We start from the raw sequence: 72,089 nt of genomic DNA on the forward strand, positions 1-72,089 counted from the left end.
CCTTTTCTCTGTTTAGCCAACACACATCACAATGATATGGCACATATGGATATTCACATTTAATTTCTGAAAAGAATTCTTAAAATGGCGTTGTGTCTGAGCATGAGATTTAATATTATTCACTGTCTTAATGGCCTGCAACACTTCTAAAAGTTTATTTTCTATCGCACAGGGCTTGTTGGCCAATAATGCAGTGGAATTCCATTGGTCTCTAACCTCCAACATTTTGAACTGCGTTCCAAGATATCCTACTGAGCCTAACTTAGAGCTGCAAACCTCCAAATGTAACTATTCCTCTAAGTGTTTTAGTACAAGTTCGAGTTTATAAATATTTTATTTTACCTTTGCAAAAATATCTGCACCAGTAACATTGCTTTCAATAAACAAGATCCAAATTCAATGATTTTTAGATCACTATACAGGCTACAGGTCCTCAAAAGAACCAATTACGCCTAAATTAGATACATCCGAAGCAATCAAATACTTCAAATTTCCTACAGACATCATCAAACTGGTGTCAATAGTAAATTTCTTCTATTGGTTATACTATTCTATTCTTCCCAGCCTATATCTTCTATTAGGCGAGCAAATGTGCGTGGAGGCAGGTTAAATCAATTAAATACTTGCTGGTTTTGGAAACACAACTCTTCAATGATCCTTTCAATGCATGTTTTCACTAACCCACCTTCAGAGAAAGACTTACAGACCTTTTCTATTGTCTAATATATTTGGAAACTTTGAAACAACAGACTCGTTCTGATGTTTATAATGTCAGTAAACATTTCACCTTGATATTTGCATGGATTTTTTCAAAGATTTCACTTTTTCTGCTCAGGACTGAACCACAATTTGAGCATATTTCCTTTTGCAATGTTTTATTTCATAGTGACTACAAATATTATACTATTTCAACATATAGTTATAAAGTATATTTTTTCTTTAAAAAATAAAGACAAAGTGGTGTTGTTTTCAATGACTAAGTAGTCGACACTCCACTAATTATTAAACAGGTGGCACTCACAACTTTTCTCTTCTTGGACAGATATAACTGATTTAAGTGTTATAAATCTCAGGTTGAAAACTGCTGAAGTACAGTTTAATCACATTCAACAACAGCGCAGATATTAATAATGTATACTCAGAATGAGGATGTAAAACTAGGTGTGGGATCACCATTTTGTATTAGTTGTTAAGTTGAGAATTTAGCAGTGGCCAATATTGAAGTAAAATATACTTTAGTATTTTAATAATACAACATGCATAAGAAATATTCTTTTAAAGAAAAGCTCTAATTAACACAGTTAAGTTAGCCTAGCTGTTGTGAATATCCCACTCACAGCAACCTGCTAAAATACTTTGTCATTTCAGTATTACTGTAATAGTAAATGATTTTTGCTGATTGGTTGTGTGCCTGAAACCTTTTCATGGGTCCGTGGGCCATAGTTTGGAGATCCTGCCTTCCTTATACCAATAAAAATTAGGGAATAAATAAAACAAACATCTGTATAAAATATATTTATTTACAGTAACAAAAACAATACAAATTACCTTAACATTAGATTCTGTAAAAATATACACAAGTACTAAATAACAGAAATACGTCATTTTCCAAATATAATTTACAACAATAAGTATGAGGTGTGTTTTTGAAGTAAGTACCATTTTGAAATTCCGCTACCCATCACTATAGTTAGTGATCAGTGCTTGTGCACTGTCTACCGTTCATCTGTTGGCAAGCCACTAACATCATTATGGTAATAAACATTGATTGTGTTTATATCTGTTACTGAGAAATACACACTATTATTTGTTTTCTTAACGCTAAAAGTGTGAAAGTAGTTGAAATTCACTGTCAGAATTGTGAAATGAACATACAAAACAATTGAGTGATGTAATAGCACACAAACGGGTAATAATTTTAAAAGATGGCTCAAAGAATGTTCATGATGAGAAACGGAATAGACTACCCTTAGTGATCACTAACAACTCGGTGCAGGAATTGAATTACAAAATGAAAATGAACAAACGCTTCATGATTTCTTCATTATCAGAGGAGTTTCCTCAAGTTTCACGAAATGTTCTCTATGAAATGTTTATTGACCATCTGAATCATTATTTAAACTATCTAAAAACGGATTGTTTGCTGCATGACAATGCCTGTACGCATGCAGAAATACAAACCCAAGATCTCATCGCAACAACTGGTTGGTAATAATCTGATAATGCTCCATACAGCACCAACCTAGCACCCAGTGACTACCATGCTTCTTTTGCAACCGAAGAAGCATCTTGAAGTGTTACAATGACAACAATAAAATCAAAACAAATCCTGTTGCAGTCACTACTATAACAGGCTGCTAACTTCTGTGATGTAGGTATGAAAAGTTGTTTTTCTATATGATGTTTGGTAATATTGGTGGCAATTACGTAGAACATTAGATCAAAGTGTGGGCTTTAATATAAAAATAAAATTGTTACAAAATGTTTACTTGTTTCCTTATATATCAAAACGGTACTTAGTTTAAAAAACACACACAACTCTTAGCATCTATCTAAAATAAGATAATCTTACATAATTTTTCACAACTTAAAAAATTGTACTCTTAAGTATAGACATATTGAAATAGGACTTTTTATTTTTTAAATAAAAGTCTTATTTCTAAAATAACCATTAATATTATTTTAAATACAATGGAATTAATTAGTTAAGAAATGTTAAATTATCACATACAACATTTAATTTAAAATACTTAATAACACCTACAGTTATAATGACGTACAGAAATAAAAATATTATGCGTCAGTCAGAATAAATTACTAATATCACATTTTTTTTAACTGCAGAATCTCAACCTATAATGAAACTAAAGTTTGATGTTGATTTTAATTGAAAAGAAAAGAGAGATTCAAAAGTGTAGGCTAATTAAATATGTGTATGATTACACATAGAATATGAAATATGTAATACAAATTTCAGAATTTCTTATAACACAACATTAATAACACTTCAAAACTGTGTTTTAAAGTTAGTTTTGAATGTTTTAAATGTGTTTACACTGTTTAAAAATATTGCACCATAGTGGAAATTAAGAATTTTGTCCAATATTTTGTACATTAAAAAACTAGACACCACTAATTGAAACCATTAGTAAAACACTTAATGCTACTAATCGTACAATTATTTCAATAAACAATTAGAATTTTATGGGCAATGTATGGATAAGGTAGAGAACTTACACCTCTGTGACAAACCTACAATTTACAAGTCAACTCTATCACAGAGAAGGGTAACTTTAGCTCAGTTTGGTACCGATGGAGATCTCAGGAATGTGTGAAGCAACCTCGGAAACTTTTGTACTGTTCAGGTCAGAGTTAGCGTTGATATAATCAGGTCCTGAAAAAACAATAAACTAATTTGCACTGAAATGGCTAAAAGTAACAATAATATTTAACATGTTCACTGCTACAGACGTAACAGTGTGCTTGCATATTGTCGACACTTACACATCTGATGCAACATCAATGTTTCCTGCCACTTTACAGCCAACGGTTAGTGTTGTTGATGTTATGGTTATTAGAGTGGTGTAATTTAAATAAATATGTACTACCTTTTAGGCTAACATACTCAGTGGATATTTCAAATATTACGCAAATACTCTCGTTAAAAACAACAACAGCACATAGGGAATGTTTATACATGGCGTATTTATGTCTATTTATTAAGGTAACAGTTAAAGTGTTAAGAATGATGTCGTTGTCATAAGTAACAACAAATACTACTAGTAATACTTGAAAATATGAAATAACATCCGATTGGTAGAATTACAATAGTTGATTAAATCATCTGACTTGACACAGTGCGTACAGAAGAAATAGTTACAAAATGTATATACATGTAACAGAACATTAAACTAATCGAAAGTTTATTATTTACATAACAGAACATTTATCTTTTTATTATTATCAATACTGATAAATGCCTATTAAAGATGGAATAGCAAAAATTGTGAACTATGTTCGGAGACTAGATATTGAGCCTTGCTATTGACAATACAAATAAAACACCCAATATCAGGTATCTGCCAGTTACAGAGTTAAACAAAATGAGTTCCCATAAATACATAAGTTTGGATACTATTAAAATAAAATTTTTCAGTATACACATTATAGTTAAGGATCGTAAATTTCAAATTTCAGTAATATTAAAACTTACCTTTAATCAGATGCAGGAGTGTATCGTCAAACCTAAAATATGAAGCCAGAGCAGGATCATAGCCTACAACAGTCAGCATCGCCGCCTCCCCCCACCTCCAGAAGTACATGGTCTCCTTTTGTGCAGCTAAATCTTCTGTCAGCACCTTCATGCCCTGTTGGAAAAATCAAGATATGTTCAAAATGTCTCTTATTATGATTGAAGCACAATAGATACAAATACAATTAATTTATACCCGATCTTAATAAACAAGTTAACTTCTAAATTTTGTTAAGGGGTACAAGAATTTCTTTTTTGTAGTTGAAACATTGTACACAAACAAAATTTAAAAGCAATATTAACAAACAAGTCATGTAATTTTCCCTTCCCATTACACCATTTTTGGGGAAACCATGTAATAAGTGAAGCAAACTCTGAATAAAGACTTTAGGTATTCTGATCAAGTGAATGAAAGTCACTTATTTTTAATCTCTTTATCCCATTGACTGATGCTGATATAACTACTACTTAAAGCCTGATGGTTTGTCTTCAGTGAATTAAGTTAACCCTCTCTCCTGCACATAAGACTTAGACGACTCAGTCCCACTGTGGAATGGATGACTCAGATAGACTTGCACTGTTTTACCTTCTTTTTCCATTAAGTGCTGCGTTCTAGCGGCAATAAAATTGATTTTTAAATGTGTTGTGATGGTGACGATTCTAGTGGTGAGATATTGTTGAATGACATTGTTCTGAGCTAACACAATAATATTTGGAGTGATAGTATTGTTGACTAGTCTGGTGTAGATGACCATGAGACATGTTATCCCCAACCAGCTCAGGCTCAGCGCTGCCATACTCTGCCTGCGCCTGTCCATCAACCCCCTCTCTGGTATTTTGTATTTTACTTGTTTAAATATTTACATTATTAGGGTTGGATAATGAATAATTAAATAGTACCAACAGCTGCATGAATCACAGGTGCTATGAATCACGCATTTTGAGTGGGTATAACAGATTAATAGGATTCAGTTGCACTGTAAGCACCTGGAATAACTATGAGCAGGAGAGGGTTAAACAAATATGACCTATGGAAATATTTAACATTAATTATTTTAATCCTTTTGCTATCCTTTTGTCATCTCTTTCTAAACTCAGTGAGGCAGACACTAGATTATTTCTTAAAACAAAATCCTCTACCAACTTCAGGAAAAACTCGGATGAGTTCTTATTAAGTGTAAATTAGCTCTCATCTGTGACTAGATGTTTCCAAATCAGGAGTGGTACAAAAATGTTAGTGTATTCAATGACGTATATAACCTGTTTTTAAACCAATTCAGTTACGACAATTTCAGAATGTTGTTCAGTAATAAATAACAATTTTAGAAATAATAGTCAAGCTCATTGAGTATAGAGTCGTAGTGAAGGTATTAAGAATCTTAAACATTACATTAAATTAATAAAAGAAATTAATGACCTAATCTAACTCACCTTGGCCATGGTGGAGTCAATACGACTGACATGGAATCCGTCAATAACAACGGTACAATTTAGCTGCCTTGTGGTGATTGTCTCGACGATTACTTGTCTCAAATATTCGGTGGCTGGGAACACGAGACTCTCTCGCGGTGTAACCAGAAGAACTTCTTCTCCTCCGACCTTTATCATACAAATTTTATTTGTATAAAAATACTTTAGTACAATATTTGCCCCTTAAAATAAAGGATTAATTCTAGGAAGTGACTAATGTTTAATAATTTTTTTAAATTGAATCTTAAAGAAATTAAAACAATGTAATATAACTAAATTACATATTTAAGAGATTCAGTCTGTACCCAATTTTATGAAGCTTGCTCAAGAAGATGTTGTTTATTTAGGTGGTTTTGGAAAAACATTAACAAAACAAATATGTAAAAACAAGTCAAAACTGATAATTAAAAAAATTTCATTTCATGTTTAAAGACAAATAATTTTATCTTGGAAAATAAATAATTTAGATAGACAAAACTCAGCAATTACAAAAAATATCAAACAAACTAAAACATATCACAATTAACTCCAAAATGTGAATGTTTATTAATTTATTTATTTTTTGTATTAATACAAGTAAATTTGTATATACATTCTATATAGTCTTGTATATAACCTTGTATACTATACATGTACAAAGTATGTTCAACATATTCTTTCTCATATAGCTAAAGAAATTTTTACAAAAGTAAAAGAGACATTTAAAAACTATTTTGCAGAATTAGTAATTAATTATACTATCAAATGTGTTGCTAAATATGTAAAAATGTGTTACAATTTTCAAGAAAAAGTTTAAGCAGATTCAAATATTATTTAAACAGTTTTTCTATTCCATATCTGTTTACACTGTGTAATGTTAAAAATCTATTGACTGATATATTATGGAGGATTATAAAAAACCACCCAAATCTGACAAAACTAGTCAAACAACTTGAATATTGTTCGGTCATCAAATAGTTTATAAAACTATAAAAAGTATCTTTTCTATAATTACGCAATGTGATAACACAATGTCAGATAATTTTACAAAGAATCTTTTCACTTTAGATTAGAATTGTTTTTTTTTACTTAATAACTGACACAATAAAATGAAATTTCAGAATGGAATCACTTGAATATCTTAATTGAACATTTATTATTGAAAAGCATCTTAGCACATCCAAAGCTCTTAAAGAATAATACCTCCTCCAACAATCTAAAAGTTATAAAAATTAAAAAACAGACCGTACTTAAATAATTATACCCTTTTTACCACGTTACATTTTTTATATCAAAACTCTAAGTATTTAAATATATTTCTTCATTTACTATTTATGTATTTCATATACTGAATGGCATAAAATTATTTTATACAGTTAAAAACTTAATTATTCTTACTGTGAGCCACTGCATAGCAACAAAAGGTCTAGCTGAGTTATAGAGGATGAAGAGAAGGTTGGCCATTATTCCTACCACCATTCCCACTTCCAAGCCAAGCAGTAGACAAGCAGAAAATGTCACAAGGAATGGTAAGAGATCAGTTTCTGAAAAAATGAAAACAATCTTAAATTTGCATAAAAACGATGAAGACGTATTTTGTAAATTATATTTTGAACAATATTTTCTTTGCACTGTTTCTAGAAAATTGCATTATACTGTGGTTGAATTTCAGAGCATACAGAATTAAATCTACACCATGTCTAATCCATGTCATTGTTGTTTAGCAAAATATTGTCAAAGAGACAACTGAAGATACAAGGTTGACCAATATTTTTGTGACAACAACAATGTATTTATAATTTTCTGGAGATTGTCAAGTCAAAACATTTTAGTAGAGTTTTCAAATTACAGAAATGGTGCTTGAGAGCCATTACTAAAGTAAACAGCAGAACCTCTTGTAAAGCACTTAATTTAATGACATACAGGTATTCTGGACTGGTGGGTACAAGTATTGTATGTTGGTCAGATCGGATGCCAAACTATTTCTCAAAAATGAAGTTTTCCATTTTTTCCTACAGAGGGATTGTTCAGCTTGTAATGCCAATTTCACTTTACGCATAGTTATGGAAAAGGACAATTTCTATGCCTCACAATCCTAACAATATTATAAATTCAAAAGTAACTTTGTTTGTTTGATTTAGTTTCAAGCATAAACTATTTAACCAATTATATTGAAATTTTAAACAGAGATTCCTAGGATCCCTGGTAAAAATAAAAGCCTATTTAAACTTAAAAATCCCTCTGAGCTACGCCCCACTGATCTCTAAATTAGCAAAATATCCCATCTTGATCTCTAAAGTTGCTAAATATTAATTGAAAGAGCTTGTTAAATGTAATCAACTTTGCTGTGTAACATTGTTTCATTACAACACAACCATGTGTTTAATTAATTTAACCACTATTTCGAAGTTAATTACATTTATAGTGAAAGCATATAGTAAGCTTGATAGTAACAACAATTCTTATTTCAACCTTTTCTAAAACTGCTGTTGAGCACAGAGTACAAGATAAAAAATTAAAACTTTTTGTAAAATATACATTTAACTGACATTGTTAGCAAATATTAAGTATTAGATATAAAAGAAAAAGTTAATACATATGTTTTACATATCTCCTTGATTGTGGTAACAAGGTAAACTCAACATTGGTGTTGAAAATATAATTCACTCAAACCAGAAGTACTCATACATTTGCAAAGCCTACGAAATTGTGTACAAAGTCAGGGATAACTCCTAGTTTTTAATAAACTGCCAAATGAGCTAGGAACTAACTGTATACAACTATAGCTTTTAAAAACATTAATGGACTATTTTATTTAAAAAAATTGTGTATGACATAAATGTATTAAATTCAATATCACAAACATCTTCCTAGGCGCCTAAGTTTATTATTACTTAGTTTTACACATTATTGTTCCTGATTAATGACTTTACTTAAAGTTCATTTTATTGTAAACTATTTTTGCCTTGTTCGTACTGCACATACTTAATAACATAAAGATTATTGATTATTATTAAAAGTATAAGTACTGTAATGTACATTATGTAGTTTTGGTTTTTCAGTGTAGTGAAAATTCAATCAGTTTAGATCTAAGTTATTTTCATTGAAACATTCGTTTTCCTTCCAAAAACATTTCTAAGTGTTGTTTTAATTCTATTTATTTATTGGAATACCAGAAGATTGTTTACATTGTAATATACTGAGTAGATGTGTAAATTGTAACTTCCCATTTCTAATAGCCAGTAGGTTTGTGAAACATTTGGTGGGTGCATCATTTTGTTGAACATTCATATCAATTTACAAATTAATTTCTGTACATGCCACTATAGAACTTATGATATGCGTTCATATTTAATTGAACAAGTTCATGTTGAATTGAATTTGAAAAAAATGTGTATGTGCCATCTATGTAGGATATACATACTATGCCAGAAACCTTTGCACAGGTGCATTTAACTACTTCCCTTTGTTTCATGGCGATCGGTTTAAATGGTGTAATAATGCATAAAAGACAGACAGACACAGTCGTTTTTATTTATAAAGGTTGGCTATGTTAAACCTACTATCCACAAAATTGAATTATCTATGGAACCTAAATCAGTCAATCCTGTGAATAATCAAGAGTCTACTATAAAGAATATAAACTATACAAACCATGTACTTTTTTTAACATATAACGATGGAAAATGTCCAAAATCTTATTAGCCTTTCAAATTTTCTACTGCCAATAACCAACTTTAAGCAAAGAAGAGATATACAGAGTAAATATTATTTTTATAAAATCATTAATCTAGCCTTTGGCGGAAGCAATTTCAAAACACATTGTCAACAAAAAATAAAGATCTATGTTTAACACCTTAGTTTAAAAACTAAACAATTCTTTGAAGAAACTCTCTCCAAATATGTAAAATAGAATTATGCTTATGGAACATTTGAGTTTCCTTTAGTTCACTGTGTTACACTACTTTATTGTGTTTACCAAGATTTGACATTAAGCAATGTAGTCAAACTTTCTTATAACAAAACACACTTTAAGATACATCCTGTGAAATATAATTTGCATGCACTTGTTCTTATAAAGGCTTTCATTACCGAAAGCATATTTTTACATAATTTTAAAAAACAGTTGTTGTGTAAAGAACTTGATGTACAAAATATATAGTATAAAAATAAAAATTTTAAACAACATTGGGCGAAAAATAATAGAGAATACATCTTGTTCTTTTATTGGTAATGAGACATTTAAGTATGTGTACATAGTTTGATATATGTCTATTCAAACAGTAAAATGTATTTTCTGTTATTTATCATCTGATCCTATTACATTTTGTATCAACATGTTAATTTTTATTTTAATAGTTTATTTAAGTTTCACCAAAGTTTAATTTAGTTAAACATAGGTTTTGTGAAATTTTATAAAAGTTTTTATTGGCCACAGTTAAAAAAAGGAATTTGTAAAAACATTTTGCTGTAGCTAGACAACCTATATATGGCTGAAACAAAAACTTTTGTTTTAAAATGTAAAATGATGAACTTATAATATGCAACATTTGTTATCAATAATGCGTAAATATTTAATTCACCCTCACGACTTCACTTACTTTTTGTCCTCCACAGCATGATGACTGCTTCATATTCCACCATATAAATCATTGCACATATGATCAATCCTGACAGACTGGCTTTAGGAATGAAGTAAAAACTGGACGTAAGAAATCCAACGGACAACAGAACCATAATTCCTGCAACAATAAATTGTCAGTATTTAAATTCTGCACATTATTTAATTTAAAAAAATACAGTTAAAAAAAACTGCTGCACATAAAAAATTTGTGATAAGTTTAAAAAATAACTTTTGGTTACTGGGATATTTGAGAAGAAGAATAAGCTAATAAAAAAATTAAACACATAAACCAAGCCAAATACCTCTAAAATAGCCCTAACGTCACCTCAAAATAGTCATTATTTATTTCATTTCAAATAATAACTCAAATGTGGAACATGGAGATTTATTGGACTTAATCCCACCAATTTTTTCAAACCTGAAAGCGCTATCAACTCACTGTGCTTCAATCACTTTTTAATGCTAGTGTTGCACTTTGATATCTTTTTGTTTTGTTGCGTTAGAAACAAACATTTTATTCAATATTTACATTCTTTGTAAAGTAAAATATAGGAAAGACCTCTATGCACTAACAGGACTGAAAGTACTAATTCACAAGATTATGAGAAGTATGAGAAATACGAGAAGCAGCTGAATCAGTCAGAGTTGTGTTATCTGACCATCAGATTTGTTATTTTTTCAAAATCGATTCCAGTAAGCTTTAGTGTAATATTTATGATATTTAGAACAAAATTTGAAAAATTTTATATTTTGCCATTTCCATTACTACATTTCAAAAAACAATTAATCCTCTTCAATTAGAAATAAACTTTTTTGGTCTGCCAGTCAACAAGATCTGTCTTTCTTACTAAATAATGCATTGATAACTTTCTTGAATCTTCCCAATCATCTTTTCACAATGTTGTAGCTGATGACATATAGCTGCTCACTTTATTCTTTACCATGGACATTAAATGGCAACATTCTAATATTTTTTACTAACACATAGTTGTAGAATAGGTTTTTTTAAATACCGTTTGCACTCATAAAAAAATAAAGAATATTGATTTTAACTTAAAATTTAACTGAATTAGTCTTCCTATACAAATTTACAATAAAGTTCAAATAAAAAGATTGCTTATATATTTTTCTTAATTTTATATCCATAAAAACTGAAAAGAGAATAAAAAATCATTTACAGAATTTATGCAAAAATCTTTGTTTAGCCTAAATGTATATGACAAATAGAAATAACAAAAACTTTAATATCCTACAGATGCATTATTTTTCAGCTCAACCCTCCATGAAACTAGAAATAGATAAGTTTTTACAATATTCATACCTGTGAAGACACCACCGAATGGTGTTTTGACACCTGAAGCATTGTTGACAACAGTTCTGGTGAAGGATCCTGTCACTGGCATGGAACTGAAGAAGGACCCCAAGATATTGGCCACTCCCAGAGCTACCATCTCCTGAGTGGCGTCCACTGTCTTGCCTTTAGCTGGAAGAGGATCTCACATTACTTTCTGCAATGGAACCTAATTTGGAGCTAAAAGATATGATAGCAAGTTGTTGTTCTCACTGACTCCAAAGTTATGGACATTTTATTATGTTGATAACAAAATTTAAGAAACAACAGAACAACCAAACAAAACATAAATGTAAAAGGGAATCTAAGTAAAGAAATAATGGCTGGTACATCAGTTGAAAAACAACTGGGTAAATAGATGTTTACCGTTCCAACATAAAATCACTTTTACTTGAATTCACGCTTACAATATATTTTTTTTTTAATGAATTTTCTCAAATTTTAATGTTTCTAAACCAACAAATGCGTTATGATCCCATTTTTAAAAACTATTTTGTATGCCTACTAATCACGTAATGCCAGAAAACTTCACACACATAAGCTAAATGAAAAAAGGACATTTAAAAATAGTTTTGGAGTAGAACTAAGCTCTTGAGTAGCAGGCGAAACTACAATATTATAACTATTGCAATAATTTATGAGTTGCGCATTTTAATAAGAAAACCATCTGTCTATAATTAACCCAAGCGAGATACTTTATACACAATCAGTGGAAATGTTTATTTGTCTTCGTGTATTAGATAAGTTTTGTTTAAGTCTCTACATAATTTTAGAACGTTAATTGTTCTATATAATATTTTATTTGAACATTATTAAACCATTTCTATCACTTACCGAAAGCCTTAGCAATAGAAATGCTCTCCAGTATACCAATGAGGGGTATGACTACAATGCCAGACCCTAGTTTTGAAGCCATGTCAGGGAAGTTTACTGTCCTGTTGCCTTCAACAGTTGAGAATGGTGGAAGTGCGAAAGGTGGAAACCCAGATACAACTTCACCTGTTAGTAAAAGAGCATATTAAAAACTGTAATATTTTAAAATTTACTGATCATTATCTATTGACTAGACTTAAAATTCATTTGTCTAACCTGAAACTGAAGATGTATTTTAAAAGTTAACAACAAACCAATATGCTTGAAAGTACCATTTTGATGCAAGTTATAAGAAAAACAAATAAACTTTTTGTAACAATTATATTTTTATATAAGAGGCCACACTATTATCTGTTTTTTCTACATAATTGCCACCAATCAACAAAATTGTCATAAAGTATTACAAACTAACCAGGTGGATGAGCATTCTCAAGCAGTAAAAGGATCCTTTTTTTCTATCAATATAAGGCCTATGGGGAGGTATCCCATCATGGAGTTCATAGCTTTCTTAATCAGGGAACTTATAATCTAATATGATAGAATGATAATGTGAAAGATAATATAATATTTAAGATTATTATAAATTCAGTGTTCATACAAAATTTCAACACATACACACAGTAGCTCTTTCACAATTTTGTTTGTGACAGAAGCATAAACAGCCAAACAATCACATCTATAAATAGTATTTACGATAATGTTCATTCCTAAACACATTAATACTTGCTTCTGAGCTACCTGTCACACTTTCAATATTTTGGTGCTCTCAGTTTCCATTCTGAAACGTATGAATATCTGTAAATCTAATACAATAAGCGCACCCATCTACATAGTTTCTGTTTGGTATATTATCTTGTTCCTTTGTTTAGCATAGGAATCATATCAAATTTCATATACCTAATTGACATTGTATCTCTCACCAGTATAAAACAGGTTGTTGCTCCATCAATGGTTTTTACACCACTATAAATAGTACTTTGTATATTGTGCATTGCTTTACAATGTTATTTGCAATGATCACAAGCTCTTTGTGCTCGTTGGTATGATCAAAGTTTAGCATGGAGCGAATTACTTGTTGAATCATGTTAGTACCTGGCTCCTCTCTTTTATTCCTTCTGCTACTGTAAATATGAAATGCTACAAAGTCAAGTGAAATCAATTTCGAGTCATTTATGAGCACACATTCGCAATATTGTTCATTAAATTGTATTTGTAGCTTTGTTCAAATAACATCTAGAACACACTAAATGGCTTGATTGTCACTGGTATAATCTAAATTAAAATATTTAAATAACTACAAAGCACATAAAATTACCTGTTTCTGTAGAAAAACTGGAATTTATATACTATAGATATTAAACAGTATATAAAAGATTTTTTGATAGGTATGCAAAGATAAAATCTAGAGTAAAACAGTTATATTTCAAAAAATTAACCATTTATAAAATGTATTAGAATCAAAATCAAGTGGCAGTTTTAATATAAACTAACTCTATTTTTAATTTTCTCATAACATTGTTATGGATGTCTTAAAACCGGATTCTAGCTATTATTGGATATTTTATTGATCTCTCTAAAACTTTTGGTGGTGAACAGATTAACAATATATTATTGTTTCTATAAACCATTATGCATGCTTTCAGGATTACTTTTGACCTCTAATGATTGTATGTTATCAAATATTTCAATTTTATCGATCAATATAAAATATATTATGAGTAAAGTATTCTGCTAATAGTAATTAATAGTTTTTATTTTCATCAATGAAATATACTTTAAAAATGTAGTTTCCAAGTGAAATTACTTATATTACTTGCTAAACCTTCTATGAAAAGCCACATGAAGTGATTACAAACAGAACATGCACTTGAAACGTCATTTCTAATGACACATACAAGATATTGGAAGTATTAATGCTAACCTTGAAACATATGATAAGACTGAACGATTACAATGCATGTAAAGTCCTGAAGCCTAGAGCCAATTTGCATTGTATAAGTAAGCAAACAACAAGGTTTTTCTTAGAATCGGTCGAACCTTCCTCTAAGAAAAAAATTTATTGTCAGCTGCTCTAGTTTTGGTGCATGTCATAATAAGAGACTTTCGAAGGGATAAAAAATTGTTTTCTCAGATAATATTTTTCTTTCTTGACACACTTAGAACCAAACATAATACATAAATATATTTCAACGTCAAGCTAACCACATTACATAATGACTATTTACCACTTTCAGTCTCTTTGACCTTGTTCTTTGAACATAAAAGGTTGTATGCAATCGTTATTATAGTTCCATTAATATTATTTCATAAATTGCTGTATTTTTGTGGAGTTATAAATTCTATATTTTGGTTCAAAATACCAAACATGTTATAATTAATATTTACATAATTTATTAAATATCTTTTTGTATCTTAACATCACCAATTGAAACGTTACCATAATGGTCTTATGGTACTTGCTTTGATTTCTCATTTTGATATATTTTTATTTAGACTAAATTTTATGGTACAGGATGGACAGTGAAGTATTAACTTACAAGTCAGTTAGATGGTAGTTTGTCTGTAACAGAAGTAAATATATGTTATGTTGAATAGAGAAATACTAACTTACCAGTCAGTCGAAAGGGAGTTTGTCCATAACAGAAGTAAATATAAGCAATGACGGATCCAGCAATAACGACCACAGCGTTCCTTGCAACTCCAAGAAGCCAAAATGACTTTTTCAATACCAGGGGTAAGTCACACCTGGATGCTTTGCCTGTTAGAGCCTGGAAAAAGAAAACAAAGATACATTCGTGGATTAGTGACTTTCAAATATTTAATACTAGAAAATCCCAAGTACTTCATGCAGCCTAGAATGTAATCAAATTTTTATGTAATGCTAGTCTAGTGCTAGTAATAGTATAATATAATTCAGCTAATGGGAGGTGTGTTTGTGATTTTCGAGGTGATGGGGTTTGACTATTGTTTATCATATCATTCTATCTTTCTCAATTTATTACGACAACATAAAATTTAGTTTCACATTCTTTCAAGAAAATGTTGAAGTACTCCAGATGCATAAATTGTTGATAGAATTAACAATAAACAATAGTAGCAACAAGATATTCCTAAAATTTTATATGGAGACCAAATCTTGAAAATTTCTTATATTGTTGAGTGACCTGGACTTTGCTCCAAAGGGTTAGTGATGACATGAGACATGAGATAACACAGCAATACTGATTGTTACAAAAAATCCTCAAAAGTACATCTTACAATGTGTTTACAACTAAACACACACCTACCTTGATCAAGACAAGAGTGGCTATTGTGGAGAGTCCCAGTATTGTATCTCCGAGTCTAAGATCACCGATATGTTTAGTCAAATACAGCAGACACTCGACGAACCCGTCCGGCTTCCCCGTCAGTCCAAGCAGATTATTGATCTGTGACACAGCAATAGTCACAGCCGCCGCAGATGTAAATCCACATGTTACTGGCATGGAGATAAATTCAACCAGAAACCCTGGAGATGACAAAACACTCCATTATTCTTACTTCTGATATAATACAAGACTTTAAAAATCAATTATTTAGATCTACACTTTTATGTGCTATCTAGTACATCATAAAATACAAACCTAGTGATTTTGAACTTTCATCTCAACGTGTTGCTGATTTCATAAGAATACAGATTCAGAATATGATTTAATTATTTAAAGCCTTGTGATTTCTTAGCCCAATTGAGTCACTTCAATGCAGGTAGTATACAAAACTTACAACAATACAATAAATTTATTTGTAAAAAGCAGAAAAGATATATTGTATTTATTTTGTAACAAAACCTACGTTTATCACGGATTTGAATTCAAGTAGCTTGGTATCTAATTTAACTATTAATAATACCTGAATACCATGGACATGGACATTACTGTAATGGGCATTACCGTACTATGTCCATTAAAATAGAATTCATACTAACCTAGTTGAAGGAATCCAAATAGTAATATGATGAGGCCTGTGAGGAACGCTAGCAGGATTGCATAATCTGCAGAGGCTGAGGAGACATACTTGTGCGTCAGAAGTGCCATGATAGCCGTAGGGCCAATTGTTATGTCTTTTGTTGAACCAAGAAACGCGTAAACGAAACATCCCATAAATCCCGAGTAAAGACCAAACTGTAAAAAAGTAAATTTGATGTTTTTGAAAAATATTACATTTTTAAAGTTTAAACTAATATATAAATACTTTTTAATATTAAAGCTAGAAAAAAATTAGATCATGGTTGATCATTTAATTGCATGATAAAATTCTATCTAGGCCTACTATCGTATCATTTTGAGATTCCAATCATCCCATAACTAGTGACTGCTCAAGTCATAAAGTCTTTACACAGATAATTTTATCTTTCACACATTTTCATAAAAAAGTCTCTTTCACTATATATAATATAATCTTATCATTTATTTCTAAGTACAGCAGGAAAAAATAGTTTTGGCTTGTTTAATACCTAAAAAACCTGATAAATAAGTTATTTTAAGATGTTGAGGGATTACATCAAGTCCATGCAGATTTTATCCCTAAGTTTATATTTATTTTCTTTTTCTTTACATAAGACTTTATATGCACTACTCATACTTTAGTAGGCTGCCTAATCATTTTAGTTTCATTAAATTCAAACAAAACTGGTATAAGAAGTACAGCTTATTGTAATATATGTGCAACTTTTTGAGGGAAAATGAATATATTTTTGATTTGACTTGACTATGTTTTTCAATCATAACAAATTATGGTCATTACGAGGCCACCTACTTAACTTATGCATTATTGTGCACAATAATTATTAGGGCCTACAGCTTCTTTGCAAAATTAATAAAAGTAAAAATGTTTAGTTTAAAGTTCTTTAGGGTTGAAAGGTATATCATTTATTTTACTGAAAAAAATATCAGTTTCAAAGCTTCATATAAAAAATATTAAAATTTGTCAACTTACCCTAGGGTCCAGTCCAGCAACAACGGCATAGGCAATACCCTGCGGTATTGCTGTTAGGGCCACAGTGACTCCGGCGATGAAATCTCTGACGAACCACGACAACGTGTATTGAGGCAACCACCTCGTGATGGGCAGGAGGCGATGGATTGTCTGTCTGTTGCAGCGGACGCCACAGGCAGGGCCGGAATCAGTGGTAACATCCAGTACCCGTACATCTACCACAGATTTAGTTATGTAAGTCCAAAGTAATCTACGTTCCTAGCAGGACGTTCAGATTTGAAAATGAAAACAAGTTCTAAATAGTTAGGAATTATGGTATAAATATTGGTTATAAAGGCTCCACCGATAACAATCGAAACTATCTTTACAATATCAGTAACAATGTAGATAACACAAATATTAGTACTGAAACTAATTAGAATTTTCATATAACAAATCAAAAATCCAGAACCTCGAATGGTCACAAAGTTCTCTGGCCATCAGTGTATGCTGTGGTAGCACCTTCCAGCAATGAACAAAAATCATCCCTCGAGAACAAATTTAATACTTATTACAGTGCTAGGCCTATAGGTAAAATATAAATATTCAGATGGTCTGATCAAGAACAAACGATAGTTACAATTAAATGATAAAAAGTATCAACCATTGAAATATTAAATGTTAACAAAAATAAAGTTGATTAAGAAAACAATATAAGGTTTTTGAGGTTAGGCAACATAACCTATAAATACCATACTTACCGCATCCAATGAATTCTCTGGACAACAATCTACAATGTTCACTACTTTCTTGTTCAAATAATGAGTCTGTAAGATCAGAACTACAAGACACACGGGAAGTTGAAGGTTCACCCACCTGCACCTCTCTCCTTATCATCGTTCAGTGAAAGGTATGTTTAGCGTTTTTGTTTTTAAATCAGCTGTTTCAACAATCAATCAACAACGGAAAAATTCCGTTACTCTCAGACACTCCAAACAGCTGACGACATCATCATTGTTGAGATCATTTTACACAGATAGGTTTAACACTTGATTATAACGTTCCATAATCAAGGGTTTATCCCACCTAGCCTACTTAAGAGTAGCTATTGACACTCTCAAGAACGACATTACGCCAACAGGAGTGGTAAAATAATTTCTTAAAATAGTATACATTATGAATAGTTGCCGATAGAAAAATGATCAAGAAGTGATTTTTGTAAGTCAATACTGCCTGCTTTTAGGTATACAAAAGCGCTGGCTTTTGAATGCTGGGTTCCTTAAAACACAAATGTTTGTATGATACATTTTTAGAAAGGAAGTATAAAACATTGTTTTTACAAAAATCTTATGTCTGTAGTTTTTAGAAATTCCAGATAATTAGACCCATTTACAAAAGTTAATCAGTTAGCGGTATATTTAAACAATTCTAAAAATAAAACATTGGTGTCCAACTCTTGTTTTGTAATCACTTTCACCGTATAAATATACAAGATAAACAACTTCTGAGATGGAGCGTTTTGTCAATACGCAGATGTAAAAAAAAATAGACCTAGTAAATCATCTATATATATAAAAGAAAGTCGTGTTAGTTACACTATTTATAAGTCAAGAACCGCTGATCCGATTTGGCTAAAAAATTGGTAGGGAGGTAGCTAAGAACCGGAGAAACACATAGGATACTTTTTATCCCCGTCCCGATTCAGGATTCCGCCCCACTGGTCTCTATAAGTTACGGAAACACCCGTAAGAAAATGCATTACAGCAAACATATGTTATTAAGTGAAAGGGCCTGTTCAAATTGAATCAGCTGTTCTTTGTAAATATATACAGAGGGGTGCAAAAGTAGGTATACAGTTTTAGTTGGTTGGTAAATACCCAAGTTAGCCACCTGATCAGCTGTGTAATACGTTTGCTTACTAACAGCTGGCAAATGTTTTCTCATTGTTACTGTTTTTTATTATTACACTTCCGCCATCATGGCTGGTTACATGACCAACGATCAACGAAAGTGGGTTTTTTTAAAGAATATTGGAAGACAGAAAACTGTGAAAGAGTTCGAGAGAGATGGAGAGAAGAGTTTTGATACACCACCCACCACCCCAGATTAAGTATTTATAGACTAAGAGATAAGTTTAACCTTACAGGATCTATCTGCAATGGTCCAAAGGCTGGACGACCAATCACTGTCACTACTCCTGAAAACGAAATGATTGTCGCGCAGACCTATGTTCAAATCCCAAAAAAAGTCAAGAAAAAGGGCATCAATTGAACTGGGCATTGAACGCAGATCTTTAGGACGCCTAATGAAACGGTTAGGTTTGAAAATGTACATTCCAAGACTTATTCATTGGGCTAATAGAGGACGACCCTGATCGTCGACTGCAGTTTTTGCGAGATAATGTTAAACGAGGAACTTCAAGGTGCGGGAATTATTTCAAAAAATTGTTTGGAGCGATGAGGCTAATTTTAAGCTTTCAGGTGCAGTCAATAGACACAACTGTGTCTATTACTGTTTTGATAATCCACACTTGACATTCGAAGAACAGCTGAATCAACCTAGAGTAACAGTTTGGGCTAGCATTTCATGTAAAGGTGTCATTGGACCTGTCATTTTTCATAACACTGTAGACCAACATGCATACAGGAACATGCTGACTGACGTTATAACCACAAATCAAAATCCAGCAGGGTAATGAGGAATTCTACTTCCAACAAGATGGAGCTCCTGCCCACTATGCGACAATCGTGCGTGACCTACTAAATCGGGAGTTTCCTAACTCGTGGATCGGTCGAAGAGGATCGGTTTGAATGGCCAGCAAGATCTCCCGATCTGACACCGATGGATTTTTTTCTTTTGGGGAGTTGTCAAAGACAAGGTTTTTTCGAAAAAACCTCGTGATCTTAATCAGATGGTTGAATTCATTCGCCAAGCTTTGCCAAGACATAGATGAAAATAAAGAACTTTGCCGAAAAGTGTGTATAAGCGTAACTTCAAGGTTACAGCAGTGTGTTGACTGTGAAGGCAAACAATTTGAACACAAAAGGAAGTAAGTGTATTGGTGAAGTACAACACTTTTAAGAGTTAATTCTCTGTTTCTTAACGCTCTTAAAATAGATTGTAAAAAGTTTAGTTTTTGTAGAAATAAAACCTACTTATTCTTTAACATATTTAATTACTGTAAACCTACTTTTGCACCCCCCTGTATAATGCAACAAAAGAAATATATGTTTATATAATTTTAATTACCATTTTAAATTTCTTTACATTTATAGTTTTAAAGCATAGAGTAAGCTTAAGAGAAACAGAAAATTTTGTTTCAACTGTTTCTGCAATCACTGTTAAGCATATACTTTACTATCCAGATAATACAAATCAAATTTTAATTTTTTTACAATTCAAAGCAGTTATCTCTGCATCTCCAAGTCAGATACGTACATTATTTGCTATTATCATTTCGACATGCTTTCCATCGAACCCATCTAACCTGTGACCACAAATACAAGGATAATATGGCAGATGATATTTTACATCAAATTCGTGTCAGTTCAATAAATTAATTACGATCTTGAAATGAATGAGGAGATACATAATCGGGCCTTACTCTTGATCGAAGACATGAGTTATCTCATGTGTGGTAGTTTATTAGTCAGGTTAGGAATGCCAGCGCCAAATCGTAAAATGAATGACGCATTTAATCGAGATTGGAATGGGAACGTGAATATGATCACCAGGAATTAGATTTTAGTAGTTCAAACAAATGTGCCCCTGATGAACCCCCAACAAAAGAAAGTTTATGATACATTAATGAAGGCAATTGATGATGGAAACGGTGGTTTATATTTACATGGTGGAACTGGTAAGACATTCCTCATGTCAGTAGTTTTAGCCACTGTTCGTGCAAGATCCAACATTGCAGTTTCAGTTGCTTCTTCTGGAATAGCATCCACATTGCTAGAAGGATGTCGTACGGTACATTCCTGCATTACAATTGCCGTTAAATCTTCAATATATTGAAGAACCAACGTGTAACATTACAAAGCGCTCCGCTATGGCGAAAGTTTATCAGAATCAAAGATCATCATCTGGGACGAATGCACAATAGCGCATAAACGTGCATTGGAAGCAGTTAACCTAACATTGCAAGATCTACGTAATGACTCAAAATGTTTTGGAGGCGCAACTATTTTACCGTCTGGCGATTTCCGCTAAACATTGCCAGTAATTCCCAGATCGACTGCTGCCCGACAAAATAAACGCTTGCCTCAAATCATCGAATCTATGGCGCTATGTTAGGAAACTTCAGCTGACAACAAACATGAGAGTTGCATTGCTGAACGATACATCTGCTGAAGATTTCTCTGAGTAATTGTTGACTATCGGTAATGGTCGAGTACCTGTCGACGAATCGAGCGGATTGATTTCATTTCCTCGGAATATCTGTAACTTTGTCTCATCGAAAGACGAACTCATCAACAAAGTATTCCCAAACATCATTACTAACCTCAAAAATAATGAATGGTTGAGTGAGCGAGCAATTTTGGCAGCTAAGAATAAAGATGTAGATGACTTAAACTACATAATTCAGAATGAGATCATTGGTACACTGCATTGTTTCAAATCTGTTGACTGTGTAACAAATGAAGATGATGCTACCAACTATCCAATTGAATGTTTAAACTCCTTGGATGTACACCTGGCACAATTTACAACTAAATATTGGTTCTGTAGTAATCATGCTTCGAAACTTATACCAACCAAAACTGTGCAACGGAACAAGTTTGGTGGTAAGTAAATTGATGAACAATTTGATTTACACCACAATACTCAAAGGTGAGGAAATTCTCATACCGAGGATCCCGATGATCCCACCCGACATTCCATTTGAGTTTAAACGGTTTCAATTTCCGATCCGTCATGACTGTAAATAAGTCACAAGGCCAATCGTTGAAAGTTTGTGGTCTTAATCTCAAACATCCATGTTTTTCCCCATGGCCAATTAAATGTGGCATGTCCACGGGTCGGAAGACCATCCGCGTTATTTGTTTTCGTGCCTAATAAAAAAACAAAAAAAGTAGTTTATCAACAAGGTGCTACAATAAATGGCAAATAAAGAATCATTGAATAATTATATTTTTTTTATTTACAATTATCCTAATTTAAAAAAGTAAAAAAAATGTGATCATGTGATATTGTCTTTAAGGCGGGACAAAGTTCGCCGGGTCAGCTAGTTTGTAATATATTAAAATTTAAAAATTACCAGCAAACTATTTCCATCGAATCATAAAATTGCTTCTTCAAAACTTCAAATCTAATTTCAAAAAGACGTAAAAATTCAAGAAAAAATTAACTAAGAGGAACATGTATGTATTTTGATGTTAGCAAGAAACTGATTGTGAAAATGTAGTATTTGAGAAAATCTGTGGTTAATGGTGTTCAAGCAATAGTAGGACGGGAAGAAGGGCGTTATACGAGTATTTGAATATCTTTCTTGAGTGATAACCTGCATGGGAATTGAAATAACCTAAAGTGTCCCTCCTACTTACAGCGTACGGTATTAAACTATTTCTATAAATATAGACTAAACCCTGAAGAGCTTCCTGAATGCTAATTATGTCAATAAAAATAAATTAGCGATGAAAGCTCTTTTACATATTTGTTTACCTGACTGCTGATTCCTAAAAAACTAGCATGAATATTTCCAAGTTCCGCACAGTATCTCTCCACATAAGATTAATCTGTACTAAAAGAAGGGGAATTTCTCTAACCACATCGTCAGCCCCTTAATTTATGAAGAACTGTTCAAATAAGCCATAATTCTCGAATTTATGCAAATTTTTAATCTGAAGAAGATCACTTAGACTTCATATTCCAGCAACAAGATACGCGCCTCCACATTTTGCTGCGTTAGAGCTTCCAATAGTAAGAAGACATGCATTTGATTGTGAGTTTCAAGACAGATCGTGTGTAATTGTGGCGTGGTAGTGATGCACTTGAATGTTTTATAGTAACCGCTTACACTGACCGAAAAAAGAACTTATTTTAATTTTTAGAAATAACCCTGTCTATGATACTATAATACTACTTAAATTTATTATCAAATATAACTTCATGCTTTGTGATAATGTTACTTTTTAGTTAGTTTACTTTAGAAATCTCTAATAGATAAGTTAATATCCTTTATCTCCATCCCGTCTAACTATGGCCTTGATAAATAAATTGGAGAGTCAGTTATTTACTACGGTTATAGTGCTAATACTAATTTCTAGCTCTTAGAACGACCCTAAACTTCCCTATTTCTGAGAGGCTGTCGTAAATTATGTATTATTACGGCACTAATGGTTCATTAAGACTGTGAAGGTGATAAAAGAGAATTCGAAACGTGACTAATTTGCAGACCAAAGACTTCAACACTGTACTAAAGTCTGGAATGGATGAAAATGATGATAACATAATGGGTAATTATGTTTTATACAGATTACATAATTAGGTTAGCATAAACTTAACCCTCAACTGTAAAATTAGTCCTTTTACGTAAGTACCTAAGAGCCATTGTCCCTGGTAGCTGAGTGTAGGTAAGCTGGCAGCTTATCGCCCAATATCCCGGGTTTACGTACCTCGTAGTCGGTTTCTCTGGTAGCTCAGTGGGTATAGGCTAGTCTCAGCTAATCGTCCGATGACCCGGGTTTTACGTTCCACGTGGTCACTTTTTCAGGTAGCTGAGTGGTAGGCTAACGTCTTAACTTATCGTCCGATGACCCATACTTTTACCTATCTCTTGTTCACTTTCTCATCTAGCTGAGTGGTAGGCTAACGTCTCAACTTATCGTCCGATGACCCATACTTTACCTATCTCTTGTTCACTTTCTCATCTAGCTGAGTGGTAGGCTAACGTCTCAACTTATCGTCCGATGACCCATACTTTACCTATCTCTTGTTCACTTTCTCATCTAGCTGAGTGGTAGGCTAGTCTCAGCTTATCGTCCGATGACCCATTTTACCTATCTCGTGTTCATTTTTTTCAAGTAGTTAGTGAGTAGGCTAACGACTCAGCTTAACAAAAGGCTAATTTTAGTAAGTGTATAAATAATAGGCACAGTTCAATTTCTACAACTGATAGTAATAAACCGGTCCTCTTACAAATGTATTGATAAACAATTAAATTCCCAATTGTTTAAAAGAAATTCAGCAAAAAATATAAATAAATGTTATTAACCTATTGAGAAACACTACAACATTCAAAGGAGCTGTACAGACAGATGTAAATTAAGATTTAAAGTATTTGAACACATTAAGTGCCAAGAGCCGATGAAATGCTATTTCAAAGTATTTTAAATGTAAGTCACACACTGATTGCAAAATGTAGAGCAACTTAAAAATATCAATTTATAATGTATTTGTATTTGTTGCACCGTATCTGCTATATTTTCATCTTACTAATCCTCTTTATACACAAAAGAACTTAAAGTAAATATCTGTAATTTTCAGCCCTTACATTTCCTGAAGATTTAGTAACGATGTTCACCTGAAAATTATGTTTTTTATTACATCTATTACTATGTCCTAAAGTTTAAATATAAACCCACTATGTAGCGATATAAATATTAGTCAATGATAACGGACGGTAAGAGTAGTAAAGGAGAAGGTATAATATTGAAATTCTTCTGTGACCGCCAACGAATATTCACATCCGAAATAATTTATGTACTGTATAAATTTTGACATTTTGAGAAATGTGTTATGAATATATTTAGTACGCTATTATAAATTTCCAAAGAGCTCATTGTGTATAGAAATATACACATAGCAGAGGAAATGTCCTCGGTTGAATTGAGATAAAACATTTTACCATGGATAAATCAAATATTGTTCGTTGTCAAATGTTGCAATAGGACGTTTCTAGGTTATGTTTACATTATCACGTTGTTCAGTGATTCAGTCACTCAATACCGGTAAATTCCGTACAGAACAAAACGCTTTCTAACAAATATGTGTTGGGACATATTTATTTTATTGGACTAATCGCGACTCTGCACCAATTAATCATCGAAAAGCAGACAAATTGTGTCATAAGTCAAAGATTATCGTGGTAACATAGAAATTGTCTTAGTTATCTACCCCCACGCAACTCATGGTCTGCATAACATCATTAGATTTCGGTTAATACTGCACGGATAACATAATAATCTAAATCTGTTTGAGTCATTGCAATATTATTGTGTCTGATAAATGTACTAAACTATTTCATTGTGATATAGCATTATACTCGTATAAAGAGTTCCAATTAGCTATAAAGCGTTTAGATTATCACGAATAAAGCAACTTGATTTTTCTTTAAAATGTATATTTATGGCAAAAGTCTATATTACAATTTTTGTTTACTGTATTAATGAGCAGGCCTACTTAATTGTAAATACTCACTAATATTGCTAATTAATGCAATATACAAACTACACTGTTGCCTTGTTGAACAATTAGCTGACTTGACCGTTGTGGGTTTGACGTCGCTCAACCCTAGATACCCTGCATTATCTGTTCGTAGAGCTGTTTTCTTACCTCTTAACCAGATTATTCTGTTACACCGATTCGGGAATAATTGTAATTGTTCCACTAATTTTAAACCACGTGGCTACTTTTAGTAGTACTATAAAAATATTATGTAAACACACGTATCATATCTTATTACCAATATATTAACGGCATACATATTTAGTACATATACATATTTAGTTTACCTAAGTAGTTTAAGACAAATTTAATACGAAAGAAGTGCCAGTAAGGTGGAGCTTTGTTATGATTCAATATATATATACAGTTTCATTACAGTGACAAGTGCAACTAACTGATATCTCACTAAGTCTTAGAGTTATTATTTGGGAATCAGATTGCAAAGTTTCTTGTCTATTTTGGTAAGCCGCTTAAATGCATTTTAATGCCAAATTTTCAATCATTTCACCTTCGATAGGTAACCTAAATGATTGTACAAGATCACATGTCCTTAAAGGAAAGAATATAACGGATGTTAGATAACACACGAAGAGCAAGTCTTAGCCTAAAACCGTACTCGAAATACGACCTCGAAGCTCACAACTACATTTTTAAGCATTACGATCATTCGCCTACACAGAATAGACTATTTAGCCTTATCTCCTTGACAATAGTGGCATTTTACACATAAAATGCACTCTTTTTAATTCAATCACACAGTTTTTAAAAGTTAGTTACTCACGCTGTATTTTGTGCCCATTGAAGTAAAACATATATGTAGGTTAAATACCGCTTAGGCGTCACTAACAAGACTATACTCCACTTACTAGTTGAGTTTACACAGGTATTTTTAAAACGAGAAATAGTCTATTACGTTCACTGTAAATAATAATGCGCCAATGTTTGTAAATGTATCACAGGTTGTTTACTGGAAAAAACTCAAAATTTATAGCACACGTACGACCATCTGCTGTCTATACCAAACACTGACAATGTAACTGATACAGCCACTCTACTCTACACAATTATATGATGACATATCTGTAACAAATGTACAGCATAATCCGTTGTTTGTACCACCTACTGACGGTGTATTTGACACTGCCGCTTTCCTCCAGAGTTATACGTTGACACAAAATATTTCAGCCATGTTTTGAAACAAAAAACGGAAGTAACCGTTTTGATCTTGGAAACTTAGTCCAGTTAAAGGGTAAAGTTGTGGAAAGGAATGAACCACCTGGAAGCAAACACGCTATATCGAGGTATCTTTTGGTGTACACGTAATTACAGGAAGTTGTTAACATCTAATGTAGGACCATTAATATTGTGTTGTGCTCAATGGAGTGTGAGGTCAACCTTCACGCCACGGTATATTAAAGCGTGACATTGTGATTGCCACGTGCACCGATCATTTGAATTCCTCAAAAGCCCAGGCAGGGAAGGAACTACTTACAGGCGTGAAACAGCCATTTGTGGAAAAATTCCGTAAAATGTAGTTGAAAATGTGCTTGCGAACGAAGATGAGAAGTAATTAATAACGGTCCGTGGTATAAGTTGCATGACAATTGTGTAAATATGCTATGTATTCGCAATGTGTATTCAGCTCGCAATATATATATATATATATATATATATATAATATATATATATATATATATATATAAATATATATATACCGAGCACTCTGGCACACACACACACACAAACGCGCGCGAGAGAGAGAATTTACTTGTTCTTTTAAATTAAACGAGTTTAGTCCAATTTAATTATATTATTAAGTAGTAAAATGAAACAAACAAAACAATAATTTTCAACAGAATATGTAATTGCCAAACACATGGAAACGATATTCGAAATTGCCGTTCCATTGTAAAATCATTCACAAGAAGTCATGGTAAAATATTCAGTGAGAACCAAGCACACTGACGAAAGTATCATTAATTAGCATGCTGCTAAAAGCAAAAGTGACAAACTTGAGTGTGACACACTTCGCTATATCGGGAAGGTTTGAATCATACCTCTATTGGGAAAATTCAGCACTTCTTCAGTAGAAAATGAATTTTATTTTGGTTTGTATTCCCTTTAGTGTGGCTAAAACTACACAAATCATTCACACCCATTCCATAGACATGAAAGCCACCAGTCATTTGATAAATAGAAGAATGCCGACTTTTCAGTCCGCCTAGCATTACAATGCACAAGATCAAAAGATTAAGATTAGTTTATTCTAATTGAGTACTTCATACAAGGGGAAACATAAAGTATAGATGTAAATAACTTAAGTCCGTAAGAAATGGAAAAAAAAAAACACATTTCAGTTACTTTAGAAACGGTTTAAAACTGAGAGTTACGTTATGTATTCTAGTTCAATTTATGAGGCCTAATAGCTGACGAAACTAAGTGAAAACAAAACTAAGGAAATATATATACTTTAATATGTTATGACGATTTGCGATACACTTATAATCAATTTCCCTATAATTTGTATATAGGAATATGGAAATATAGGAAATTGGTATATAGGGTGTCGTATCTCCGGACGAACAAATTGCAATGGTACACGAAACTAACAGTTCCTGAGTTCTCTTGTTTAACGACATTTTTGTGCCGAGGAGTGTCACCCTGCTGCGCGCGCTGTGGGACCTGCTGAGTGACATAACCTAAAATGCCTTTCCCTCTCGCTGACAGCTGCAGTGAACTGGCTAGGTGACATCTAGAGTTCGAAATTCCATATAAGAAATGTTTCAAAACAATTTGTTTAAATATATCCTGGTGTAAATTGTACACCTAATCATAGTGGATCAACATTCGACATTGGAGGGCCATAATGGTCTCGTATTATATAAGGACAATTATTGGGTCGGTTTCCTATATTTATTCATCAAAGGCGATTGTCGCAAAACAAGGAAAAAACTTTGAGAATGGTAAAAATGATCAGGTTTAGGAAATGTTTCTTGAACAACAAGATCTAACACGTGGACCGATTGTTGAACTATCTGAAAGGTGTTCATCTCGATATTAAAGTTGGGTGCAAAAAAGACGTGCAATACCCTGAATCAACACGGTAATTGTTTTTGGGTTTAGCACGACATAAATACGTAAACTAGTTAAAAAAATGTCTAGCAATACTAATCCATACATTTGTATTGTTAGAAATGCAAAAATCCTTAGATTTTGATAAAATTTGACTTGTTATCAGTAAATCATTTGTCTAACAACTTAGAAGCTGTGTCGAAATAAATAAGAGAAAACTATAAAACGTGGGAGTTTCTGATTGTTTCCCTGAACGTAGTGTTACTGATTTCTTGTTTCACTGTTTCCCTGAACTGTTTCAACATTTTATTACATACTACAAATATGTAAATAGTATAGCGCTTGAGGTTTTGTAGTGTATGAGATTTCAGTAACTAGAAATACTAAATATACGTTCTTTAATTTGTCGCTTTCGAAATCTTTGGAAAAAGATTTTTTGTACAAGAATTTTTACTACAATACAAAAATGTACATGAAACTCCACACGGAATATTTTTTTCAAACACCTTAACCGAGTAATTTTTAGAAACACTTTACTTATATCGTTTAATTCATAGTATACTAGATACTAATTGTTAAATTTGTACAAATAAAATAAGTGTTCTTTCTTTAAAAGCTCCACCGATAAATTTTTCTGTCAATATTGAGGTTCTCAGTATCCCTATTCAATGTGCCTTTTATCTTTTAGGGCCAGTTGGGAAATGTTTTCGTGGAGCAAATAATTTACACAAAACTAGTTTTTATGTCGATGACAGCGAATTATGTAAGGTAGAAAAACAAGTATGAAGATTAAAGGATTCACAAAAATATGTATTAGACAAACTTTGATTAAAATTAGGCTTATTTGTAGGACTTTCTATAAACTTCGAAACTTTGAACCACATTTTCGAACAGACCGTTTTTATAGCAATTCCAGATGTAGGTTGTGTCTATCCAAGGGAAGCATGTAATATTTAGACCTAATTAAAAATTACTAAATATCTAGAACATTAAAAATAAGCTCAATGACATTTTTACACTTATTTACACTTACACTTAAACTAAAAATTAATGATTTGCAAACATTTGACGGCACAGATTCTATACAGGCCAACGACACTGGATCAGTAAAACTAAGTGTCCTAAACAGCCTTGAGTCCAAACGCGAAACACGTAACAGCAACAAGGTCTCAAGTAACACAAACTGAGAGCAAGAATAAGTTACACAATCATAGCTCAAATGTCGTAAACATTTTCGCTACCGAAAAACTCTATATTGCCTGCAATGCCAGTACCAGGTTACACGCCGCAATATAGAGACCATTTCATGTAAAACGTATATCCTAGAAAGAAATAATAAAACTGCCATTGTAAGAAGATCGAAGAGAAAGTTTAAGCTAAGGAGACTTTGAGACCACCCTTGAAAGGAATTTCCTCTCCACAGCCTCGATTGCCAGTTGAGAGTAACCTCGTACCCTATTCTAGACAACGCAACGGTGGGAATTTCAAGGTGGCTTCTCTCCAAGGATTGGTAGAGCATCACTCGAGAATTGTTGTAATTTACAAACACTTGTAATCCCAAGCCACTAGGTCTCAGGTTTACCTAACAAACATACATACGTGTACAAAGATGATCAGTTTGACATGAGATCGCTAACACTCTGCACGATCTCTGATCTCTTGATTAAAAACTAAAGGATTATTTTTACGATTAATAGTAGACGTTATCGTTCTACTGAGATTCATACTACGATCCAGCACGATTCACCTCGTAATAAATTATGTTGGTTTATTGTAACTGAAAGTCCGCAGGAATGTTCGCAGGAACAAAAATATCAGAAGAATGTTAATACTAAGTTATAAATATGTTACCCAAATACTATTAACTTAAGTATATTGACTCAATAATAAGAAATTATATGAGGAAACCAAAAGATTTACTTTCTACTCTACAACGATATTATAGTGTTTAAATGAACTTAAATGTAGGCTGTCAAATATTACTATTTGAAGTGCAACAATAAAAAAGCTTTTTAGAGAGTTTATAATTAAATGCAAAAGGAAAATCTGTGACTTGCGTACGTAATGTATGCAGACGCTACAGCTTCCCATGCGAGTTACACGTGCTAGATCTTCGCGAGGTGTTGCCAGAAAGAATGTAAGGATTTTCCTTGTCATATATTTTCCTGTGATTGCCGTCTAGAGGAGACCCTTGGCCAATATTGGAGAAGAAGTACTTTGTTGGTTATAACAATTTAAAAATCACTTTTGAGTGTTAAAACTATATAAATACCTTATTTGCATTTGTAATAGAGAAAAAGAAACATATGAACTCATTACATTACAACCAGCTAATAAGTGTAAAATTGAAGGTCTCGTTTAAGCGTTTGTCGAACCCTACAGGTGTAGCAAACCATAACAACAGTGCATCCACACTCTTTTATAGACTGTTCATTTCATACAAAATGGGTTGAATAAATCGTTAACAAAATGTATTGCCACTAGAACAAAAAGAACACTTTGGCTGATTGCACCTCAATATGCAACATATACAAAATAACAATACTGTTGTAGAACCTAACTTTACTGTATTGCATGTGCGTAAAAAGTATGTAAGTAAAATAATACCCGAATACAAATTACCAATATGTCTCAATAGATCATAAAAAAAGAAACCCTTTCTAAGAAAATAAAAGTAGACAAGGCAACATTGTTTATACTCAAGTTTCTTAACACCGAGAGCTAGAAGTAAATATGTTAATTGGCTGAATTATGTGTAAACACGCTATTAGATAATCGACGTTTCGTGCCACTGTAGAACCGCCATCAAGTTCTAACAGATGTCCTCAGTTTTGAGAAGAGCACAGAGAGAGAGTTTATAATATAAAGAAACTCAAGTTTCAAAGAGCATATGCCCTAATAATAATTTAAACAGTGTGATTGACATCGGTGGTTTTGATATTACAAATTCAAAAACTGGTAGTATTATTAAATTAAAACAAACAGTTACCGATCTATTCCTATAATTCTTTTGCGATTTGTAATTAATTTTCCTCGTGGAACTTAGTTCCTCGTGTATATCATCGTAGTCACTAATATATATATAACATAGTATATAAAGCGACTGGAGAAAAATTATACGGTACAAACGTCAAATCAATTTGCTATGATATTAATGTGATAACAAAACTAAGGTTAAGTAGTTGTTAATACTTTAAAGATACCGGTAGCTTACTGTATGCGTTATTTTCAAATTAGTTTAACAAAAATCTTTATCAGAACAAAAGACACTGTTAGAGCATTTATATAGAATAATCAAAATCTTGCTCCTTTAAGTATCCTATTTATATTTAATAATTATCAGTTTTAGTTTCCAAAACTAATACTTTTGCTCTAAAGGGCTCATTAATCGCACAGAATTTAATGTCAAGTCGCGGAGAGATGAAAGATGTCCCTGTTTTCAACACACAATGGGAAATGCGAACTTCCTACTTATACTATTAGTACAACTATACACCTTTGGGGTGGAGGAAGAAGGATTGTAGTGTCTAAATTGCCTTCAGAAATTCATTAGTGGCCTACATTTAAAATTAATATAATACAGACTTGCAATGTTTCATGAGATATGGCATCTGTGACATAAACTTAAAAACTGAAGATGTACATTTTAAGTAAATATTTTAGGAAAGCTTAAAAAAGAAAATTGGTTAATTTATTTTAGTAAGATTGTTTGTTATACGTGGATGTTGTGAAATTACACACCATTTTAAATCTTTTCGAAATAAAATGAAATTTCTGCCTATTTCCCAAAAGAATTCAGTTGAAATATTACTATTACTATTAAACCGTATAGTAATACATATGAGTAATTAATAAAAAAACTGATACACGATAGCAAAATCTATTAAAAATACATTCCTTTAAATTGCGTTTTAGCCTTTTTGCTTTACGTATTCTCTCTCTATATAGGTCTTTAATCGTTTATAATATATGTATGTTTATTTATTATTAGAAACACTTTATTACTTATAAACAGCTAAAGTTATAGAGCTGAAGATTTGCTTCTAGGTATTCGTCTCATAAGGGACTTAACGTTAAAACATACATACATACATATATATATATATATATATATATATATATATATATATATATATATCTGATAATGGTCGCTGGCACATATTATTACATTCTTAATTAACAATATATCACATTTACAAATGCAGTTTCTAAATAAACAAACACAAATTTTGGCATTTTTACAATAACAAATATGATATGTAACATCAGTAAACTGTTCATGATAACGCGTTTAATATATCATATATGTAAATAAACATTTCAGTAAAAACAGCCAGTTTAGAAGTTAAACGGAAGAAACTTTCCAGTCAGGTGAACCGAGGTTACACATGAAGCATTGAACGGGTGTTCTGCCAGCTCCACACATTAGAGGGGTTTACGAGTTAAATGTATTTATTTACTATAAAACAAGCACAGTTTTAGGAATTAAACAATACGAGGAGGAATTGTTTCTAGTATAGTGTTAGTGTAAAATAGTCTTTGGCGTACTTTCAACACATTTACTGCAAAATTATTGTAACAAAAATTATTATAAATCCTGCATTATAGTCTACGTATTTAATTAGTGAAGTATTATTTAAAATTTAGCTGAAAGAAAGTACATGATCAATAATAAATTCCAATTTGCCTGTGCACTTTTCAGTTACTTTTTACTATAATAGAAATTTATACGAAAAAATTATTTCAACTCTTTCCTTTAATTTTACTATTATATTTTTCTGCAAGTTAAAAACTAAACTTTCTACCTTTGCCAGGCTCCGAAACGACGACATCTGTGAGTCTCGTAACGTTGTAGGGTGGCGGGGAACTGCTCAATTCCATGGCAACCATCAGAACAGCTGTTGAGTTGTGTGGTCCGTCAGCTGAGATTCGCGCGGCAGTGATGCCACCCTCGCGGTCTCCGCGCTAAATAGTAGTAATTAGCAATAAATTACCGTATTGGTGTTATCTCCTTGATAACCCCTTGACATTCGCAATTGCGCGAAAATTCCGATTTTTACTGGGTGAAAGCTGACTATTTGTTGATGTTAAATCAAATAGTGACTTTTATTGATTTAAGTGATTCGGTTATTTGAATTATACTGTACTAAGTTCAGTGCAAATATGTAATTTAAATAAACCATCATGTTTGTCTTCTTTTATTTCATGCGGGATTTTAGCCAAACTTACAAACTGGGAGTACAGCACGTTTGTTAAAGGGTATAATATATTAATGCATATGAATCAAGTAAAACAAAACAATTTGGAATAATTTTGACATTGCATGTCAACAATCCTTCAGAATATCTCCATTGGTATAGGCTACATTTAATCTGGATTAATAAAAACAAAATATCTCTGAAAAATTCAAAATTGGTTTCAACAACTCATAGTAGTTCTGCTTCAAAGGTTTTTACTGAATAGAATTTGACAGATCGAAAAATTATTGTCAAACTTTATTTTGTTTACTACATATCCGATAGTTTATTCATATTCCTCGCCCTGCTTTGACAGACTTCTTCGGGAACGAAATCCATGCACCGAGTGGATATACTTTATATACAAATATAGAGTGTATGGAGAAAGCTAAAAATGTATTGTCTTGTGTTATGTATATGTACCCTACAATTTCAATTTTATTGATGCCATTGATGCCTACTCAAAACGGTATTTCAATCTTTAGAAAGGAAAATATTGTTGTTGGTAAAACTTCAAATATGATATGATATTATATGAAAATATCAGGAATACACAATTTTTCTAAAATTAAAATATTTTTTTTCCATTTGATTTTACTTTGAGTCACCCACCACTCAATAGAGCTCGTAACTTGGAGGGAGAGGGGAATTGTTACTATAAATTACCCCTTTCTTGAGGTATTAACTACAATATTCAAAATGATCCATTACATAATATGAACAATTATCTTTTAAATCTAATTTAACTTTGTTCGAAACCACGCGTAGTATACTCTGTCACCCAGTTTGAAAAAATAAAATCCGACTTTAATTGGTTTTGTGGCATTTTTAAACATATAATGTGTGTTAACAAAGTTGGAAATTTCGAGTTTAAGCTGTGGGGAGTAACAAGTAAAAAATATAATATCTAAATAACGATAGATGTTGGTGACGTAAACTAAACTAGTGGACTTCTTCACAAAATTGTAACATTTGATACATAGGTTTATGTTTCAAGGACATAGTCATTTTTAATCACACGATGTCAGCATATTTTCATAGTTCAGTGCTGAAAGCAACCTATGCATATGTGATAAAAAGAAAATACGAATTACTTGTAGCGCGGTTTGAACATTTTTACGAGTGGGTTTAGTTTAATCGGTTGGGAATCTTTCCTCAGGTAACATAAAATATATAATTCGTAATATAAAATAATATTAATTTAATATCGACAACATTTTCATCACCTCCTATTTATCGCACCTGTGACATTATTCTGAAGAGGAAAACTCTAACATTTCACCACTGTTCTGTACATAAACGTCTTGTTAAAGTTATTGCTGATTTATATTTCGTTGGTAAAAGTAAACAATAATTCATAGCAATTCATTTAAAATGTAGAGGCAACATTGCAATAAGAAGCAGTATTTACATACAACGTATACGAATATCTCACGGAGAAGTGCGCTTTAACAATAAAGATATGATAATAATCCTTTGTTCAATTGTATTTCAGTTTACGTAAGGACAAGCTAACCATCTGTTTTCGTCAGATGAACACATCCCATATTTTATACTAATAGCAACGGGCTCCATAACACTGATAACATACTTGTTAAAATTTATAATTATTATTACGAATGCAAAATATTATACGATAATTTTACTGGTAAATCTTATCAATTATTTGGGTGCAAATGTTTTGTTCTGTAAGAAGACATTAAAATCATATCTTTTCTTGTCTTCTTTTGACAACACAGAAGTTGATGCCTTTGGACCAGTTTTGTATGTATAATGTGAGCCATGACACTTGATCCAATAACCTGAGTGTAAAGGGTAATTGAGGTTAATCTTTGTTATTGGCTGAGATCTGCTTTTTTACCAGTTTCATTAATTAATATACCAATAATATTTATTGGAATCTTACTTATTGTGTGTAAAATCTCCCAACCACTGAGTAATCAAATTTTGTTTTGAACTTTGTATAAACGTGACTTCAGTAGTACATCGTTCCACCATGCTGACTAAAAGTTCAGTGTAAACGTCAAATTACTTATTCCTTAACATTTTCATATATTATCAATTTTCAAAGACACCTTCGAGCAGAAGGAATCGAACATTTATGAATTATTTACACTGGTATGTAAATATGTCCCATGCCACTGAAACGTAAAATATGGGCCATTAGCTTAAATTAAACAAGACTAAAAATTATGTGAAGATACAACACTTTTTTATAATTTTGGAGGCTTTTCTATACCGCCAGAAAAAACACTTAATATAGTACGTGACAGGAGAAGAAGGTAAATATAAAGAAACTTGCTGCGATATAGACCAAAAACTGAGTAAGTTAATCAGCTTATCCGTTGTATGAGTTGCCGCGAAATTTGCCGCGGTGGCGGGACCTTGGGTTATTGTTATGGGACAGACAACACCAGCACAAGGAAGGCCGAGGACGCACAGACAGACACACGCGTTGACAAACTCCGGAAGTGGTTGAGGTTATGTTTACTCCTTCTATATAATAGTATTGAGAACAGTATTGCTCATTAGTTTCCCGAAAAAAGGGTTTCCAAATTATTCACAAATTTCAAAAGGGGCCTTTTTAAAATGACAGTATTAGACCTAGGCAGATCTTTTGTCGTATAAATATTATTAATTTATTTTATATGGGATTTAAATGTAAATAATACCTTCATTGTAGGCAATTATATTAATGAAATTACAGCTTTATATGAAAATAAATTATTTTTTAAATTAGTTTAATATTAAAATTAAAATTGCTGTTAATGGGAACAAACAAATTATACCTCTCATCATAATTTAAATAGGCATTTGATCCTTTTTATACTTGTCTCAAAATACGTACATTGATTCTCATTATAACACCGGACGAGATGAAATAAAATTGTTTACTACAAAAAGTTTAGGAAATTGTTACAAGCTATACAGTACCTTATTTTTCTCTAGATCTATAAATAGCGGAGTTGTGATATTTGCAAGTTTAAATATTGGAAAAAAGTGCGCACCAAGTTGGCTAATGAAAGAGGCTGAGATATTGATAACATAGATTTTTACAAAGTTTAAACTTCATTTGGGTTTTTGGGAGCATTTATCGTTCCCAAAAGCCACATTATATAGCACAATATATAATATATTATACAGGAAGGAGTACGTAACAGTATTTGTCCGTAACAGGTTTCACTAAGGTTACATGTAAAATCTCAAGCCTGAAATCTCATAGTTCATATCATTCTCGAGATGTCCTGTGGTCAAATAGACAGACAGACATAAAACAGACGAGAAATATTTACGTCCTCCTGACAGAAAAAAATTGTCTCAACTTCCTGAGTGACAGGCTTCAATGATGCTCAGCCAAATTCCATGTTTTGATATGCACTGTCACAGAACTTAATCTTGTCCATGTAAAAAATAAAATGTAATACAACATTTTAATTCTGCAGTAGATCTGTATCGAGACATCTTGCCTCATGATACATTCACATTCTGTTCATTGAGTTGGCTTCATAGCATAGTTAAAAAGATAAAAGGTCCTGTGGGGGTCGCTACCATTTATATTTACCTTCCAAGGTTACTACAACGCAAGAGTGCGCTGAAATCAGATCTTGTCTGCAAATTTTAACATTCGCTTTCCAGTCAATTATATTTTTATTTTTATTATGAATAAGCTAATGTCACATGCTTGTACCTAGTGTGTTTATATTTTTTTATCCAGCTATTTTCTCATTCCCATCATGGTTATCCATAAGACCAATGTGAAAATATTAACTCAAGCTGAGCAAAATCCCGTGGGGTATAATGTACCATCGTCGAACTCAGTGTTGTCTATATAAAAATAAAGGTTCATAAAAATGGCAAGTGTGTAGGTCAGTTTGTTTTAGAGGTGTCGCGTGGACAGACAGACACAGGGATAGACAGTCAGACAGAAATGCACTTTTTCAGTCCACATTAATGTTAAACTAATAAACTTTGGAATAAAGGTTGTTTTGGGCTCTGGATGACATGGCTGATGAAGTTATGCAAACTTTATCCTTAACTGATATTATGAAAACATTTGCAACTGATTTTGTAAAACACCTACCTAAAATGATATAATATTGCATTTTGTTCGAAGGCGGTCAAAGCATGGAAAGCTATTTCTAATGTAGCGTATCTCTCACCTATAATGCTACTACTATATAATAACATAAATCTCGACCCTGTTTCAATTCCATTACTATGGCATTAGGCATTATTTTTGTACTGTAAGAAGAAATGCACATGTTAATTAATACCAACCATGATAACATACAATACATAAAACTTTTAAAAATGCCCTGGAAGCATCGCTGTACTTAGTCTACAATATGACCAGGAAGATGCTCTATATAACAGAAGAACTAATGTGGTTGTGATGTATTGCAGTGATATTTCTACAAGACTGCTACTTCATATATTAATCTAAATATCGAAGATTGCAATTTTATAATTTAACTTATAACGTAAATGTTCAAAAAAAGAATCCTTTTACTTTATATACTAGTATTAAAAATTTCAATTTGATATAACATGTTATAGTATCATTTAACGATTTTGTGGCGGAAAGATAAAGGTTAGCAGTGAATTGTCTTTCAGTGATGGCCTCCGAGATTCCCTTGTACTCTAGCCAAGGTATTACAGCGCATGTGTCAAGGCGTCGACTTTGGTGCCACAGTTGAAGTAACTCATGTATATAATTGTTAGTTCATAATCAGGAAAAAAGAGTACCGCTAATGAAAAACTCCCAACAATGATAGGTAAACAATAGGAACATTGCAATCAGGCATTTACGTGTCCAGTGCCGCTCCACTCTACTGTATCGGGGCCCCTTAAAAATGTAACACAGAATTCATAATGGTCACTCCAAAGACGTGATGTTGCGTACGACACGGGGTGTAGTGAGTACGGGGGTCTCGACAGAGCTAGGGACGCCCCTGATCTCGAACCCTTTCTATATCGTCAACTGACGACCAGGCACCGCGACAATGCCATCTTTATTTCTTCGCCACTTCACTTACTTTCTCTGCCATACCGCCGACGGACGTGCAAACATTACGAGGGAAAGCTCTCGCTACCGATGATAGCCGAAGTCCGGTGCACGGGCAGTATTCCTTGGTACATAGCGTCGCCTCGTAGCACTGTTCTATCGTACAATGATCAGCACTAAATGTTGGTTGTAAGGTTAATATTAATGAAAGACGCGTTTAGTGTGTCAGTGAAGTTTAGCTGAGATCCTTTGTTTTAACCAAGTGAGTTCTGTAATTTAAGTGGAGTACGAACCACGTAGACTCCGTTTATTGTTATACCAGTAGGTTGTTGAAAAGAATTTTCAAAGCCAAATCCCATGCCTTCACCACACCACCTGAACGTGGTCTGGATGGTTCACTAGACTGCACACCCTTGTGGTTCGGACGTGAAACTATAGTTGTCATTGGTTATTGTGTTACCAATTACTAACTCGCGCTATAAAAACAACATATCTCATGTAACAAGGCTAAACTTCACTCATTAATCCTTCACAGCCATCAATCATTCACGAGGAGGGGTGCGCCATACCTCGTGTTGTGTAACAGGCTTCGTGAGGCCTTATGAAACATTTTAAAACCTATAGTTCATTTCATTCTCGAGATGTCCTGCGGACTAATAGATAGACGTCGAAAAGAAAAGAAATGTTTAGGTCCTCCTGATAGAAACAAGTTGTGTCAGTCTGCTGATTTGTAGGCTTCAAGGATGCTCAGCAAAATTCCGTTGATGGATAAGCACCACCATAGAACCCAATTTTGTTTATGTAGATATAAAGTTTGATGCAACATTTAAAGTCTACTATTACATCTACATTTTTGGTCATTAAGTTGTTTCATAGTAGTGTTCAAATGATGAACATTTTGTTGAAATAAGGAAGGTATTGCAACGCCAGAGTGCGCGGAAATCAAATCTTGTCCCCAGCTTTTAACGTTGGCTTTCCACGCTGTTATTTTCTCCCTGTGCTCTAGGAATGAAAATATCACATGTTAAAATTTCATACGGTTTTGCTCAGTTTGTTTACACATTTATTTATTCTGGTATTTTCTCGTCGCCATCATGGTGTTCTGGTTACCCAATCTAATAAAAATATTCGCTAACGTTCAGGCAAATCCCGTGGATTGACATGCACCTTGTACGAACTCAGTGCTGCCTGTGTAAAAATGAAGCTTCATGTAACATTTCAGGTCTGTTAATTTTCGTTACATTTTTTCCAGCCCCAGGCAATAGTGCTAAAAAGTGACAACATTGGATTTATCAAAGTCTTCAATAGGAATTTGATACCTTTTTAAATTTCTGCTAAACTATTTATCCACCTTTAATAATTCTGGATACAGGTTTTATTTCCGGACAGGCATGACCTCCCTAGGAATCGAACCCGTGACATCTCGGTTAGAAAACAGAAACCTTTCGCCTAGGCTACTACGGATGAGAAGCTCTGATCTGTAATTGATTTAACGCAGACTGACCTACTTTATTTCAGATAGTTCCTTCCTCTATTGCCTTAGTGCGAAATGTCGGAGTACTTTCGTTACAACTTTACCAGTCAATAGTGCAGTTTCCTTGTGCTTTGTGCTATTACTTACATGATCTTACGCATTGCAAGACTACGTACACTAATTTCAAACATATTTTATCTCACACAGAATTTGGACTTTCCCCTAAACACTTGTAAAATCTATACATCGCGGCGTAACATTAAGAAAGTATAAGGAACAATCGGTTTTAATTTTGGACATTCTGTGTTTATTCTTGAAACAAAAGATCAAGAATAAATTGTTCTGGAGCACTGTTGGCAAAGAAATCAGCATGTTTGTATTAATGAGCATCGTTTTTGTTTTAACATAGAAAACCACTCTAATAAATCAGTAAAATACACTTTCTCTAATTCATCAACATAGTAGTGAAATTTAGTAAATTTAATTTTAAATTATTTTATTTTTACTTTATGTATTATTATCTTTTGATCTTTACGTTTTACAATGTTTAAATTGGAAAGCGTGTTAATTAGTGAAAAGTTAAACAATAATCTTTCTTCTCTACGTTTTGACGTGAGCTTAAAGATTAAATCCATAATACTCGAGATTCTGGAAAGCCTTCGAAAACTGACGATAATTGACCACTTCTACAAAAACAAAAGACTCGACATTTCTTCCTGCTTTTACTATGTTATGTACAGGAACTTTGATATATAATTTACACAAAGGAGGTAGTAATTTTGATCATTATCGTAACTGAAAATATTGTACTTGTGATTACTAACGTGACAAAGCGCGATAACAAAAAGGAAACAAGTGTGCGATACGTTTACAGGAATTGTATCCTTGTTTTTGCATATATTATAATGGTAGTTTAAAATAACCTAAATGTTAAATGATGTAACGTTACACGAAATAATACCTACAATTTACTAAAGTAGTCAATGTATGTGCATAGTTATGCCATTTGCCATTATCGGCGTACCATGGACATTGTTATTGCAGCAACCTCAGTTTTCTTGCAGTTCCTTAAATCAGCAGTAGTGTGAGGTTTCGTAACAAAACCTTTGCTCTTTAGGTAGCCCCACAACCAAAAATCGCAAGCAGTGAGATCCGGAGAACGAGCAGGACATGCGACATCGCGACAAATGAGATGTCCGAGGAACAGTCTTGAGAGTCATTGAGACATCTGCCGAGTGCGCAGTCGGCTCCATCTTGCTGGTACCATAATGAGTTCATTTCTATTCCCAACTGTTGCGATTGTAGAACTAAAAGATCCTGAATCTTGTCAATGCACCGTTCTTTATTCATAGTAACTCTTTCATAATTTTGATGAAAAAAAAAACAAAGTTACATTTTTTAACTTTAATTTTAATTTTAACTATAACAAATGATATATAGTAAAACATAAGACTCATGCTTCGGAAATTTTCGTAATGACGAGTCCGTCTGCGACCTGCGGGGGCAAACATAACACTTCTCTCGCTTCGAGTGAGACGGACAGCGAGCAATGGCCATGAACGCCTGGCTACCGAAATAACGGTCGGACGTTATCTCTGAACGACTAATTCTTAATAGCCCTAACATGATAGTTCTCATCGAATTCGGTGTTGGAGCTAGACGTGTGTTAGTGAATCCTGCAAACTGTTTCTAATGAATAGCGGTAGTGGTAGTCCTAACAAAAATAAAATAAAAGTACATAACGTCTAGATTAAGGATTGTACCGTTCAAAAATATTTTAATTCTTAAAAGCGATTAAATTTTACTCGCAGTTACCATTATACACCTTTTCGGAATCGTTTCAACCAAAATTGTGTAAGACATATACAAAATTACAAACAAAGAATTTCTGAAAATATTAACCAATCTTTTAAAAATATTCCTACAAGGAACAGCTCCGTGGCAAGGAACAATTGGTTACGAAATAACCGTTGCGTAGCAGTAACAGACTCATTATTTTTTAAAGAAAACTTCAATAACAAAAGCACGATGTTGAACTGTTCACTGCTCCATGATTACTGAAATGGCTTCAGCTGTGTTTTTAAATGTTACAACGATCTAGACTAACATAACAACAGCCGAAAAATAGCTGTTTAAAATTAAAAAGTGTCAGGTTTTACTGGACCACCCAGAACATTCTTGAGGTTTTCCAATGTATCGTAAAACATCTTGTATTGTACATCAACATTTTATAATACGGCTCAAAATTTCTCAACAAGTGTCTGGATTGCAGTAACAAAAACTGATTAGTAATTTATGAATGAACTATTATAGCGTAATCAGCCAATGCTGTTCTCAAGGTCATCAAGATAACAGCTTCCTTGAGATTCCATTTACTGCGGTTCATTTGTATTGAAGTTGAGACTCCCAGAAATAGAATTATTATGATTATGTTTATACTGGGTCATTAGCTAGGACGTTAGGCTGGGCTTAATGGCGTCTAAAGTAAAATTGATAAGATGGAAGTAAAGAAAATGTTTACTCAAATCTTATCTTTTCAGCTTGTAAAAAATGTTTGTAGGCAGTGGCGCCGGAAAATATAACCAACCAATTGACATAGTAGCTTAGTGATGGCGATGTATTTATATTTATTGAGCTACAATTATTACGGTTTGCGCACTCTATGAGTTTGCTAACTCAAGGCGATAATTTTCAAAATTGTTTTGATGTTAGGACCCTGAGCTATAAACGTAACTATATCGGTACAACCGTATTCGAATTATCTATGGTTCAATTCAGCCTGTAGCAATCTGGCAATAAATTCAGCCCAAAATACCTTGATTACGTTATAAATGACGTAACGTTTACAAACCGAATTATGTTTGCAAACAATCTCGCTATCATTTCCAATAACTTCTGTGTTTTTCTATGGCAATCTCTTTCTTATTTATCACTAATTTTTTACCGAGTTTTTTTCATTATAATAATAACGATTATCAGACAATAACTTATCAGAATTTATTATATTATGTTGTAGTAAACGTGTTTACATCAGTGGCAACACACACATTACGTGAATACAACCTATAACAGTGATTTGTTTAAAGTATTTTAAATCAAAATGTTACGTTTAGTTACTATTACGCGTTGACTACTCGCTGACTGCTTAACTTATTTTGAGACAATAAAGCTGTAAATTACAAAATACATTTTCAGATAGGAAACTATGATTGGTTTCACTCCGAGAGAAGGATTCTCAACCACACTCCTACTTAGTATCCTGCAATCGGTCCATCCACTTCCCTCTTAAGGTGGGGTGTAATAAGTGTTCAATTGAAATACTTTAACAAGCCTTTAAATTAATTTTATAATACAGCCCTGATACCTCTACTGAAGAACAGAAAAAAACTTGGGTCAAAGCAAAACTCAGAGTCATCTTATAATAAGCCTCAAAGAAGAACGATTGAAGATAAGAATGTGATTTTTACAGTATTAAAACAAAAGATGACTGGATGAAATCGCCTTTTTTACCTTTAAACAAATTTTTTATACAACTTTTGCTAAAAATATGTGTTATTTTCTTACATTAAATTTTTGAGATCATTCAATATGTAACGAGACACATTACTCACGGCACGTTATACTTCCAGGGTACAATTCTCAAGCGGACTCGCCATTTTTAACAATATGTAACGAGACACATTACTCACGGCACGTTATACTTCCAGGGTACAATTCTCAAGCGGACTCGCCATTTTTAACAATATGTAACGAGACACATTACTCACGGCACGTTATACTTCCAGGGTACAATTCTCAAGCGGACTCGCCATTTTTTAACAATATGTAACGAGACACATTACTCACGGCACGTTATACTTCCAGGGTACAATTCTCAAGCGGACTCGCCATTTTTAACAATATGTAACGAGACACATTACTCACGGCACGTTATACTTCCAGGGTACAATTCTCAAGCGGACTCGCCATTTTTAACAATATGTAACGAGACACATTACTCACGGCACGTTATACTTCCAGGGTACAATTCTCAAGCGGACTCGCCATTTTTAACAATATGTAACGAGACACATTACTCACGGCACGTTATACTTCCAGGGTACAATTCTCAAGCGGACTCGCCATTTTTAACTCAGTAAGTTTAAGGCCATGTTTACAAAGTATGATTGAACAGCTAATCAGATGTCATTGCAAGATTGTCTACTTTATCTCCTGTTTCATATGGATAAATTCAGCCGTTTTTAATCAATAGTAATTTGTTTCGTCACTTATTGAATGGCCTGATCTACAAATATAAATTACTAAAGCCATAAATGATTAAAAAACATGTCATTCTCTGAAGCTAAAACTCTTTACATTTTTATCTACAGCTGTTTTTATTTGGGCCTAGTACAAAACTGCCTATACTTCTCACATAAACGCTTGTAATTCTTCGTGGGTGGACTGATCAAAAGACATCTTTCAACTTTATCTGTCTTCAGGGAATACATCTTAAAGGTTTACGGCTTTAAAATAGTCCCAACAAAAATTCGATTTCACCAACTTAAAGGCCTAATACCACCTTCTTCGGACAAAAACAAATTAATACTTTTTTGTTCGTGAAATATTTGGAGGACAACATGGTTTTTTGGTTAGTTGTATTGTTCCAAAATGTGTAATACAACTCATAACTTCATAAGACTTGCCTACAGTTTAGTCGTTCAACTCCAATCGGTTAAAGTTTCAATCAATGTTTAATTGATTTAGAATACATATGATACCTTTGGCAACCGTTAAAAGTAATAAAATCCTGAATATTTCTCTAAAAAAGTATGCATTTATTAGTTTACTTTGTACTAGAATACCCTGTGACCAATTCCTTCCTGCTAGTAGTTATGGGCAGCACTGAATTTCTTTAAACAAATTAATCATTAAGTTTTTATTGTTCAATAAATTCTAAATAAAATTATACCCTTGCGCGCGCGTGTGTGTTTTTTGTTATGTTAATTTTATATATACTACTATATGTTACAAGTTCATGTTATAATATGTTCTAAACTTCGGTACACATTTCTCCAAAAACTGTAAGCTAATTCATTGGATATTCTGCATTCTCCTTGTATGCCAAAACAAATACTTTTAATTATTACTAACACACTGAATAGTAAAAATAATTTTTAATACTGTTGTATGATTCCAAAAAATGATGTAAACATTTCTTGGGTGAATTATTGAAGCGTTGATCACTAAATAAGACCACTAAATTCATGGACAAAAGAGGTACACAATAGAAAGATCCCTAAGTCGGTTGCGATGTATATCCAAAATGTCCTGAGTGCCTTGATCAATATAAGGAGGAATCCGTATCTTTGCAATCCAATTTATTTTACGCATTATCCTGGAAATTCATGAATACTAATTAGGCTTTCGTCCGACATGTAATAAGTCGCGGTCTGTAATAGTTACTGGAATAAATACTCACAATCACACCCCATACAATCGCTATGATCTAAACCCTAAAATCTGGCAACTCCGATACAGGCATTATAGGGTATTGTTGTTTTTATAGAGAGAAGTAACTTTATTGGGGTCAGGTATGTCGTTTGGGGAATTCACTCTGTCTTGTTACATCAGGTGTTGGAGTCTGGAATTAAGTGCTACCAAGGCCACACTGGCATTATTTGCACTATCGTCTTTTCTTATTAGATGCTCTAATGTCTGTTTGTGAATACTTTTAGAACTCATGAATACTCTATATTTCGTCCCATTTTGTATACATGGAATTAATAAAATCCCGTCATACTCGTAAAGAAAGCATCTACATACGATAAATACTATAAAATGTTGTTCATCATAGAATTGCATCACGAAATATAAATATTACTTTAATTAATGGAAAATTAATTTAAAAGATAATTTAAGTTTAAATATGCAGTAAAATTTCCTTTCACCTCACGCCTTCGTTTAAAAATATGCAATACTGTTACTGGGCTGTACTGCAGAATCGGACTCGTTATAGTTGGAGGAATTGGAGGACGTGAAGAAATGGATATTTTCTAAAAATAAATAAAAGTGTTAATTTGCTATAACAATCATACTATTTCCATATAAATAATCTTTTTGCATTTATTTTATTTTATATCACCTTAAAACGCATTATATCAATATAATAATATTCGAGCCTTAGATAGTTAACCCTAAAACAATAAAGAAATCCTTGGCAAAACAATAATAAAACAAGCCATTAAGTTTATTTATGAGTGTTCAGTCCATAAAAAATACATAAAAATGTTACTTAACTAAATAACACACCTGGGCAACTCACATAAATTTACGAAACAATGATTGCTCTAGGATTTAAAATCATGAATATTTATGGTTAAAATTTGAAATAATTATCTCAGATAAAATATAAAAATAACAATTATGTGGTATAGAATAAATCTCGATGAATGCTTTCTGTTAAATCCTTATGCAAGTAACACCTGGCCTGTATTTATACCACGTTACTGAGAATTTTTTACAAAATAGAAGGGCAATTCTAAAAATTTAGGATACAAAAGATTATACATGAATAATATCGTTCGTTAGGTTCACATAAACCTGCGGTTTTGGTGGTTTTAGTCCCCTTTTCTTGTATTAAGGTTTAAATTAATTAAACTTTTACTACAAACTGAATTGCGTAATTTAATTTTAAATCTAATTTAGATCAATTAAATTTCAATGAATTACTATTACTGATGTATAAAATAAGGTCTATTGAACATATCTTGACTGCAAGACTTAAAATAACTATTTATGTACCATGGCATTGTGTACCTAGTCTATCATTTCGTAAGACAATAAGTGTGGTAGAGATTTAAAGTGGTACAATCTATGTTGGGTTTAGAAAATATTTTTAACTTTTACATGTAAAACCGTCCTGGACGGTCTGGTGGTTTACACGTTCAAAAAAGCTGGTGCCGAGGTAAATTATCAAAATCTGCTCAATTAAATCTGGTTTTAAACATATTAAACTGTGGCTAACAAACTTACACACACAAAATAATTAATTACTTTAAGAGCTGCATAACGTGACCATTGTCGAATTTTTAACCGTCCGGTCGAGAATAAAGGTTAAAATGATAAATTAATAACATCGTTTTTATATAAATTGTTATAAAAATTTTCTCTAAATCCCTTAATAAGTTTCCGAGCTATGAATTTTAAAAGTTGCCAATTTTGTTTGAAAATAGCTAAAAACCTGAGTCTTTCTCGTTCTTACGGTCTTTAAAACTAGAAGTTATTGTTTTTAAATAATTTGCTTTATATTTTTAGAGACTGAAGAAATAAATAAACTAAATACTAATGTAGGTCCTGTTATAGTAGCTCTACTAGTTCGTTTTTGGTCAACGTGGGTATCTATACTTTTTGATCTGAGTGTATATGTATTAATTTATATGTCGGTTACTTCACGTGGAGTGATAAAAAATGTTCTGCATTTTCTGTATTCAGAGAGATTATCTTAAAGTGCTATGAATTTAACATTAACATTATTTGCCAATCCAAAACCCTGTTGCAACGCCTTGTTTATTTACTCTGAAATATCTTTACAAGTATACTATGAATATGACAAATACCATAAAATAATATAGTAAGTTAATTTATAAATGGCCTTATCCATTGCCTACAAGTAGATGTTCTAGAATACGTTTAAGTAGATAAACTCTGTTAGTGCTGGGATACGATTCCGAAATACAGGCAGAGAGGATGAAGACTCAACAGAATAGGGAAAGTCAAACTGTTTAGGAGATGGGAACATATCCTCTTACACGTTTATTGTTGCTCATTAATGATACCATTATGATAGAAGACACAATTAAATCTGCTTATCCATTTCTCGAAGTACTGGTCAAGATTTTCTAAACACTGTTTTGTACCAATAATAAATATTAATGAAAGGGAAAGATGTAAATGTCTTACAATGCAATAAGAGATGATGGATTGACTCCCACTTCCCCATCAAAACTAATTATGGATATGGCACTGATATCAAATACTGTAACACAACATTGCCAATATTGTCGTACATAATCAATCCAAATATAAGCAACAACTTATCTGGACAAGAATTTTTGTAGACCGAGACAAACAAACAACTTGAGGACACGGATGTTCAAGTGGTATTATTCAATGATTGTACCGAGTTACACAATGCAGTGTTTATCTGTTCTTACATCTTTGCGGAGCGGCGTGTGCTAGATAAGGCCGTGAGGAGGGGTGGGGTGGTGCTTGTCTCAGTAATGATACTCATTGAAATACGTTTCAGGCGGATTTCACAGAAATCTATGGGCTTATATAAAATGACACTATGTTCTAACTGATACAGATTGAACTTGGGGAGTGGTATACTTGACTTCGACAAGTTGTCACTCGTTGTCTACCTGAAAATGTTCAAGATCCTTCTATCCGCACAAGTACACGTGTATTGTACGAGTCAGGCATTGCACACTATAATAAACACTACTCAAGAAATATTGTGTATTGTACACTTCTATAAGTTTTGCAAACGTTTTGTCTTTAAAGGGGACGGGTAAATTGGACTAATATTAGCTATGTTTAAGTATGTGGGAAAACAATCACGGACGATATTGTGCGAGGATTGGTATGAAACAGGATTTTCCGGACATTTTCCATCGTTCAGTGTTACTGATTTTTTGTTGCACGGAAATATGGCAAATATCCGGAAAATCCTGTTTCCTTCAAAATCCTTCCATCGTCAAATACAAACTTCATATAAAGGATTGGTATAACAGAAATGTATTGACGAATATTGATTCCATTAATGCACTGTAATGTTGAGTTCGATTTATACAAATATCTTCGTAATGTGTTAGAAGAGCTATTAAATGGTTGACTCTCATTACCAGGTTAGATCTACAGATGAGGAATGTGCCCCAGACTTGCATGAAGATGTCAGACAAGACAATACGGCGTAGGCAGCGCTATGTACTCACGATGGACCCAAACAATTAGGTCCAACGTTTTGACTCAGTTGCGCAACCTGACTTGAAGGAAAGCACAGTATATTGTACAACCTCAGGTCACACAAGCATGCTGTGCAGTATACTTGAGCATACAAAAGGACCTTTAAAGTTACAGACGTATGCATTTGTACGTACTACATTTTTTTTCTAGGCTGTTTCTATATCGACCAAAGGTAAAATGTTTTTACATATGAAAACATTATTGCTTCATATGGCACGTTTGTAATATGTGTAAAGTATTAAGAAATCAACCGCCCTTAATTTCGAAATGATACAGTTAGACTTACGATAATAAGCATTGTAGAGCTAAACTGAAAAGGGTTTTATAAGTAATATTCGGGGACATTTCTAACACTTTTGTCTTGTAGTTTTTTCCTATTTCGTAAGGTTTAAAATGCCACATGGTAGCTTAAAATTATATAACTAACTCAGCCTATAAAGAGTTACCGTTGTTATAACTGTGTATTCCTTAACACGCAACATTAACAGTGCGTCTTTAATCTGACATTTCACACTGACAGCCACACATTAAATTCTTCCTTTCGATATGAAATGACAGTGGCGGTATATATATATCTAAGAACGGAAGACACCCTCTTCTAGAAGGACGCATAATATACAAGCGTCAGCAAAACATTAAATGAATATATGATGCATAGATTTGCATCGTTTTGCCAATTTAATTCAACAGTCATTATTTTTATATAATCCAGGTACAGTATTTCACAAAATAATGTAATGAGCCACCATTTTGAAACTTCATTGAATTGATTTGACTTAGAGCTCGTACACGGTACAACATAAGTAATATACTTGTATGTAGTATCGGTGTTTTTGCAGTCTGATATAAATTACAATCATGGTCATGTTCACTCGCATAGTTGCCATCATTTACACTGTGTAAAAAGTTTTCAAAAATGTATGTCATGAAAATTATTTCTTAGAATAAGTATTATTTTTTTAAGGATCCATTATATATTCGCCAAGACGCCCCATTGTTGTAACAACTGAGGGTACAAACTTCAAAATGTGCGAAACATCAAATCAAGTATGAGAAAGGGTATACTATGGTATGGATCTGGTAGGGTATGTACACTAGCGTTAACTGCAGCGTTTAAGAAGTCCGTAGTCACATTATTTAGCAGATGTTGCCATAGCCAAACTCGAACTGAAGGTTCGAAACCTGGGGCTTTCCGTTTAAGATGCCGCAACCTTAAACACTAGGCCATTGATTTAAGAAAATTCCATTAATTTGTCAAAAATTATTTTTACTGGCCAATGCTCCATTTTACTTATTTAATCAAAAAAGACTGAATGAATACAATCTCTCATGAAAAAGTATTAAATTAAGTACTAGTAATATCACTCTTTCGCCCATAACTATGCACAGGGCTCACAACTATCGGAGCACATTTAAATTATTATTCTGTTAGTTAAATGAAAAGACAGTTGTAGTAAAACCAATGATCCACCGATGTGCTACACAACCAGTTTACTTGTCCTGTATGTTTACTTCAAAATGTTCAGAGTGTGGCTCTCTAGACCAACATGACTTTTACTCTTATTAAGGCTTGGTGTACACACATTCCACCTGATTCAAGATGGTCCACCGATGTGCTACACAACCAGTTTACTTGTCCTGTATGTTTACTTCAAAATGTTCAGAGTGTGGCTCTCTAGACCAACATGACTTTTACTCTTATTAAGGCTTGGTGTACACACATTCCACCTGATTCAAGATGGTCCACCGATGTGCTACACAACCAGTTTACTTGTCCTGTATGTTTACTTCAAAATGTTCAGAGTGTGGCTCTCTAGACCAACATGACTTTTACTCTTATTAAGGCTTGGTGTACACACATTCCACCTGATTCAAGATGGTCCACCGATGTGCTACACAACCAGTTTACTTGTCCTGTATGTTTACTTCAAAATGTTCAGAGTGTGGCTCTCTAGACCAACATGACTTTTACTCTTATTAAGGCTTGGTGTACACACATTCCACCTGATTCAAGATGGTCCACCGATGTGCTACACAACCAGTTTACTTGTCCTGTATGTTTACTTCAAAATGTTCAGAGTGTGGCTCTCTAGACCAACATGACTTTTACTCTTATTAAGGCTTGGTGTACACACATTCCACCTGATTCAAGATGATCCACCGATGTGCTACACAACCAGTTTTACTTGTCCTGTATGTTTACTTCAAAATGTTCAGAGTGTGGCTCTCTAGACCAACATGACTTTTACTCTTATTAAGGCTTGGTGTACACACATTCCACCTGATTCAAGATGGTCCACCGATGTGCTACACAACCAGTTTACTTGTCCTGTATGTTTACTTCAAAATGTTCAGAGTGTGGCTCTCTAGACCAACATGACTTTTACTCTTATTAAGGCTTGGTGTACACACATTCCACCTGATTCAAGATGGTGGTAGTTTGATATATTCAATAATTCTACAAATACCCATAATAATTTCAAATACTACAATAAAGATAAGTAAAACAAAGAGATAATATTAATAAATTCTGCACACTACAGACGTAATCAATAGTAAAAACGTATACACTTGTATATCTCATGTTAAGGATCGAATATAAACAACTGGGAAAGTATATTTGAACATTATTTCACCCGTATAACCAAATAAAATCTTCAGGATGGTTCAATTCCAGCTGATTTATACCTGCCATTATAAACTATGTTAGATGCATAAAAAAGCCATTGTGTTATTTAAATCTAGGCAACCCAATGGACAGGCACATCACTAATCACAAATGACGAGATAATGGGATAAAATGAGCCGGTTGATAAGTCTGGTTTACTGAAGGGGTATTTATTAGAGTGGATGGACCTCCCTTGAAGTTAAATGGGTTTTAAGGCCTAAACGCGATGGGGTATACCAAGACCCCCTCCTCTGCTACTTTGTGTGGAAGAGACTGGAACAGATTTATCCACTCCTTCTTCCCAGATGGCATGACTGAGACAGTGCGCGTTTTCCCTCCTCAGGAGATGTCGGCAGGAAGCGGCCCCTACCTCCAACCTTACCTACTTGAACATCCTGTCAGTCCGGAAGCAGCGCAAAGGTCCTTTAGGACTAACTTTAAGGGGTCACTTCCTGTTATTGTCTTAAGTTAAAATACACAACTAATTACTTTTATAGACACGGAACTGTGTTAATAGGAGAAAAAATACTTTACCGTGACAAACGATGTCCTAGTTTGATTTCTTTATTCGTGATGTATATCTAAACACGTAGTAAATCAAAAACCACTTTGGAAGTGATTGACAAGGTGAGGATATTTTTATGCGATGTATGTTTACTATAATTTGAATAATTGATAACTTGATAATTTGATAATTTATATATATATATATATATATATATATATATATATATATATATATATATATATATATCTTTTCAATAAGGATTAATTTCAATAAGTACTTGCTCCGCCGAGTCTTGTCCAGGTCTCTCATTTATCGGACGAGCATTTTACTATCTCGAGAACGACTGGTCCAAATCGGCTAATTCTTTTTTGAAATTTTCGTAGATGTTCAAGGAAGGTGTATACGAAGAGACAGATTGGATAAGTTTTCCCGAAAAAACTGTAAGATTTGGAAGAAATTATAATATTTATGTTTGAATTGAATATTTTAATGTAACTTATTAATAAGTTTTTTATACATTTAAAGTGTTTTATATTCCACCCGAAGTTCGTCAAAGAGATTAAAACATAAATGCAAATCATTTTAATCTTTTTTTAAACTATTAAGTACCCAGTGCTTAATCGGTAGTTTAATGAAGATAACGAACCAAAATACTCAAAACTTGTATTCCACATTGCGGTAGTGACGAGTTAAAATACGAGCAATACTCGTATCTAATTCATTAGTAATACTTTGTCTAAAGTCTTTTCTTTGAAATACTATTAAAACACTGTTATAAAACCCACTTTTATGAACAAAGCTCTTAATGTTTGTAGACAAGTTACTCAAAACTGATGGGCTTCCTAACATTGGGATATGGCATTTTTACAGTGGTTTAAGAAAAATACAGACTTATGAGCACTAACTTGCTTCAACGTCCTACTTATTCCTAGACTACAGCCCGAAAAAACAAGACTTCTACAACGCAAAACCTCTTATAAACGATTTCCTCCTTATACATGGATGGCGTTTTACCGTAGTAGGCTTCTCAGAACTAAGTATATACGTATATGTTCTTCGTCGAAACAAGGCAAAGTCAACCTGAAGTCTCTTTTTTCACCTGTAATATCTGGGACCGAAAGAAGGTTGTAAATGCCAGAAGTAGACCTTTTTTGACCGCAGTAAGTTTCTGAGATCTACATACGTGTATATATATTCTTGGTCAGGACCATAAGGTAAACTCAAATGTGACACCGTTAGATTGAAAGTGATTTGGCCTGAAGTAGACGCCATTAGATCGAGTTATGGTTCTAGTTCTAATTATGTAATCATTTTCCTTATCTGGTCATTGAGGCAAATTCAACTATGGCACTGGACATATCTTAGACCGGAAATAGATTACAAGTGCTGGTGACCTAACCTCTGATCCTCTTGACCATAAGCACTAAAATAATATGACTTGACGTATGCTTACATTTGAAAAGTGTCACAGGACACCATCATATTATACCATAAGTGTTTTTACTAAGTAGGCTACGGACTTATATTTTACTAATTTATATTAACGGCGCTAGACTTAAACTATAGGTTATACATAAATTGTATATACTTATATCGTTTTTCTAATTATATTTTTGCATATATTATATAATCATAATTTATTATATACGTTACATACATCAAATTATCTATAATTTATAAACCAGTAAAAGTTACATTTATATTTGATTCATATTGTTTACACTAAGCTAGTACGTCTACTCTTGTGAAACAGACGTCAATACTAAATAAGAATGCTTTATTAGAATGCATATTTTAATAAATCACATGTGTAACAAGAAATTAAGATTGACTCTTTTTTTATTATTATATTTACTCATTTTTAATCCAAGTTCTATAAATAGTTACGATTGATAACTGATGCTTTAGTATCCAGTTCCTTTTTTTTGATAGAAACTACAAGTTCAACTTCGGTACTCACCCTTCAGTTCCTCGTGGGAAAGGCCATTGAGAGGGATGGCACGGACCATTCTCTACAGTGGAGGCAGTAATGACAATGTACCACAACTGATAGAGGGCTTGGTGAAGATCAGGTGTTGTAGCTGGTACTTTTATGTCGAGAGGTTAGCGCATGCGCTGAGAGCCTCTACAGGTATCTGGAGTGGAAGTCATTAAATCGGGATTAATTGTTGAATCATCCCATGTGACTATACACGTGGGAGGAAGTATACGATCAAGTGTTAATGATTTAATAGAGTCTAGACTGAGTAGTAGCCTTGATTAGGTGACAAATTTCAAATAGAACTACAGGGGCTGCGATTGAGAGTTGATTTGTATCCGAACCCTAACGTATATTGTGGTGTATAATTTATGTATGAACACATTTTATTGAGTTATATCGGTAATAAATTTAAAAAAATTATATTTGATATTAAAAAGTATTTTTGTAAGATGTAGAGGACAACGTCCTTGGTGTACTCTTCACTGATGAACTCCATTTATGTCATTGCTTTATCTTGCCCAATAAATTAATTAACTTAAGGGTAATAAACCTAAAGTCTCAATCAAGTTGGAACCTTGTATATAAAATTTAACTACTATTCGGAAGTTGTAATTTCGGTAAAATCTTCCAAATCAGGATATTATTAGCGGCTGTGAGACGGCGCAGCACATAGATTGGACACTAGATTTTGACGCGCCTGGAACTAGGGAATGTCGCCTGACGTCTTTTGGAGTACATGGAAAACAATACTAAAAATCTTTAGTAGGGTAAAAATATCCTATTCATCCTTAGTTAGTGAAACGACTAAATTAGCAGTCTAAAACGTTATTCATCGGTCAACAAATATAGCTTATAATAGTAAATATTCCTCCATTCAGAATACTCTATACCTCTTCATAGCTTTGTATGGTCACGGGAATAAACAGAGTGTGGCCTTGACCTCTCAACGATAAAGGCGTCAAAAACTAGCAGGGACTTTATACATTTTTAATCTGCTTATAAACCTTTATGGTCACGGGAGTATATAGAGTATGTGTCCTTGACCTCTCAGCGATAAAAGAATCCCAAATTAGTGGGTACATTATTCTTTATTAATTTGCTTATAAACTTTTATGGTCACGGGGAGTATAAAAAGTATGTGGCCTTGACCTCTCAGCGATAAAAGAATCCCAAATTAGTGGGTACATTATTCTTTATTAATTTGCTTATAAACTTTTATGGTCACGGGAGTATACAAAGTATATGTCCTTTACCTCTTAGCGATAAAAGAATCCCAAATTAGTGAGTACATTATTCTTGATTAATTTGCTTATAAACTTTTATGGTCACGGGAGTATATAGAATATATGTGTCCTTGACCTCTCAGCGATAAAGGAGTTACAAATTAGCGGTTGTATTATATATTTTTAATTTCCTTATAAACGGTTATAGTCACGAGAATATACAGAGTATGTGTCCTTGACCCAGCTGCGGTAAAGGAGTTCCAAATTGGCGGGTAGAGCATTGACTTTTAATTTGCTAACACTCTACAATGACTTCTGGTATATACATCGCACGCATCTATGACCTCGGAAATGTACTTGTGTCCATAATTAGTAAATAAACTATAGTTCTTTAATTTCATCATAGACTATGAAGGCTTAAGGAATATATAGAGTGTGCATCCTTGACCTTGGCGTGTTAAGACATCCCAAGAAAGGCGTGAATTTCTTTTTGTACTGTATCAAAGTGAAGGAATTACGCAAGTTCTATATATAATACAGTCGTTGTATGTCACGTGTGGATTAACCCGAATCTTTCTGTCTCGTGAGTCCTGTTATCAACTTGTTGTTGATTGATAATTCCACAATTAATTCACACCGACAACTTCTCGAGATTGTATAAACACGTTTCACCTTATATGGATGTTATTCTATAAGATATATTATTTTAAGTTGACAAAAAAGTATATAAATTAGTAAAATCCATTGGCATACCAATATTAAACTACTTAAATAGTTTATCGCCGAGTACTAAGATTCAATTAGTGCAGTGATCTACATACTATCTGAGTAAAATTATGTGCGTATATATTCTCTATAAAGTAATACAGTTTTCGTAGTATAATATTATAGTTTTAAATTACAAGATAGAATAAAATATGGTATCTATATGTTAAAGAAAACAAAATCTATGGATATGAGATTTATAATTTTATTGATTATGTTCAAACGTACTTTTTTATTAATTCAAGGACCAATGCCAAATGTTAAAATGTTCCTTAGGTTAACTACCAAGGCATGTCTTGGATTAGGACATAATATCTGGGGTGACTATTTATCTGAGGCAAGCAGTAGAAGAACCACCAAACCGGCAAGGAGTGTCATACGGATGTGCCTGATTTAGCACTCCCTGGAGAAGTACCCTCCAGAGGATGCTATATCATAGCAGTGGACGTGCCCATGCCCTGAATAAACAGACCCTCAGTGTAGGGGATGCTTATCCAGCGCCTAGACCATGTCCATGTTTGGATTTAACACCCCGTCGATTCTATTTGCAATTGTCACGGTCATTTTAGTGCCCAGTAAATCGCTGTTTTTATTCCTTCAGCAACTGTAAATATTCCGTGCCTCAACGTCCAAGAGTACGAATAACGGGTACCTTTCATGCATATATTCACAATTGTGTTAATTAAATTGAGTTTTATAGAATTGTTCAATAATATATAATAATACATTAAATGGCATAATACTAAAAGTCAGATAGTATTATACATTTCATTGCTGTTTACAGTACACTACTATAACTCGAAATACTTGGAATTTCCTGTTTAATTGGGAACACTGAGATATATACATATTCTCCATTTTTTTTATCTCCATAAAAATAATGATTTGGTCTACTGCGAGCGTTTAACAATGAAAATAGCCACATCGTTGCAGTCGTTCTTACTTAGTTAACTTCTTAATAGTTTATTTTTGTTCATGTAGATAAAATCTCAGATAAATTATTTATTAGCGTAGTCGAGTAAGCTGCACTGACTTAAGTTGTAAGTTTTTTCGTAAATGTGACTGTGTGTCACGGCATGTTAAAGCTAGCAATAATGGCATAAAGAAAAGAGGTAGGCTTGCGAATTAGTCGACGAAATAAATGGACTTATTCAAATACTATATATATTTTTCTGTTTACTCTCCCATTTTCTCTATATGATGTTGTTCTTTATTACTACTTTTGTGATTGCTACACACTATTAAACTATAAACACAAACTTATAATTGTTTCAAATAAAAATTAAGCTATTATAAAAAGCAACATAAGTAAGTCTTTAAATCTTTATTCCTGTATTTATGCTCATACTAAAATTTAACGCTGAACTGAAATAACCCGAATTTTACAAACAGTGTACGTGTAAAATAAACTTTACAAATATTTTATAACAAAACGTTAAGTCACATTAAAAGTATTTGATGATGACGCATGTGTGTTCTTATGGATCAGATCGGGACAATTAGATTGTACAATCTGTTGTAAACAGCCGCAATATACCTTGCATTAATCAATCGATTAATTAACACTCGAGATAATACATGTCACGTTTATACTATTATAGGTTATTGCTTAATGATTGCTGCGTTTTATCTTTACAGTCTTCGATAAGCTCTAACGTAATGATGGCAGGGACGCAAGTTTGACAGAGAATGTTCTAAATTTATTTACTTTGGAATTACAAATACTTCATCTCTGCAGCACTGCCTGATGGTCCGAACAAAAAAATGTTATTTTGGCTTGCAGACATAGTAGGGCACCAGTGCTGGTGGACCTAGGAACACGAGCAGTTGTTTTAGGTACTTTATGTACAAAGAGTCACGTTTAACAATACTCTGAATGTGTTCTAAATAAAACATATTTTGTATCCTTATTTTTCAGCTTTAGCAAAGCATATCACTTAGGGAGCTGGTAAAATTTGTTCTATGTTTTCTGTCCTCAGGATATGTCGAGAACAAGTTGAGATATAGACTTGAACTGTGCATGGACCTTCATTTTAACATATATCGAATAAGTACCCCCCCCCCCCCCCACCCCCCCCCCCCCCCACCCCCCCCCCCCCCCACCCCCCCCCCCCCCCACCCCCCCCCCCCCCCACCCCCCCCCCCCCCCACCACTGTTTTACATGGAACAAATACTCTAATATACAATGTCTTTCTTAAGTACAACATAGAGACTTAGTGCTAATGTTTGTTCCTAGTAACTAAAACAGTCCCAATTGCCTCCACAGGTCTCATGTCTTTGTTTTGTATGAAACAAGCCTCTCTTATACTAAAGTCGTTAATAAGTACAGCGTTTGTCTCCTAGTGAAAAATTATGTATTATTGCCAACCTTACAATAGCTTTCATTTATAAGTAAAAATCCTATACTTCGTCACAACAAATAAAAAATAACAAGAAAACCTTGTTGGTTTGAATAAATGAATTTTAAATTTAAAAAAGAAGCCTTCTGAAATGTATTAAAGTTATGAATTGCCGAGTTTTGATCCATGCCCACGTCTATACAGTTGTGTCGTAGGGTTATAAGATTTGACATCTTAAACCATGTGCAAATGTCAGTTGTGATTAACATTGTTTCTGCCATACTGTTGTGAATGTTGTGTTTATAAAAATGATTTTTATTCTGTTCTAAATTGTTATACTTATTTAATTCATATTTTAAATTTTTGACAACAGGACGAGAAACGAAAGTTTATAGGCACTTTTACATAGAAAGTCAGCCATCTTGACCTACAACAATTGGCAAGTGGTCCTAACGACCAATGTGTCTGCCAGCGGCCAATAAAGAAGCCATCTTGTATGCGAAATGGCACTGGGCTTTCCATTAGTCATAGGCAGCCGCTTTACATATTAATCAGGCAATAAAACCTGTCGTTAAATTAATAATTAAAGCATGTTTAAGTGGGCCAAAGCCCTCGCCTGCTACTGGCAGGGCACGGAGTCGGTGCCGTAGTAGACAGTAAACTGTATGCCGTTAGCATAACATCTTATCTCTAGTAGCTCTTTGTTGTCGACACTCATTTGCTTCCTATTGTGTCTGGCTTCGCTATCACCTGGGGACAGTTCACCCACTCCCGCAGGTCCCGTAGATATGCAACGTTCTTCAAATCAAAATCAAAATCAAAATGCTTTATTGCCACAACACATTATACAGAAATGTATGACATCGTCACAATACAATACATTGCAAAGCTTTTACTTAAGTAAGATATTCATGTAGGGTAAGGTAAGGCAATTTCGCAGTAAAACCTAAAAAGTTGGCTTTTATACAAGAAATATTTATTTAAAAACTACAAAACGTATGTAATACAAAAAAACACATATTAGTTTTAAAATTTCCTTTAGTTTTTAAATTTATTGCATTATATATGTATATATAAAAGCTGTTTTTTATTAAGGTCTTTCAAGGTAAGGTAACTTTGCATTAGTACAGTAATTCCGCAATGGTGGGTAGGTAATTTCGCAACATTGTACAAATAGGCATACCTGATGTTAATCCGAGTCCTCACTTCCATAAAACGGCTCACAAGCGTCACACATATAAATTAGCTCCTTTGTAGGATTTTTCTGGCACTTTTCGTGATAGGGGAACTTACAAAATGAACACTGTAACCACTGAGCACCATTCTTCTTCTTCACGTCCTCCGAGAACAGTTTCAAGCATACACCACACTTCCAATCATCATCAGGCTTGGCAGGCCTATCTTTAGGAGTGCCGGGTTTTGGTTGATCCATTTTAATCTCTTTCGGGTGGGTTTAGACACTTCGCAGAAGAGTCTCGTGGCTCTTTTTGGGGGGTTTTTCTTTCTTTTTATGGCGCCCTTCGTAGCCATATCTCCAACTTCAGATGTTGTTTGTTTTGGCGCGTGAGGAACTTCAAGCAGCTCTTCTACACCATGCAGTTGTTCTTCAGAGGGGTCCTTTGGAGAAAGGGTAGACAGTGTTTGTCCAAGATCACAAGGTAGGCCTGACTTCCTAACACGAGTAGCAGGTGAAGATGGACCATAGCGATCAGTGAGCCTGCTTGGTGCCAATGCTTCTGCAGGAAGAACGTTGGGGTTATAAGGACAAGCCCCAGCTTTCTTGAATGAGTGTATGATATTCAGAGGAGTGAAACTTTCCAGAAATGCAGGAGTAAAGAGCTCGTGGAAATGGGAACGACTGGGCATGTTGTTTGGGTTCAGTAACATGTGAATGTTCAACAATTTAGCCCAGACACTTTTCAGAGACTTGTAAACTCCTACATCAAGGGGTTGAAATAAATGACTCGTGTTGTGCAGGGAAAGTCATAAGGTAGATTTCATTTTGCTTTGCAAGTTCTATGACTTCAGGCCCAACATGCGAGCCATGAGAGTCCATCAGTAAGACAACAGCCTTGCTGGACAGAATAGCACCAATGAAGAATTTAAACCATTCTAGGAAAAGTTCTGAATTTATCCAACCTTTTGGGGATAGCCAAATAAGTGAGTTAGGAAGACTGTTTTCTTTGAGTTGGTCACTCATCTTATCCCTTTAAAAATCACCATTGGTGGGATGAAACTTCCATCAGCGCAAACACAACACAATACTGTTTGAAGCTGTCCCCGTTCTGCGTATGTTCTTTTATAAACATATTTTTTTCCCAACTTGACACACTATTTTATTCGGTTTTACAAACATATGTGAGTCCTGTTTCATCTACATTCCAGATCCTATTTGGCTGGTTTTTTATTCCCAGTTGAGACAAAAGTTTTGTCTAATTTTTGAAAATAATCTTGCACCATCACTGGATTTGCCATGCTTGCTCTGTACCTTGATAAGTTTTCGGGTGTCCGAAGACACAGATTATAGCGTTTCTTTAAATTTTGACCACCACCATTTGCTGGCCGTCTTTTTCTCTGTGTTAAAAAAGTGTGATCTGCCTATTTTGTCTGAAAGGTCATAAGCCAGTTTTCTAATTTGAAGCACTGTAAGGCCAAAACCCAATTCCTGCATTTCAACAATAAAGTTAAAAACACGCAACTCAATATCTGAGGGCAAGGCGAATGGTCTGCCCATTTTGAGAACATGAGCATGATCTAAATCGTCATTTTTTGACTAAAAAGTCTTTTAATGTATTATAAGGAACCCCAGAGTCCTTGCTTGCTTTGTACAGGGTTACTTCACCTGCCTTCACTTTCTTCGCCGCACTTACTAGATCAGATATTTCATAATTTCTATAAGTCTTACGTTTGCTTAGCTCTTTGTCTTTAGGTTTAACCATTTTTAATCAAGAGTAAACTGAAATAATATGGAATAATGGATGTTCACGAAACACAGTATTAATCAGGTTAGGTAATTTCGCAGTGAAAAATAAAGAGTAAGAGAAAGGTAAGGTAATTTCGCAATAGCCTACATTTGATTTTTTAAATATGCATAATAATATAACATTACTTATGCGTCTGTTTATCGATTTTATCAGGCAAATAGCAACAAACTTTCTTACGAAAAAATAAAATTACCTATACAGTAACAGGAACGTGTAAAATTATAGTGATTTTACTTACAAAAACATCCTAGTTTCTAAGGTTTATAGCTTATTTATTTTTAAGGTTAGAATTATCAAACTACTATTAAATGAAACTGTGTTTCATGAACAACATGTACCACAACCAGAACTTCTTCTACCACACACACGTATTATATAAACTAAATCCACCAAACAACTATATACTCGTAAAACAGCACAACACTCTAAAGGAATTGTCAGACATAACCTTTAACTTTGTTTACAACACGAACTAGAAAGCAGAACCGGCGAAACATGTGTTTCTTCAAAAGTAGACATCTTTCGCTACCTAGAGGCAAATGTATGAACTAATAACTTTACAGGCAAGTCTGTAATAAGAGGAACAGAAAATAATGCGAAGTTACCTATACTGCGAATTAACCTTACCTTACCCTACATTAATTCAGACTATTTTAAGGGCTTACAGTGATCAATGAATTCATTTACAGAGTAAATACTAATATCTAATAAAAAGGATTTAATCTCTCTTTAAAACATGAAACAGATAAACTTTTCAAGCGCTCAGGTAGTAAATTAAACAACTTGATTCCTATTTCAAAAGGGCTATTGATTGTTCTTTGGAAATTACATTGACTAATTCTGAAATGGCTATTGTATCTTGTGTTATGCTCATGAACATGACTATTTGTAAGCAGACTATGGGAATACATTTTTACATACATTAAACACTGCAGTATAAATAAAGAAGGTACAGTAAGTATTCTTAATTTTCTAAATAAAGGTTTACAATGTGTTTTCACACGAACGTTACATATAACCCTTATTGCCCTCTTTTGTAAAATCAATAACTTGTAGGCGTGACTATCATTTCCCACACACAACTGTAGCATAAGACAAGTGGCTCTGAATATGAGAAAAATAAACTAATAATAATACTTGTAGATTCACAATAAGTTTTAACCTCCTAAGCATAAAAATACCTTTAGAAACTTTACTACACAAAAAATCAACATGAGCATTCCATTTTAAATTAGACTGGACAATAACACCTAAAAACTTTACATTTTGCACATTTTGACAGTTACTTAAACTAAAATTCAGATTTTGAGTTTTATCTCTATTCAAACAAAGTATGTTAGCTGAAGTCCAATCTTCAATGACTAAATTACATTCATCGGAAAGACTATTGACTAGATTATGGTTACAACAAGAGATCTGAAGGGCCAAATCATCGGCGTACATAAAAGTAGTTACAAGATTGTTTATAATTGCAGCGGATAGGTCATTAACATAGATTATAAACATTGTGGGCCCTAGAATTGAACCTTGCGGTACACCTGTCATCACAGGTAGATAAGAAGAAAATTTGCCATTACAATACACAGTTTGAAGCCTATCAGATAAATAGGATCTAAAAAGTTTAACTGCTCTTACATCAAAACCGTAATATTCTAGCTTATCTACCAGTACACAATGTGAAATAGTGTCAAAAGCCCTTGACATATCGTAAAATCTGCCTAAGACATTATTTTTATCATCTAGACTATAAATACATTTTTTCATAAAATCAGTGATGGCAGAAATTGTACTTTTGTTGGTCCTAAAACCATATTGATTATCAAGAAATAAACAATTACTCTCAAAATAATCAACTACTTGTCTATTTAACATCACCTCAAAAACTTTTGATACAATAGTAATAATGGAGACAGGACGGTAATTATCATAATCAGATTTTTTTCCTTTTTTGTACAAAGGCACAACTTTGGCATACTTTAAACACTGAGGAAAAACACTGTTGTCAATACATAAATTAAACAGGTAGGCTAAAACTTCCACAATATATGGTGCAGCTATTTTTAAAACATCTGAATTAAGACCATAAACATCTAAGCTTTTACTATTACTCAAAGTAAAAATTGCACTGTAAACCTGTTCTACTAAGACATTTTTAACATTAAACATAGAGGTGGCAGGAGGCCTACTTATTTTATCTAAATAATATTGCACATCATTATTGGACATAGGAACATTATTAACAAGAGATATCACATTATTTACAAAAGAAATATTAAAATTCTCAGAGGACAATTTTGAGAACTCCTTATTTACAGGTGGTAAATCATTATTATTTAGATTTTCCTTAATAATAGACCAAATAACTTTAGGTTTACTATTAGCCTCCATCACTCTTTCACAGTTGTAGGCAAGCTTAGCTAACCTAACTTTGTCTTTGTAACTTTTTTTAAGACCCAGATATGTATTTTTATCAGATACCAGACCAAACATTTTAAAGTTATTGTAAGACGCAATACAACGCTCCTTCAGACTTAAAAGTTCATTGCTATACCACTGAGGCTTACATTTATTCCATGATTTATTACTTACTACTTTAATAGGGATAGCTAAGTTAACAATTTCCAAAAACTTTTCAAAAAAATATTCAAACTTCTCATTTGTAGAACTAAGACTATACAAACACAGCCAATTCACTTTGCTCAACAGACTAGTGAAATACAATACATTAATGTCATTAATAGGCCTTACAATTTTTTTATCTACATAACAATAATCAGTTTTATTTAGAGATCCATTTATTATTAAAGTAAGATCAGCTTTCACAACCACAGCATTATGATCAGATACCAACATTGGTTCCACCCAAGCTGAATTTATTCTGTCAAAGTGCACAGAAGTTGCTATATTATCGATACAAGACCCATTACCAAAATTTAATACATTAGACCTAGTTATTTCACACACTGTATAATTTAAATTAAAGCTCATCAGCAAATTGACAAAAATACATCGCTTAACACTATCGACCATAAAATCCACATTAACATCAAAACCTAACATTATTGACGCATTCACTTTATTTTTATCAACTACAGTACACAAAATATTAAATAAACATTCAACAAAATGGTTAAAATTATTATCATCAGGAACACGATATATCTCAATGAAGAATAAATTTACATGTTTTACAAATATTGCGGCCACTTCACATATTGACGGAATCGACAGTTCCACAAGATAGGCTAGGTCATCAACTTCTATTGTTGCTTTGGTAAAAAATAGCTGTTCCTCCTCTTGAGCCGCAAGGCCTTTGAAATACACTGGCAAGTTTGTAGCCAGGAAGGTTAATATCACTAAGATTATAGTTGACGACCCAGTGCTCGCATATCCCAATAATATCAATATTGTGAGTTACACATAAGCTTATAAGTTCATCAGTTTTCCCTATAATTCCCTGCACATTCCAATGTGCTGTAGTAAACTGCACTGAGTCATCTGGTGTTTTCACTAAGAGGCTGTCGTGACTTGCCTGCTTATGTTTAAAAAATGATCATTATCTACACCATTTTCTTGCTTCTTGTATCGGGGTGCCCTATACTTAGCTACAATACATCCCTTGGGCCACAAATTTGGATGCATTAATTCTTCCCCCATCTCCAAAGGCACTCCAATTTTAAAAGAACTGTATGAGTTATATCTAGTATTCAACTTTTCACATTTATATTGACTACTAGGCTACTACTTCATGTTCTACAACCCCAGGGTCAAGTCCAGACAGAAACATCCAAAACATCTTTTTGGCAGGTTTTAACCCAGCATCAACATTTACTTCCTTAGTACCATGCAATACTTTAGTTGTTCTGACAACTTCACTATACTTAGGTCTTTCAGATACAGGTTGTGGACTAGAATTAGAATCAACATCAGTTAACTTATTGTCTAAACTAGACCTAGTTCTATGATTGTTGTTAGGATTGGATTCCCTCACCTGATCATTGTAATAAGATCTTGAATTAGAACTTCTCCTAACATTAACATAACAATTAGAACATCTTCCTAAACTGTCGTATATACATCAGCTTTAACCCAAAATTGTCTTTGGGGGTTATTAATACAGATTTATTTATTACTCCAAATGTTTGTTTGCCGTTGAGATCATAAAATATCACATTTATCACAGAATTGGAATAGCTTAATGTATACCAACATATTTTGTTGCCAAGGAAATTATCGATAACATATATTTTTCGTTAAGAGAGAGCATTTTATTACCAAAATGGTGGATTGTATTTTTTGGTAGTTTTAACCTCTTAGTGTTTAAAACGCTTTCGAAGTACTTGAATGTTAAATGAACTCATAATATTTAATTAATCATAATTTATATAATACAATTAGCAATTAAATACACAAGCAATTATTTTACAATGTTTTAATTATATTTCTTCATCAAAAATCTAATTTAAAATAACAAAATTATGGTTATTTATGATTCGAAATTGCTTAGATAATATATCAATAGTTTACCAAAGGCTCCGCAAATAATGCTTGTTTAATCAGTTCACATCAGCTACTGTAACAGCAAAATTTGTTATTTTTCTAACAGAAAAAACCAAAACACGTGATTAAAACTACGTTCTCAAGGCAAAAACAGTTACATTTCTATGCTAGCGTCCGAAGTGAATCGTTAAGGAAAGTACGGGTTATCCTCGCGCAAGAGGCAATGTCCGCGGCATTACAGACTATTGAGGTCATGTACCTGTCGTGAGAGGCTGGCAGGGGTTTCCACTAACTGCCAGTTTTTCCTCATTGGCGTGTTCTCATAATGTACGATTTCACTGCCAAGTATAGCCTGAGGTATAAGAAGAAACCTGGCCTGCCATTATGCAATTATTTACACGAATGTTTTTGTAAAATTATAATAGATCGTAGATCTTCGAATGCATTACAGAAACACACAGTCTAGTTCTTGAATGCTGTATGATTTGTGCAATCCTGATTTTGGTGTAGAGTTATTTCAACTGATGATTCCAAAAAGTATAATTAAATAAGATCCTCATCCCATCACAAACTCGAATCCGATCTCAACAATCTCCCACCATTAATATTGTTACAGTCCTTGATCACTTAGCTCCTATATTTTAAACGTGTCTAAATCTACTACCAGTGCACTATATTGCGGCAGACAGCTTACTATTTTCGTAGACCTTTCATGAAGACCTTCAAAATAAGGTGCCACGTGAAATGGGTTTGAAATTTCTGGAGACAGATATAAAATTGTGATCGTAACACATGAGTGCAGTTTTATTTCCTACAATGATATACTGAATGGTTTGTTTTCGAATACAGCCGTTACAAAATTATTATATGGTAGCCTTGCCCCGTAAAGGATGAACTAGTAGTCAATCGAACGTTGTCAGTACATTTACTGCATGTGATTTTCATTTGTCAACGTTATTAGATGCACCGTATATTAAACTAAAATTTTATTAACTGAACGTAAAATCTGTTAAATTGATTAAACGTACTAAATACTGTGTGGTTCTAGTATGTAAGCGTTATAAGTATTTGATATTTAGATTTTTCTGAGTAGCAAAACTTTTTATAAAGAGATTCACCCAATTTCCTTTTTTTTAATCATAGTTATATTCATTACGTTACCATGAATCCGTTCTTCTTGTTACAAAATAGAGTGTTACCTAATCATCATGTAGGAAATTACAAATTTGAATAACTTTTATATTTAATTAAGTATTTTACGAAGGTCTCGTATTACGTATACGTGGGTGGGTTTAATACAATTCAACTCACAGTCACATTTAAAATATTTACGTGATAGTGTATATTATATGTATTGTATACGTATGTATATTTTACAATACGTATTCAAGGAGAGAGGTATAAGGGAGAAGCTTAATCCCATATTTGTGTTAATAAAATAAAAAATAGTTGATTTTAATTTCATCAGCCCCAACATAAAACAAATTTACGATAATACTCTCATTATAATAAAAAATATGAAAGCCACCTAATGACGGAAAAATTGAATTGACATAAAAATAATTTGACGCGCAAATCCTGGAATAAATACTAATTGGCTGCTGTAATGTAGACTGTGCCAGTAATAGATCGTTCTCATTATGGAGGCAATAACAGCATTATATTAATGCTGTCAGTCCAGGCGTTGGGTACCATTAAAAATTCTACCAGTCTTTTTCAGTTGGAGGGGTTTGAATAAAGGTTGTTACTATAACTTAATATTACAAGACGTAGAGGATTTTAGATTGGCAATGGTGACGCCTTTAATGGACCGTATATCCTGCAGGAATGTGTGGGATAGTAAAGTTTGGATTGTCTTCACACTCGGGGATCTACAAGACAACATTAGGTTCAGTAATTTCATAAATTTCATGATCTGGATCTGCCCATGAGTAAGTAACACTGTTATTTTGCCCCTCGTGTCTCGTTGCACTTGGGTCGAGGAAACGTGTGATATTGGGAATCTACAAAAGAACACTATTTTCAGTAGTTTCATGGATTTCATGATCTGGATCTGCCAATGAGTAAGTAACACTGTTGTTTTGCCCATCGTGTCTCGTTGCACTTGGGTCGAGGTAACGTGTGGTATTGGGAATCTACCAAACAACACTATTTTCAGTAGTTTCATGGATTTCATGATCTGGATCTGCCCATGAGTAAGTAACACTGTTGTTTTGCCCATCGTGTCTCGTTGCACTTGGGTCGAGGTAACGTGTGATATTGGGAATCTACAAAAGAACATTATTTTCAGTAGTTTCATAAATTTCATGATCTGGATCTGCCCATGAGTAAGTAACACTGTTGTTTTGCCCATCGTGCTTCGTTGCACTTGGGTCGAGGAAACGTGTGATATTGGGAATCTACAAAAGAACACTATTTTCAGTAGTTTCATGGATTTCATGATCTGGATCTGCCCATGAGTAAGTAACACTGTTGTTTTACCCATCGTGTCTCGTTGCACTTGGGTCGAGGAAACGTGTGATATTGGGAATCTACAAAAGAACACTATTTTCAGTAGTTTCATGGATTTCATGATCTGGATCTGCCAATGAGTAAGTAACACTGTTGTTTTGCCCATCGTGTCTCGTTGCACTTGGGTCGAGGTAACGTGTGTGGTATTGGGAATCTACAAAAGAACACTATTTTCAGTAGTTTCATGGATTTCATGATCTGGATCTGCCCATGAGTAAGTAACACTGTTGTTTTGCCCATCGTGTCTCGTTGCACTTGGGTCGAGGTAACGTGTGATATTGGGAATCTACAAAAGAACATTATTTTCAGTAGTTTCATAAATTTCATGATCTGGATCTGCCCATGAGTAAGTAACACTGTTGTTTTGCCCATCGTGCTTCGTTGCACTTGGGTCGAGGAAAACGTGTGGTATTGGGAATCTACAAAAGAACACTATTTTTCAGTAGTTTCATGGATTTCATGATCTGGATCTGCCCATGAGTAAGTAACACTGTTGTTTTGCCCATCGTGTCTCGTTGCACTTGGGTCGAGGTAACGTGTGATATTGGGAATCTACAAAAGAACATTATTTTCAGTAGTTTCATAAATTTCATGATCTGGATCTGCCCATGAGTAAGTAACACTGTTGTTTTGCCCATCGTGCTTCGTTGCACTTGGGTCGAGGAAACGTGTGGTATTGGGAATCTACAAAAGAACACTATTTTCAGTAGTTTCATGGATTTCATGATCTGGATCTGCCCATGAGTAAGTAACACTGTTGTTTTACCCATCGTGTCTCGTTGCACTTGGGTCGAGGAAACGTGTGATATTGGGAATCTACAAAAGAACATTACAGTAGACATGATCTATTTTCAGTTTTACGTTGCACTTTCATGAATCTGTCAGTACATGCATGATCTATATGTAGAGTACATGCCCTGTTGTTGTTTTGCCCATCGTGTCTCGTTGCACTTGGGTCGAGGAAACGTGTGATATTGGGAATCTACAAAAGAACACTATTTTCAGTAGTTTCATGAATTTCATGATCTGGATCTGCCCATGAGTAAGTAACACTGTTGTTTTGCCCATCGTGTCTCGTTGCACTTGGGTCGAGGAAACGTGTGATATTGGGAATCTACAAAAGAACACTATTTTCAGTAGTTTCATGAATTTCATGATCTGGATCTGCCCATGAGTAAGTAACACTGTTGTTTTGCCCATCGTGTCTCGTTGCACTTGGGTCGAGGAAACGTGTGATATTGGGAATCTACAAAAGAACACTATTTTCAGTAGTTTCATGAATTTCATGATCTGGATCTGCCCATGAGTAAGTAACACTGTTGTTTTGCCCATCGTGTCTCGTTGCACTTGGGTCGAGGTAACGTGTGGTATTGGGAATCTACAAAAGAACACTATTTTCAGTAGTTTCATGAATTTCATGATCTGGATCTGCCCATGAGTAAGTGATATAGTCTATGACATTTTCACCTCGTGCCTCGTAACACTGACGGGAACTCATCGGGAATTCTTAAATGACGTCACGTGGTCTCGAGAAAACCATATGTGTGAACGCCGTTTGCATGCCACATATCAGTTTTTTAGGCTCGCAGTTTCCTTAACCTGCGGCCTCGAAAAGAGCATTACTCCTTGGTAAATCCAATGATTTATAAACTAATGCGGGAACATCCAGTCTCACTATAATTACACACATTAATATTCACCTTCGAAAATTGGTTCTGCTGGTTCTAATTTAATATACGTTGTATGTTATCATAATTGTTTCAAACTTTATGATGATACTGATTAAGAAAACTTAATATTTTTTTAATAGTTCATAGTTTAAAGCCTGATGTTGCTATAAGTTTACAAGTAATTTTGTATGCCCTTTTAATATGTTATTTTCATGTTAAAACATTACAATACCTAAATCTCAACTATGCCTTAAAATGCAAAGTTATATGTATATATCAAATTCTACTTTATAATTTTTAATAGTTTTATTGTTTAAAAAATATTTATAACAGATGTTCTCTTTCCTCTTTCACTTTCATAAATACTCTACATTTAGTAGTGGAAGCTCACCTAGCTATCCATCCATTCACTAAGGGATGTATAGCTATAAAATACATGTTTGTGCTTTTAATAACATTCTATTCAGTACTGATCAACATGCGTATCAAATCTCGGTGTTTCCGTTGATTTATATTTAATTGAAGATTTAAAATTTCTCTTATTCATTAATCTATTATTGCAACTTTGGATTAATTATTCCCAACTTCTTTATGCTTTAAGGGCAAATCATAATCCTCTGCACCAAATCCAATCTTGAAGGACATTTAAGAAAACTTCAAATACCATGACACATCAACATCATTTAAGGATTAATGAGACATTGACTTATAAACCCCGAACAATAAATAATATGACACAAATTTCCGCCATCTTTCGTGACATTATATACATAACTTTATCCCGATTTTTGTATTGTAAATAGCCATTGTTGAGAAATCTGCTATTAAATGTAATTTAGTTTTTAGGTAAAAAATCTGTATGTATTTAAGTGACAGACTGGTTACAACCATACAACGATGACGACCACTATTGTTATAACCAGAACGAATACAACAGCTCTTTATAACCATCACGATCACAACATCTCGTATCAACCATGACAACAACAAAAATTAACGGACACAATGGCCCATTATAAGAGGGAAAAGAACAATAGCTTGTTTTAAAATTGATGGCTACAATGTCTCCTTACCAGAGTGAATACAAAAATAGCTCTTTATAACTATGACGACAGCAATATCTCGTTACAACCATAGTTATAGGTCGTTATAACCATGAATGCCACAATATCTTCTTACAATCATAATCGGTACA

General features: G+C 33.3%; 1 protein-coding gene across 3 annotated transcripts; it reads right to left on the reverse strand.

Moving 5' to 3' along the window:
- Window positions 1–1,502: 1,502 nt before the first annotated feature.
- On the reverse strand, window positions 1,503–54,986 carry LOC124354519 (sodium-independent sulfate anion transporter-like). 3 transcript variants are annotated; one of them, XM_046805045.1, is made up of 12 exons: window positions 54,881–54,986; window positions 17,524–17,738; window positions 16,514–16,709; window positions 15,837–16,057; window positions 15,161–15,317; window positions 12,511–12,675; window positions 11,647–11,808; window positions 10,303–10,443; window positions 7,100–7,245; window positions 5,684–5,851; window positions 4,214–4,367; window positions 1,503–3,394 (listed from the first exon to the last, which is right to left on the reverse strand). In XM_046805045.1, the coding sequence occupies exons 1-12, from the start codon at window positions 54,927–54,929 to the stop codon at window positions 3,294–3,296; spliced, it is 1,875 nt and encodes a 624-aa protein (XP_046661001.1). In that variant the 5' UTR covers window positions 54,930–54,986; the 3' UTR covers window positions 1,503–3,293. The 3 variants fall into 3 exon arrangements, with proteins under 3 accessions (XP_046661001.1, XP_046660999.1, XP_046660998.1); XM_046805043.1 differs by lacking the exon at window positions 54,881–54,986 and adding an exon at window positions 33,828–33,954; XM_046805042.1 differs by lacking the exon at window positions 54,881–54,986 and adding an exon at window positions 18,264–18,421.
- Window positions 54,987–72,089: the final 17,103 nt, after the last annotated feature.

Source organism: Homalodisca vitripennis, chromosome 2, assembly GCF_021130785.1.
Source record: "Homalodisca vitripennis isolate AUS2020 chromosome 2, UT_GWSS_2.1, whole genome shotgun sequence".
Taxonomy (NCBI): Eukaryota; Metazoa; Arthropoda; class Insecta; order Hemiptera; family Cicadellidae; genus Homalodisca; species Homalodisca vitripennis.

Coding starts and splice junctions, on each gene's coding strand:
- LOC124354519 (XM_046805042.1), bottom strand. CDS start 18,399: ATGATAAGGAGAGAGGTGCAGGTGGGTGAACCTTCAACTTCCCGTGTG. Junction 16,710..17,523: donor TTGCTGGACTGGACCCTAGG/GTAAGTTGACAA, acceptor ACTTTTTTACAG/TTTGGTCTTTACTCGGGATT. Junction 15,318..15,836: donor CCACTCTTGTCTTGATCAAG/GTAGGTGTGTGT, acceptor TTCTTTTTCCAG/GCTCTAACAGGCAAAGCATC.